This window comes from Triticum aestivum, chromosome 3B (assembly GCF_018294505.1).
Source record: "Triticum aestivum cultivar Chinese Spring chromosome 3B, IWGSC CS RefSeq v2.1, whole genome shotgun sequence".
Taxonomy (NCBI): Eukaryota; Viridiplantae; Streptophyta; class Magnoliopsida; order Poales; family Poaceae; genus Triticum; species Triticum aestivum.
Window position 1 is genome coordinate 693,271,578 of NC_057801.1, and position 72,089 is coordinate 693,343,666.

At 44.2% G+C, this 72,089-nt stretch overlaps 2 protein-coding genes and 1 non-coding gene across 4 annotated transcripts; all 3 read left to right on the top strand.

The window, feature by feature from the left end:
- Window positions 1–23,955: 23,955 nt before the first annotated feature.
- LOC123071801 (uncharacterized) lies at window positions 23,956–25,793 on the top strand. Its single transcript, XM_044495383.1, has 2 exons — window positions 23,956–24,773; window positions 25,385–25,793. Exons 1-2 carry the CDS (start codon window positions 24,147–24,149, stop codon window positions 25,490–25,492), a joined length of 735 nt encoding a protein of 244 aa, XP_044351318.1. The 5' UTR covers window positions 23,956–24,146; the 3' UTR covers window positions 25,493–25,793.
- A 333-nt stretch (window positions 25,794–26,126) lies between these two features.
- TRNAS-AGA (transfer RNA serine (anticodon AGA)) lies at window positions 26,127–26,208 on the top strand. The gene has a single exon. It is a non-coding gene; the product is annotated as a tRNA-Ser (tRNA).
- An 8,902-nt stretch (window positions 26,209–35,110) lies between these two features.
- LOC123071802 (uncharacterized protein At5g08430) lies at window positions 35,111–46,481 on the top strand. Of its 2 annotated transcripts, none has more exons than XM_044495384.1 (14): window positions 35,111–35,578; window positions 35,730–35,809; window positions 36,323–36,516; window positions 36,921–37,803; window positions 37,907–38,028; window positions 38,146–38,205; window positions 39,077–39,127; window positions 39,975–40,045; window positions 40,216–40,373; window positions 40,562–40,678; window positions 43,952–44,008; window positions 44,120–44,164; window positions 44,837–44,902; window positions 45,596–46,481. In XM_044495384.1, the coding sequence occupies exons 1-14, from the start codon at window positions 35,487–35,489 to the stop codon at window positions 46,105–46,107; spliced, it is 2,508 nt and encodes an 835-aa protein (XP_044351319.1). In that variant the 5' UTR covers window positions 35,111–35,486; the 3' UTR covers window positions 46,108–46,481. The 2 variants fall into 2 exon arrangements, with proteins under 2 accessions (XP_044351319.1, XP_044351320.1); XM_044495385.1 differs by having other exon boundaries at window positions 40,565–40,678.
- The last annotated feature ends 25,608 nt before the right edge of the window (window positions 46,482–72,089 follow it).

The following is a 72,089-nucleotide window of genomic DNA, read 5'->3' on the forward strand; positions in this document are numbered from 1 at the left end:
GGAAAAGGCTCGGATGCATGCGACGAACACGTATGCAATGCAATGCACATGATGACATGACAAAAAGCAACACGCAAGCAAATGACATGGCAACGACGGCAAATAACTGGCAGACACCTGGCGCATCGAATCCGGGGCGTTACAGGAGGCCTCATCGCCCCCTACTACTCCCACCGCTGGCCAGGCCATCCCTCTACTCACCCACACCCCCTGTTATTCTGCAGCGACGGCAACCTCACACTGCAGTTTTCCCCCTTCAAGGATGTGTCCCCCCCCCCCCCGCTGAGCTGCCCAAGGTGATTTTCTTCTTTGCCGATCTCGATTGTGATTTTTCATCTAAGTATGTGGTGATGAATAATGCAATTAACTTTCATGTATAACATTGTACTATTGTATATGCTTATTTTCTTAGTGGCCGATTGCGTGTGTGGTGTGGTGGGCACATCATCTCTAGTTGTGGTGGGTCAACATGAGGACTCATGGATCGGTTCCATCCTGCGCCACATATAGGTTGGACCGAGACGTGTTATATGAAGACCCATGTGGAGGACTCAGCGTACAACACGAAGCTACCAGAGTCGCGGAGGACTCTATCCCCACTGGTGATAAGCCGACTATATATGATTTGTAACCCTAGGCCCCCAGTATGTTATAGAAGCTTGGGGGCTAGTTTGTCGATAGTATACACACACGCACAATGCATGGTATTCACGTGTACTTTGTACACACCCCTATCACTAATATACAGTACTAGGAGTAGGCTTTTTCCTCAACTGCAAGGGTCCAAACTAGGGTAAAACTTTGCCTCGTATTACCATCCAGCCTAACAGTCAGGGATATCCTACCGAATGATATGATGGAATCATATCTGCCAACTACTAAGAGAGAGGTGTGTCTTGGGGGGGGGGCAATGTGTGCGAGCGAGGCCTAAAGATAATGTGTGTGTGGGAGACACGTAGGCACATATATGTGCGTATAGATGGCTAGTAGAGACCGTGTGTGTGTGTATATGCATGTGAGCAAAATAGTGTTTTCCAACTGAGATTAGTGAAAAGAGTGGTACATAGTAGTCAGAAAGAGAGAGAGAGAGAGAGAGAGAGAGAGAGAGAGAGACAGAGAGAGCATGTGCATGAGACACCCCTACACCCCGAGAGAGATTGTGAGCTTGTGTGAAAGAGAAATGTCGATGCATATAAAGTGTGTGCACTTATGCGTTAGATAGAGAGAGAGATAGCGCATTTGTGAGAACGGACCGAGGCATAGTGCATCTACATGTAAAAGGCGGTTCTGCGCATTAAATTAAAATATAAATAGCATTATTATTTTTGGATGAGATTATGAATTTTGCAAATTGCGTATGGACGAAAATCGGTCTATCAGGCACCCATACTCTATTGAATTCTAGCATGTGCATGTTTTTATTTCATATTATCGATCCATAGAGTGCAAGCGGTTTGAAGTACAGGCAATGGATGCTTTTGCAATTCATATATAAACATTAATTAGTGCACTCCATGTTGTTAGTGCGAAGCACTTTATACATTTGTCACTTGCATGGATACATTCCAAATTGCTAGCTGCAAAATAGAATACATGTCGAATTCAACATAAAGGGGGTTTCGAAGATTCAAATTCATAGGAAGTGCATTCATCTATTTGAACCCGAGATAATGGCATTTGTAAATCAGATGTAAAAGGGGGCATCAATCTTTGTTGTGCGTTTGAACATGCTATATATATTCATACGCATGTCTGATTTTTTTTTGCAACCAAGGAGATTATATCTGGAACCATGCATGAACTGAGGTAAGTTCCATATTTTTTAATATATATTCGTGTACAATGTATATTTAAATGTACCCCCTCCATTCCAAAATAATCGTAGCTTTAAGATTTTCAAGAGTAAAGATTTGTGGAGTTTGACAAATCCTGAAAGTTCAATTCAAGAGAACAGAAAATGTTAATGCTTCTGCTCCCAAATATTGAACGAAGCGCCAAATAGGCCTCTGGTCACCCAAAACCGCACGAGACTAATGTTTGGTGGTAGGAAATTACTGTCCTGACTCTGGCCCATGTAGCCTATCGGCCCGATGTCCAAAGGTCTAAACCTGGGTAGGTTTGTAACTTCACCAAGACGTCAGTCTCAACCACCTCCGAGAAGCATTCATACGCCGTGGGCGCCTAAACACCCATGCGCTCGGCCGAAATCTATCCCGCCCACATTTGGGACACCTGAGATTACTGTCCTACCCCCAACCCGCAATATGTCCAAAAATTTTGATGGGGGCAAAGTTTGTAACTTTCCCCAAATTTCAAACAAGCGTGTATCAAATTGAAACATTGTTCCCCCTTAGTTCCCCGCCTCCTTCTGTTTCCCCATTCATACTCCGTGGGCGCCAAAACGCCCTCTCCACCAGCCGCGAAACCCCAACCTTCTCCGTCCTCCACCCCATAGCACCCAATCCACCGCCGCCCTCCTCCATCACGTCGGAGCTGGTACCCCGATGTCGTCGTCCAATGCAACCGCAACCGCAACACCCTCAAGGACTTAGCAGCTGAAGCCGAGGCAGAGCTGCCTCCACGACGCCTATGTGCGCCATACCAGAACCACTCAGACCACATCGTCCTGCGCCTCACTGTTGCCGCTCCACTATCGCAACCATCCACCGCACTGGAGCTGTTCCCGCTACGCCGTCGTTCGCCGCCTCGGATCTGGTTCCCCGCCGCCAACAGACGGCCACCGCACCACACTCAACAACTTGGCCATGGGTTCGTCCAAGGCTCCATCGTCCTCCACAACTTCTCGTTTCTAGCTAACCACAAGAAGATCATTGGAAAAATAGAAGGAGGACACAACATTGCCAACAGAAAGAGGTACTCCTCTTCCCTTATTCGTGCAAATCTTACGTCTCTGCTCACACCGTATTCATCCCATGAAAGAAACTAGTTGAGCACTTCTTACAGCATCTTCTTCGTGATACTAAATGCACAAGGTTTCCTCCCTTTACTATTTCACCTTTGCTAGAGGTCAGTAGCCCGCCTAGATTTCAATTCAGGGTCAGTCGAACTGCAATTAAAATAAGCAGCACCCGCTTAGGCGCGCGGAGCACCTAGTCCGCATGTTCGCCGGGGAAGCGGCGCATCGGTGTCTATCATAGGGGTCCGGGGCGTAGGAGATGCTTGCGCCCGATCTGGAGGTCGGAGGGGTTTAAATGGATGGCCGGGGGGCGGTGCCAAGCACGGCGGTGTGGTGAGGTCGAGGGGAGGGCGCAGGCAGGAGACTGGGTTGGTGGTCGCTGGCGCTTCAAGGAAGATCGTCAACACTGACTGGCTGGAGGTAGATGAAGGCGATCTGCCCATTCTTTGTACATCGGACGGTGCAAAAAAAATGGACTGACCTATTTGTTTTTAGTCGACTGTTATTTTCATAGAATCATGTAGTAATTTAGTGTGCCATGCATGTTGTAGAGCTATCATATGTCTCCCATCATTTATTTCTCATCGGCCTGCTATCTGTTACCTTTACACTGTACTAATTGTGCACACACTTCACCCATACTCACACTATTTTTTATGCATGGGTATTTCAGACTCTGATGCAGTGTTGATGAATGCATAAAACAAAAGACAGAAGTCGCTCCAGTGTAATTCGAAGATAAGCACTAAGCGTTTTAGCGCTCTAAAGGGTGCAGTGTCAGCAGTTGGAGACAGTAAACGTAGCTCTGCAGTTGATGATCTCAATTGCCACACACAACCATCCCAGGTGCTTGCTTTAACTTCGCACTATCAAATGTGGTTGCATGTTGCATATAGTTTCTAGCTTGTATTGCTTCCAATTTGGTTAAATTGCATCTGCTTACTTTACACATTATACCTTTGATAATGCCATGCCTTCCTGTTTTTGATACATACTACATATGTCTATTAACCATGTTCGTACATCAAACTAATGCTCTTTTATATCCCTCGTCAATCACTTATGATGAAACAGTCACCCCAGTGGGTTACTGTGAGACGCCCTACTTGTTTAAAGAGTGCAGTGTCATCCTCCCCACATGATTCTCAAGAAACAGCAAGGCTAAATGAAGATAGTCAATGTAGCTCTCTAGTTGATGACCGCAATTCCCCCACACCACCATCGCAGGTGCTTGCTCTTACTTGGCAGTGTGATATGTGGTTGCATGTTGCATATGGTGTCTACCTTGTAATGCTTCTAATTAGGGTAAATTACATCTGCTTAGTTAACACATTATACCTGTGAATATGACATGCCTTCCTATTTTTGGTACATACTATGTCTTTCTATTAACCATGTTCTTACATCAAACTACTTTTCTTGTGTATCCCTCATCAATCACTTCTGACGATACACCTTCAAGTTGACAGTGTAATATTGGTTGCATCTTGCATATCATTTCAAACATGTATTGCCTCTAATTGATTGAAGTGCCACTTATAATGAGACACATCTAACTTGGTAGAGTGATTTTGGTTGGATCTTTCATATGGTGTCTAGATTGCATTGCTTCAAATTTGTTGAAATACCTTCTGCTTAGCGTTTTTCATACATATTCCATCCTCCTACAATGTGGTTGCCATACATAAAAGTTGTATTCGTCAGTATCATGCATCAACGAATTTGGAAGTGTGAATTTCATTCTTTTTTCTTGTGTGTTTACTTGACACGGCAAAATCTGAAAGGACAAAGGCACGGAATGATGGTGGTCCTCTGGAGCAACCGAAACAGATGATCTCTGCAGATTCTCCTGCTACTCGTACTGCAGTGCTAGTTCCAAATCTCATATCCCCTACTCCACAACCCAAGGTGCTTGCTCTAACATGGCAGTGTGATATCTGGTTGCATGTTGCATATGGTGCCTAGCTTGTATTGCTCCTAATTTGTTAAATTGCATCTCCTTAGCTTACACATTATACATACTACATCTGCCTATCACACCATGTTCTTACATCAAACTACTGTTCTTGTGTATCCTGCATCTATCGCTTATGATGAGACAGTCACCCCCGTGGATTAATATGAGACGCGCTACTCTTATAAAGAATGCAATTTCATCCTCTCCACATGATTCTCAAGAAAGGCAAGCCTAAATGAAGATATTGAACGTAGCTCTATACTTGAAGACCGCACTTCCCCTACACCACCATCACAGGTGCTTGCTCTAACTTCGCAGTGTGATATGTGGTTGCATGTTGCATACGGTGTCTAGCTTGTAATGCTTCTAATTATGGTAAATTGCACCTGCTTAGTTTACACATTATACCTATGAATATGACATGCCTTCCTATTTTTGGTACACACTACATCTATGTGTTAACCTTGTTCTTACATGAAACTACCTCTCTTATGTATCCTGCATCAATCACTTACGAAGAGTCACCTTTATTCGTTGCATATTGCATATTATTTCTAGCATGTTGCCATGTATTGCTTCTAATTTGGTCAAATACATTTGTTAGGGCACCCTTTTAATTTGGCAGAGTGATATTAGTTTCATCTTTCATATGGTTTCTAGCTTGCATTAATTCTAACAAGGTCAAGCACCTTGTGCTTAGTTTACACTTTATACATCATACATGTCAATATGTCACACCGTCTTGTTTTTCATACATATTCCATCCTCCTATCATGCGGTTGCCTTACATGAAAGTAGTGTTCGTCAGTATCATGCATCAATGAGTTCTGAAGACCAAATTTTATTCCTTTTTCTTCTGGGTTTAACTTGACAAGGCAAAATCAAGAAAGAGGAAGGAAAAGAGTAAGGAAGGCAATGATGGTGGTCCTCTGCAGCAACGTAAATGGAGCATCTGTACCGATTCTCCTCGTACTGATAGTGCATTACAAGGTCCAAGTCTCCGCTCCCCTACTCCACCATCCAAGGTGCTTGCTCTAACTTGGCAGTGTGATATCTGGTTGCATGTTGCATATGGTGTCTAGCTTGTATTGCTCCTAATTAGTGTAAACTGCATCTGCTTAGCTTACACATGATATGTGTGAATATGACACGCTTTCCTGTTTTTGGTACATACTATATCTGTCTATCACACCATGTTCTTACATGAAACTACTCTTCTTGTGTATCCTGCATCAGTCACTTATGATGGGACACCTTTAAGTTGGCAGTGTGATATTGGTTTGCGTCTTGAATATGATTTCTAGCATGTATTGCTTCTAGTTTGATGAACGCCACCTATGATGAGACAGTTTTAACTTGACAGAGTGATATTGATTGCACCTTCCATATGGTGTCTAGTTTGCAGTGCTTCTAATTTGTTGAAGTGCCTTCTGCTTAGTTGCCACATCATAGGTGTGAATATGTCAAATCGTCCATTTTTTCATACATATTCCATCCTCATATCATGACTTTGCCTTTCATCAGAGTAGTGTTTGTCAGTATCATGCATGAATGAGTTCTGAAGAGCGAATTATATTCCTTTTTCTTGTCGGTCTGACCTCACAATGCAAAATCAATAAAGCTGAAGGAAATTGGCAAGGCATTGGATGATGGTGGTCCTTCTGAGCAACTGAAACAGAGGTTCTCTACAGATTCTACTCCGCCATCCTCCCAACAAGATTCGCAAGATAACGCAAGGCTAGACAGTCAACATAGATGTGTAGATGATGAGCACATCTCCCTTACTCCACCATCACAGGTGCTTGCTCTAACTTGGCACTATTATATGTGGTTGCATGTTGTGTATGATGTATAGCTTGTATTGCTTCTAACTTTGTTGAATTGCATCTGCTTACTTTACACATAATGCCTGTGAATATGACATGTGTTCCTGTTTCTAGAACATACTATATCTGATCACACGATGTTCTTACATTAGACTACTGTTCTTGCATATCCCGCATCAGTCACTTATGATAAGGCACCTTTAAGTAGCCACTGTGATATTGGTTGTGTCTTGCATATGATTTCTAACATGTACTACTTCTAATTCGTTGAAACGCCATACAGTTTGAACTTGGCAGAGTGATATTGGTTGCATCTTTCATATGGTGTCTAGCTTGCAGTGCTTCTAATTTGTTGAAATGCCTTCTGCTGAGTTACCACATCATAGGTGTGAATATGTCACGCCATCCTGTTTTTCATACATATTCCATCCTTGCATCATGTGTTTGCCTTTCATCCAAGTAGTGTTCGTCAGTATCATGCATGAATGAGTTTTGAAGAGCGAATTTTATTCCTGTTTCTTATCGGTTTGACTTCACAATGCAAAATCATTACAGCTGAAGGAAATTAGTCCGGCAGTGGATGATAGTGGTCCTTCGGAGCAACTCAAATAGGGGGTCTCTACAGATTCTACTCCGCCATCCTCCCAACAAGATTCGCAAGACAACACAAGGCTGGACAGTCAACGTAGCTGTGTAGATGATGAGCACATCTCCCCTACTCCACCATCATAGGTGCTTGCTCTAACTTGGCACTATTATATGTGGTTGCATGTTGCGTATGATGTCTAGCTTGTATTGCTTCTAACTTTGTTGAATTGCATCTGCTTACTTTACACATAATGCCTGTGAATATGACACGTGTTCCTGTTTCTAGAACATACGTGTACATGATGAGCACATCTCCCCTACTCCACCATCACATGTGCTTGCTCTAACTTGGAACTGTTATATGTGTTTGCGTTTTCCGTATGATGTCTAGTTTGTATTGCTTTTGATTATGTTGAATTGCATCTGCGTAGCTTACAACTTATACCTGCAATGATCACTTACCCATAAGACACATTTAACTTGGGATTGTGATGTAGGTTGCATCTTGCATTGTCTTATAGCTTGTACTGCTTCTAATTTCTTGAAATGGCACTTACGACGAGACACTTTTTACTTGATAGAGTGATATTGGTTGCATGTTCATAGGGGTGGGTGTTCGGTTCCCCCGAACCGAACGGTTCGGTACTTCGGTGTCTTAGTTTTTTCGGTTTCCAGAAAACATGCACCGATCGGTCTACAAGAAGTAACGAAATCGAGTGTTCGGTGGCCCGATTGTTCGGTTCGGTATTCGGTTTTAGACTGACCTAGCCGCCTGGGGCGCTGGCGCACTGCCACGCTAGGCTGGGTTGGGCTAGCCGGCTAGCCGGCTCCCGGCTGGAAGATGCATTAATTAACCTTATCTGTTGTGTCTCGGCTACACTATGAATTGTGGTTTGTGTGGGCCAGATAACTTCACGTGAACGCTGAGCACTGAGTGAGACAACATGTAGGATGTAGCACCTAGTTTCATTAAAAAAAGGGAAGCAAACGGGCGTGTGCAAAGTTGCATGCGGATGTGCAGTGTATGTGGACGAAAATTAAGGGAATCAAGAGGGATTAAGAGGTGGGCCTCGGTACTTCGGTTAATTCGATGGACCGAGCATGCAAACCGAAATTACCAAAGTGAATTCGGTTTCTCATAATCGCTAATCAAGGACAATATCGAACAAATCGGTTTCGGTCATTTCGGCTTCGGTTCAGGTTAATTCGGTCCGGTCGTTCGGTTTTCGGGTTATATGCCCACCCCTACATGTTCATATGGTGCCTAGCTTTCATTTCTTCTAATTTTGTTGAAATGCCTTCTGCTTACTATTTTTTCATACATATTCCATCCTCCTATCGTACGTGTGAATATGAAACGTTGTCTTTTTTTGTATATATTCCATCCTCCTATCCTGCGCTTGCCTTGCATCAAAGTAGTGTTAGCTTGTATCATGCATCAACCAGTTATGCAGAGCTAATTTTATTCATCTTCTTGTGGTTTTGACTTCATAAGGCAATATCAGAAAATAGAAAGGAAAAGAGTAAGTTAGGGGATGTTGGTGGTCCCCCACACCGACGCAAACAGAGACTCTCTAGATTTGCCACTGCTACTACTAATGAAGTTGAAGTCCCAAGTCTACATGATGAGTTCATCTCCCGTACTCCACCATCGCAGGTGCTTGCTCTAAGTTGACAGTGTGATAATTGGTTTCATCTTGCATATGTTGTCTAGCCTGTATTTCTTCTATTTTGATTAAACTGCACCTGCTGAGTTTATACGTTATACATGTGCATATGACATGGCTTTCTATGTATAGGATACACTGCATCTATTTATCATACCATGTTCTTACATCAAAGTATTGTTGTTGTGTATCCCGCATCAGTCACTCATGATTGGACACTTTTAACATGGCAGTTTGATAGTGGTTGCATCTTGCATTGATTTCTATGTTGTATTTCTTCTAATTTTTCGAATTGCCACTTATGACAAGATACTTTTAACTTGGAAGAGTAATATTGGTTACATCTTTCATATGGTGTCTAGCTTGCATTACTTCTATTTTCTTGAAAATCCTTCTTCTTAGTTTACACATCGTAGCTGTGAATATGTCATGTCGTCCTGTTTTTCTTAAATATACCATCCTCATACGGTTGTCTTACATCAAAGTATTGCTTGTTTGTATCATGCATCAATGAGTTCTGAAGAGCGATTTTATTCTTTTGTGTTGTGGGTATGGCTTGACATGGCAAAGTCAAAAAAGAGCAAGGAAAATAATATAGTAGGGAGTGGTGTTGCTCGTCGGGTGAAATGGAAGAGGATCTGCCATCGAGATTCTGCTGGTACTTATAGTGCAGTAGAAGGTCCAAGTACATCGGCTAAATCTACAAACACAGTATCACCTCCTCCACCAGCTGCAGCATCCGCTTCAACTGTACTAGCATCTCAATGAGTTACTCGTTCGTTTGCTCCGGAACTGGCCAGTTCCCAAGCTGCCTTCACACCTAACACTACTTCCAAAGCACTGCTGACACAACAGGACTTGGAAAGATCAGATGAACCTCATGAGCATCAACACCAAGACGGTACATGGCCGAGTCAAGTTGCAGTTTCATGCTCCTTTATATATACTCTCACAGTTTGATGTACACTAACACTTTCCATATTCGTTGTTGAACTAGCACCACGGCGCAAGAGGAAACAGACATCAGGGATAATGCTTGACAGATTAACAAAATCTAAAGGAAGAAGAATGGAGATCCATTTTGAGGCAGGTTTAAAAAGGCCACGTGATGCTACAGAGTCAGCCAAGTTAGTATCAGAGGCAGCCGTTGCCGTTAGGTGTCATGCATGTATCCTCCCAACATGGATCCAGTACAGGAATGAGAAAGACAATACCCAGTTTAACACCTTCCTTGACCATTTATCCGTTAGTAACGGTATTCATCGCAATTAGTAATATTGTCTTGCTCTGTCCCATACTTTCTAGCTTCCTCCTAATAAGACTCACATCATTTTTTCAACAGATGAGGTTCAAGTTGGATCTGAAAGATGATGCAACTAAAAAAGCATGCACTCATGTTTTTCAGTCTGCTCTGCGACAGTATCGGTACCACCTTAGAAAATCTCACTTTGAAGGCAAGGCTAACAATGAAATCGCCCAAACATCTCCAGTGGAATATATTACAGATGAAGACTAGACAGCCCTCGTTAAACACTGGTCTGATCCAACGTATCAAGTAGGCTATATGTATTTGATCAGACCACATATTGAACTTGTATTTATGTATGTGCCTTACAAGTGTATCTTCTTCTAGGCTAAATGTTTGAAGAACAAAACCAATTGTTCTAAAGTGAAATTTCAACAGAAAACGGGATCTCGTAGCTATATTGCACACTGCGAGGCTCTTGTAAATAGCTGCTACTTCCTTCTTTTTTCTATGTCATATTATCGTATCTATATTGACTTGTTGCAAATACAGAGGAAAGCTCGTGTGGACCAAAAAGAACCTGAACCGAATGCAGAGCAAATCTTCAAGGATTGCCACACCAGCAAGATGAAGGGCATGAGCACACCAGTTCAAGCCGTTGTTGTAAGTCCTTACTCCTCCTGCCTTTGAACTGATTGGCACTGTGATGTGTTCATTTAACTACTTGGTTTGCAGCCAATGTCAGTTACTCTGTTCAGATTTATACACAGTTGTCTTAATGTAACATTTCACCTTACATGGTTTAAAAGAGATGAAGAATATTCTTTTGGTCTTGATCTTAAATCTAGTTGTTATGTTCACGTGCGCACATAATGATAAAATAGCCTGTTTGTTTTATATCTGTTTGCCCATGATATGAATGATGTCATACTATGTTCATCCTACTTTAAACCATGTATCTTTATCCTTAGATGTCAAAGAATGTGAGGAAATAGACAATACAGTAGGCATGCTACATGGACATATGTTCCGAAAGTGATTTTATTATGTAGTTGGCACTACAATACATGCTAATGTATTACAGTAGTTCACCAAAATAAGTTATGTATAAATGTGTAACCTACTTTGTTTGTTTTTGTCTCATTAGTAACATATCTGGTACACTAATCTACAAGTTCAAACTTTCAGGAAGCTATGGAACAAATGATTGACAGCCACAACCACCTGAAGGTGACGAGGCTACCACAGGCACAATGTCACCTCTTGCTGCAGTGCGTTAGTATCTCTCCACTAACAGTGCAAAAAGCACCTTCCTGCGTAATTCTGGGTTGGTTGTCAAGGTAACCTCGTCCAAATCGCCTACTGAACAAAATCTTCCTCCTAGACAGAGTGATATATCTGTGCTCCATACACAAGTCCAATCCCTAATGGACGTCGTTTGGGAAACAAGAATAGTGGTTGACAAATGTTGTCAAGATATGAATGGTTTTGAAACCAAACTATCAGACATTCGCTTCGTTGTTCAAGAGCAATGGCGGAAAAAGGTGAAGATCGTGCTGCTCCATCAGATTCTACAGCCTGAAACATTAGCACTCAAGTCAAATGATTTGTGCTTCTATACATCTGATAGTGCTTTTATCTGCAAGGACTGTAAATTTATGCCAACAGGCCTTTTGTTGTATGGTTGGAATTTATTTTGTTGTGATACAGCATTCATGATGCTGCCAAAGGCTGCAGTAATTACGACGCTATTTTTGTATAGTGTATGTTTATCTTAGTAATGTATTTGGCCGAAAGCTTCGTAGGAGCCCAACATGCCAACATTCGTCGGGCCCATTCCAATTGGGCTAAAAATGATTATGGTCCGAAATTTGCATGTAGCCCACTAAAAATATTTGGGCCTAAATCAGCATAAGCTTTCATATTTTTTTAGTAGGCATGTGCCCATAGTGGCCCTTTAACAGGCCTAAACATAATTTGGGCCCTCAGTAACAATACGCCGTTTACAGGTGTAAATATCTCGAGCCCATAAAAACATGGGTCTTTAATAGACCAAAAGTGAGATTGGGCCCTGATTGTGCCAAATAACCCACTGGTCTTAGCAGGCCGAAATGGTGGCACATTTACGATGCGGATCTTTGACAGGCCAAAATTCGGACGGGCCGTAAATGCGTCGACCTAATACACGGGCCTTTAACAGGCCAGAACTTCGGTCGGGCTAGATTATCGTCATTTTTATATGGGCCGTTAATGGGCCCGATGTGACATTGGGCCACGTATGGCCCATGGTTTTCATCCGACGTTGACAAGCCGAAAATCACAACAGGCCGAAAGTGGCCCAAATCTATAGTGGGCCTCTAACAGGCCGAATGTCACACATGGCCGAATATGACCCAAATCCTTCACGGTCGTTTATGGGACGAAAGTTTCAATGGCCTGTAAATGGGCCCAAATGAAGCAGGACCTTTAACAGGTCGGAAATACACCGGGCCGTAATTCGGTGCAAATACTTAGTGGACTGTTAACGAGCCAGAAGTGACCATGGGCCGCGATGATGACAAGTTTAGGACAGGCCGTTGACGAGCCGATTTGACACTAGCCATACGGGCCTTAATAGAGAATGTTGGGCCTTTAGCTGGGTTGACCCATTATGGTCTGCAAAATCTTGTGGGCCTTTAGCTGGGCGGGCCCATTGTGGTCCGCTAAATCTTGTAGGCCTTTAGCTGGGCTGGCCCATTATGGTCTGCAAAATCTTGTGGGCCTTTAGTTGGGCCGGCCAATTATGGTCCGCTATATCTTATGGGCCTTCAGTTGGGCCGGTCCATTTAAACTTTATGGGTCACTTTTGGGCTTGTCCACGTGTGAACATATCATAGGCCCATCTCTACCGTTGGATGAGTGACACCTGTGCCAACGTGGAGCTGACGCATGGTTTCGTCGGCCAATGAGAATTTTACACATGGAAAATTGGCATTGGTCGTGGCTGTTAGCGGGTTATCGGATCCAAAACCGGACCCGATAGCTTAACGGCGCTTAACGGCGTCCCGTTACGGTGGATGCCACATGTCAGTCACCCTTGATGAAAGCACTTTTATGAAGCGTGATTTATCGTCATGGAAGTGGACACTTCCGTGATGATAATTTTGGTAATGTCATGGAACACTTCTACGATAGCACAGGTATGACTATCTTGATTCTGTCATAAAATTGTCATGGATGTACATGCATGACAAAAACACGACCTACTATGACAAACATGTATCATCACGGAACTGTATTTCTTTGTAGTGGACTATTACTCCATACATCAACCGCTATCCAGCATGCATCTAGAGTATTAAGTTCATAAGAACAGAGTAACGCATTAGGCAAGATGACATGATGTAGAGGAATAAACTCAAGGAATATGATATAAACCCCATCTTTTTATCCTCGATGGCAATAATACAATACATGCCTTGCTGCCCCTGCTGTCACTGGGAAAGGACACCACAAGATTGAACCCAAAGCTAAGCACTTCTCCCATTGCAAGAAAGATCAATCTAGTAGGCCAAACCAAACTGATAATTCGAAGAGACTTGCAAAGATAACAAATCATACATAAAAGAATTCAGAGGAGATTCAAATATTGTTCATAGGTAATCTTGATCATAAACCCACAATTCATCGGATCTCGACAAACACACCACAAAAAGAATTACATCGAATAGATCTCCAAGAAGATTGAGGAGAACTTTGTATTGAGAATCAAAGAGAGAGAAGAAGACATCTAGCTAATAACTATGGACCCGAAGGTCTGTGGTAAACTACTCACACTTCATCGGAGAGGCTATGGCGTTGATGTAGAAGCCCTCCATGATCAATTCCCCCTCCGGCGGAGCGCCGGAAAAGGCCCCAAGATGGGATCTCACGTGTACAAAAGATTGCGGCAGTGGAAATAGGGTTCCGTGGTGCTCCTAGATGTTTTCAGGGTATATGAATATATATAGGCGAAGGAAGTCGGTCAGGGAAGCCACGAGGGGCCCACGAGGGTGGGGGCGCGCCTCCCTGCCTCGTGGCCGCCTCGTTTCTTTCTTGATGTCCACTCCAAGTCTCCTGGATTGTGTTTGTTCCAAAAAATAACTCTCCCGAAGGTTTCATTCCGTTTGGACTCCATTTAATATTCCTTTTCTGCGAAACACTGAAATAGGCAAAAAAACAACAATTTGATTGGGCCTCCAGTTAGTAGGTTAGTCCCAAAAATAATATAAAAGTGCTTAGTAAAGCCCATTAAACATTCAAAACAGGTAATATAATAGCATGGAACAATCAAAAATTATAGATACGTTGGAGACGTATCAAAGCCCTGCGCCAGTAACATCATCATCACCAACGCCACGCCGTCGTGCTGACGGAACTCACCCTCCTCCTCAACTGGATCAAGAGCACGAGGGACATCATCGAGATGAACGTGTGCTGAACACGGAGGTCCCATACGTTCAGTACTTGGATCGGTTGGGTCGCGAAGACGTTCGACTACATCAACAGCGTTACTAAACGCTTCCGCTTTCGGTCTGTGAGGGTACATGGACACACTCTCTCGTCTCGTTGCTATGCATATCCTAGATAGATCTTGCGTGTTTGTAGGAATTTTTTCGAAATACTACGTTCCCCAACAGTGGCATCCGAGCCAGATCTATGCGTAGATGTTTTATGCACGAGTAGAACACAAAGAGTTGTGGGCAATAATAGTCATACTGCTTACCACCAACGTCTTACTTTGATTCAGCGGTATTGTTGGATGAAGCGGCCTAGACCAACATTACATGACCCCGTTCATGAGACTGGTTCTACTGACGCGCTTTTGCACATAGGTGGCTGGCGGGTGTCTGTTTCTCCAACTTTAGTTGAATCGAGTTTGACTACGGCCGATCCTTCTTGAAGGTTAAAACAACACACTTGACGAAAAATCGTTGTGGTTTTGATGCGTAGGTAAGAACGGTTCTTGCTAGAAGCCCGTAGCAGCCATGTAAAATTTGCAACAACAAAGTAGAGGACGTCTAACTTGTTTTTGCAGGGCTTGCTGTGATGTGATATGGTCAAGACGTGATGTGATAGTTGTATGAGATGATCATGTTTTGTAACAAAGTTATCGGCAACTGGAAGGAGCCATATGGTTGTCGCTTTATTGTATGCAATGCAATCGCCATGTAATTGCTTTACTTTATCACTAAGCGGTAGCGATAGTCGTAGAAGCAATAGTTGGCGAGACGATAACGATGCTACGATGGAGATCAAAGTGTCGCGCCGGTGACAATGGAGATCATGACGATGCTTCGGTGATGGAGATCATGAGCACAAGATGATGATGGACATATCATGTCACATATTTTTGATTGCATGTGATGTTTATCTTTTATGCATCTTATTTTGCTTAGTAAGGCGGTAGCATTATAAGATGATCCCTTACTAAATTTGAAGGTATAAGTGTTCTCCCTGAGTATATACCGTTGCTATAGTTCGTTGTTCCGAGACACCACGTGATGATCGGGTGTGATAAGCTCTACGTTCACATAAAATGGGTGCAAGCCAGTTTTGCACATGCAAAATACTTGGGTTGAACTGGACGAGCCTAGCATATGCAGATATGGCCCCGAAACACTAAGACCAAAAGTTCGAGCATGAATCATATAGTAGATATGATCAACATAGATATGTTCACCATTGAAAACTACTTTATCTCACGTGATGATCGGACATGGTTTAGTTGATATGGATCACGTGATCATTTAGATGACCTGAGGGATATCTATCTAAGTGGGAGTTCTTAAGTAATATGATTAATGGAACTTTAATTTATCATGAACTTAGTCCTGATAGTATTTTGCAAATTATGTTGTAGATCAATAGCTCGCGTTGTATCTTCCCTATGTTTTTATATGTTCCTAGAGAAAACTAAGTTGAAAGATGATAGTAGCAATGATGCGGACTGGGTCCGTGATCTGAGGTTTGTCCTCACTGCTGCACAGAAGAATTATGTCCTTGATGCACCGCTAGGTGACAAACCTATTGCAAGAGCAGATGCAGACGTTATGAACGTTTGTCTAGCTCAATATGATGACTACTTGATAGTTTAGTGCACCATGCTTTACGACTTAGAACCAGGACTTCAAAAAAACGTTTTGAAATGCCACGGAGCATATAAGATGTTCCAAAGAGCTGAAATTGGTATTTAAGACTCATGGCCGTGTCGAGAGGTATGAGACCTCTGACAAATACTTCGCCTAAAAGATGGAGGAGAATTGCTCAGCTAGTGAGCATGTGCTCAGAATGTCTGGGTACTACAATCGCTTGAATCAAGTAGGAGTTAATCTTCCAGATAAGATAGTGATTGACAGAGTTCTCTAGCCACCATCACCAAGTTGCTGGAACTACGTGATGAACTATAATATGCAAGGGATGATGAAAGCAATTCCCGACCTCTTCATGATGCTGAAATCGATGAAGGTAGAAATCAAGAAAGAGCATCAAGTGTTGATGATTGACAAGACCACTAGTTTCAATAAAGGGCAAAGGGAAAGAAAAGGAACTTCAAGTAGAATGGCAAGCAAGTTATCTATCCTGGGAAGAAGCCCAAAGCTAGACCCAAGCCTGAAACTGAGTGCTTCTACTACAAAGGAAATGGTCACTACAAGCAGAACTGCCCCAAACATTTGGCGGATAAGAAGGATGGAAAAGTGAACAAAGGTATATTTGATATACAGGTTATTGATGTGTACCTTACTAGTGTTCACAGTATCCCCTGGGTATTTCATACTTGATCGGTTGCTAAGATTAGTAACTCGAAACAGGACATGCAGAATAAATAGAGACTAGTTGAGGGTGAAGTGATGATGTATGTTGGAAGTGGTTCCAAAATTGATATGATCATCATCGCACACTCCCTATACTTTTGAGATTAGTGTTAAACCTAATTAAATGTTATTTGGTGTTTTCGTTGAGCATAAATATGATTATACCATGTTTATTGCGATACGATTATTCATCTAAGACAGAGAATAATTGTTATTTTGTTTACATGAATAAAACCTTCTATGGTCATACACCCAATGTTGATGGTCTATTGAATCTCGATCGTAGTGATACACATATTCATAATATTGATGCCAAAAGATGCAAAATTGATAATGATAGTGCAACTTATTTGTGGCACTACCGTTTGGGTCATATCGGTGTAAAGCCCATGAAGAAACTCCATAAATATGGACTTTTGGAATCACTTGATTATGAATCATTTGATACTTGCGAACCGTGCCTTATAGGCAAGATGACTAAAACTCCATTCTCTGGACAATGGAACGAGCTACTGACTTATTGGAAATAATACATACTGATGTATGCGGTCCAATGAGTGTTGATGCTCGTGGCAGGTGTCATTATTTTCTGACCTTCACAGATGATTTGAGAAGATATGGGTATATCTGCTTGATGAAAAACAAGTCTGAAACATTTGAAAAGTTCAAAGAATTTCAGAGTGAAGTGGAGAATTATCATAACAAGAAAATAAAGTTTCTACAATCTGATTGCAGAGGCGAATATTTGAGTTACGAGTTTGGACTTCATTAAAACAATGTGGAATAGTTTCACAGCTCACGCCACCTGGAACACCACAGCATAATGGTGTGTCCGAACGTCGTAACCACACTTTATTAGATATGGTGCAATCTATGATGTCTCTTATCGATTTACCACTATCGTTTTGGGATTATGCATTAGAGACAGCTGCATTCACGTTAAACAGGGCACCGTTAAAATCCGTTGAGACAACACCGTACGAACTGTGGTTTGGCCATAAACCTAAGCTGTCGTTTCTTAAAGTTTGGGGCTGCGATGCTTATGTGAAAAAGTTTCAACCTGATAAGCTTGAACCCAAATCGGAGAAGTGCATCTTCATAGGATACCCAAAGGAAACTGTTGGGTACACCTTCTATCACATATCCGAAGGCAAGATATTCGTTGCTAAGAATGGATCCTTTCTAGAGAAGGAGTTTTTTTTCGAAAGAAGTGAGTGGGAGGAAAGTAGAACTTGATGAGGTAATTGTACCTTCTCCCGAATTGGAAAGTAGTTCATCACAAAAATCAATTCCAGCGATTCCTACACCAATAAGTAAAGAAGCTAATGATGATGATCATGAAACTTCACATCAAGTTACTACTAAACCTCGTAGGTCAACCATAGTACTGTCTGCACCAGAGTGGTACGGTAATCCTATTCTAGAAGTCATGTTACTAGACCATGATGAACCTACGAACTATGAGGAAGCGACGATGAGCCCAGATTTCGTGAAATGGCTTGAGGCCATGAAATCTGAGATGGGATCTATGTATGAGAACAAAGTGTGGACTTTGGTGGACTTGCCCAATGATCGGCAAGCCATAGAAAATAAATGGACCTTCAAGAGGAAGACGGACGCTGATAGTAGTGTTACTATCTACAAAGCTCGACTTATCGCAAAAGGTTTTCGACAAGTTCAAGGTGTTGACTACAATGAGATTTTATCAACTGTAGCGATGCTTAAATCCGTCTGAATCATGTTAGCAATTGCCATATTTTATGAAATCTGGCAAATGGATGTGAAAATTGCATTACTTAAATGGATATTTCTTAAAGAAGAGTTGTATATGATGCAACGAGAAGGTTTTTGTCGATCCTAAAGGTACTAACAAGGTGTGCAAGCTCCAGCGATCCATCTATGGACTGGTGCAAGCATCTCAGAGTTGGAATATATGCTTTGATGAGTTGATCAAAGCATACAGTTTTATACAGACTTGCGATGAAGCCTGTATTTACAAGAAAGTGAGTGGGAGCACTACAGCCTTTCTGATAAGTATATGTGATAGACATATTGTTGATCGGAAATAATGTAGAATTTTCTGGAAAGCATAAAAGAGAGTTTGAAAGGAGATTTTCAAAGAAAGACCTCGGTGAAGCTGCTTATATATTGGGCATCAAGATCTATAGAGATAGATCAAGACGCTTGATAAGATTTTTCAATGAATACATACCTTGACAAGTTTTTGAAAGAGTTCAAAATGGATCAGTCAAAGAAAGAGTTCTTGTCTGTATTACAAGGTGTAAAATTGAGTAAGACTCAAAGCCCGACCACGGCGGAAGATAGAAAGAGAATGAAAGTCATTCCCTATGCCTCATACATAGGTTCTATAAAGTATGCCATTCTATGTACCAGACCAGTTGTGTGCCTTGCTATAAGTTTGGCAAGGGGGTACGATAGTGATCCAGGAGTGGATCACTGTATAGCGGTCAAAGTTATCCTTAGTTTCCTAAGAGGACTAAGGAAATATTTCTCGGTTATGGAACTGATAAAGAGTTCATCATTAAGAGTTACATCGATGCAAGCTTTTACACTGATCCAGATGACTCTGAGTCTCAATCTGGATACATATTGAAAGTAGGAGCTATTATCTAGAGTAGCTCCATGCAGAGCATTGTAAACATAGAAGTATTTGCAAAATACATACGACTCTAAATGTGATAGACCCGTTGACTAAACTTCTCTCACGAGCAAAACATGATCACACCTTAGTACCCTTTAGGTGTTGGTCACATGGCGATGTGAACTATGGGTGTTAATCACATACAGATGTGAACTATTGGTGTTAAATCACGTGGTGATGTGAACTAGATTATTGACTCTAGTGCAAGTGGGAGACTGAAGGAAATATGCCCTAGAGGCAATAATAAAGTTGTTATTTATATTTCCTTATATCATGATAAATGTTTATTATTCATGCTAGAATTGTATTAACCGGAAACTTAGTACATGTGTGAATACATAGACAAAACATAGTGTCCCTAGTATGCCTCTATTTGACTAGCTCGTTGGTCAAAGATGGTTATGTTTCCTAACCATAGACATGTGTTGTCACTTGATAAACGGGATCACATCATTAGGAGAATGATGTGATGGACAAGACCCATCCGTTAGCTTAGCATTATGATCGTTATAGTTTCATTGCTACTGCTTTCTTCATGACTTATACATGTTCCTTAGACTATGAGATTATGCAACTCCCAAATACCGGAGGAACACCTTGTGTGCTATCAAACGTAATAACGTAACTGGGTGATTATAAAGATGCTCTACAGGTGTCTCCGAAGGTGTTTGTTGGGTTGGCATAGATCAAGATTAGGATTTGTCACTCCGTGTTTCGGAGAGGTATCTCTGGGCCCTCTCGGTAATGCTCATCACTATAAGCCTTGCAAGCAATGTGACTAATGAGTTAGTTGCAGGATGAAGCATTACAGAACGAGTACAGGGACTTGCCGGTAACAAGATTGAACTAGGTATGATGATACCGACGATCAAATCTCGGGCAAGTAACATACCGATGACAAAGGGAACAATGTATATTGTTATGCGGTTTGACCGATAAAGATCTTCGTAGAATATGTAGGAGACAATATGAGCATCCAGGTTCCGCCATTGGTTATTGATCGGAGATGTGTCTCGGACATGTCTACATAGTTCTCAAACCCGTAGGGTCCACACGCTTAACGTTCGATGACGATTTGTATTATGAGTTATGTGTTTTGATGACCGAAGTTTGTCCGGAGTCGCGGATGAGATCACTGACGTGACAAGGAGTCTTGAAATGGTCGAGACATAAAGATTGATATATTGGAAGACTATATTCGAACATCAGAATGGTTCCTGAGAAGTTCCGGTATTTTTTGGAGTACCAGGAGGTTACTGGAACCCCCCCCCCCCCGCGAGTTGTTGGGCCTTAGTGGGCCTTAGTGGGAAGAGGAGGCAACGGCCAAGAGGTGCCCCCCAAGCCCAGTCCGAATTGGACAAGGGGTTGGGGGCACGGCCCCCTCTCCCTTCCTTTCCCCCTCTCCTTTAGGTGGAATCCTACTAGGACTTGGAGTCCTAGTAGGACTCCCCTCTCCCGGCATGCCTAGCATAGGCCGGCCGGCCTCACCCTCCCTCCTTTATATCCGAGGGCAGGGGGCACCGTAGAACACACCAAGTTTTTCCTTAGCCGTGTGCAATGCCCCCCTCCACAGTTACACACCTCGATCATATCGCTGTAGTGCTTACGCGAAGCCCTGCGCCGGTAACATCATCATCACCGTCACCACACCGTCATGCTGACGGAACTCACCCTCATCCTCAAATGGATCAAGAGCACGAGGGACGTCATCGAGCTGAACGTGTGCTGAATGCGGAGGTGTCGTGCGTTCGGTACTTGGATCGGTTGGATCGCGAAGACGTTCGACTACATCAACCGTGTTACTAAATGCTTCCGCTTTCAGTCTACGAGGGTACGTGGACACACTCTCCCGTCTCGTTGTTATGCATCTCCTAGATTGATCTTGCGTGTTTGTAGGGTATTTTTTTGAAATATTACGTTCCCCAACATGGTTGTACACCAAGATCGGGCCATCTGAGATTACAAGCTTCTAGAACCGATCTGATATCGAAATCAGGGGCATCGGCTTTGGAGCAGACATCGTACGTTCCTCTTGGGCCAGATAGGTCTTCGGGACCAGGGTAAGCTTCCTTGAAGCGGGATCTAACATCAACCTTGGGTTCTCACGCTCTTTAGTGGCTTGATCTGACGTTGGGGCCAGGAGAAGCGATTTCGAGATCGGATGTGACACCGACCTCGTGAAGGGGTTCTCACGCCCCTCTACGGCTAGATCCAGCACCGGGTCGGAGGAAAGTGGATCTTGTTGTTCCCGGGGTTGGCATGACACCAAACTCGAGAAGACCAGCTCAAAGCGGATGTCCACGGTTTACTCCTTGCTACCAAACCAGATGGTCCGACCTGGAACAAAGAACTCGACCTAGCCGAGGTGGCCACCCGAGTTGGCGACGAGGGCAACACCGTCGAAGACAACATCTAGCCCGACACAAGTATTGTGATGGTGCCAATCTGAGCATTGAACTTGACTCCCATCACTCCGCGACGATCACCTAGCAGGACATGCATGGGTGACCACGGACATGGTTAAATCCGGCAGGTTTCGGGGTAGGGGATCCTAAGCTAGGTTTCTAGAAATGGTGGTAAGAACACATGATTTTAGCCAGATTCAGGGTCTCCGAGGAGATAATACACTATGTTTTGTATGTGTTTATTGTGTTGGAATAAGTACAAAGTACAGGTAATCTACCACGAGATTGTATGATGTCTAATGTCTTCTCTACGAGTTTGGCCCCTCGGTTTATATAATATACCGGGGGGTCCTAAGGTACATGATCCTAGTCAACTACGAACATGGGGCAGAGTCCTCCACGGACCCAGCTTCTTGGAATATACGTCAAGTCTTCTGCAACCTTCTAATTATACACCATGGGCAGCCCGATGTGGCCTAGATCGGAATCGGCAAGGGGTCTTCAGCCAGGACCACCAGGGCGGGAGTCGACATGATGAGAGGCCCCTAGCCGGGACAACATCAGTGGTGGTATAACTAGAACAAGATTACTGTCATGTGTTGCACTACTGGTGGGCTAACAAAAACAATAATCACGACATGCACATGGTGCATAATTAAGCAAGGACTCGAACGGTATTAAATTATTAAATAAACAAAAAAAATAGTGTGTTATGTAAATATGCTCTCGTTGGTCTCTTATTTTTTCTTATTTGGTGTCACGGTATTGATATAGTCTGAGGTAGAACACTCGAATTGTCCTAAGTGGCATGCCAGACTGATAATGTCAGATAGAGGGAGGACAATATAAGCACCGAAGACTTGCGCGGCAACTCTAAGACTCATTTTTATGACTAATATGTGGCCGATATGCATTTCTTCTAGACCTTAGCGTCTCCCTGCTACCGGGTGGCATCTACCAAATGTTGTCGTGCACATCGGCGGAGGTTTTGGTGGACAAAGCAACCAGGCTTTTTTTTCTTGCGAAGCACGTGGCACTGTGCTTGCACACACGTTTTCATTAAATTTACGTACACGTTAATCTTGACTCCTGTTGCAACGCACAGACATATGTGCTAGCTAACAGTCAAATGAGTTTCTATTTTTCATCTGTTTTGGATGTTTAAAATATAATTGATAGATAGGTAGATTTAATCCAAGAAAAAACAAGAAAGATCTAAATATAGGTCGACATGTCTTGTGGCTTTGAGCTGCTCTACTCCTCAAGAGAATCAAAATACAGCAAATACAATTGGCGAAACACATCGAAACCTGTTTGTGCAGAAAATGATGGCGATGGGTACGAGCAATCGATCAGGCTTCACATGACACCAAAGCAAGTAAACAAACCAGAAATGAAATTCTTGCGAAAAGGAGTTTTTCTTTTCTGCGAAAAGGAGCACATATTAGACAAGGAATTCAATCTCTATCGGTGAACACTTGTAAACACGAGGAATATTCAGTTAGGGTAGTCGCCAACAAAAACATGTTGGGCATGTGGACCTCTGCTTCTCACCGGCAAATTTGGAAACCATGACAACATTTTTTTTGTGGATCACTGAAATTGACTGGCTACGATGACCACTGACACGTTAACATCAGCACACCAGTGCATTTCTCCTCTTTTTTATTTCTTTAAAACGTTTTAGCATTTTTTTTATTTCTCCTATCTTTTTACTCCCTTCGTTCGGAATTAATTCCGAACGGAGGAAGTACCTTTTTAACCTTTTATTTTTAGCATTGTTGGTGCAAACGAGAAAGAATCCGGTTCCATTCCATTCCTCCCCTTCCTTTCTCCACCGAAGGCACCAAACGATAGAATCCAATGGGCAGAATCCGGGTGTCCCCGCGCGACACACCACCCCTTCCTCGCCCCGAATCTTCCCTTTCCCTTCCCCGCCCCACACGGCACAACAGCACCAAGCGCTCACCTCCAAAGTCCCCAATCCTGCCGCTCACGCCCCACGAACCCATCAAACCCTAGCTAGCGTCATCACCCCCCTCGAGATGGACGGCCGGGACGCCACGGCGGACCTGCAGGAGTGGGAGCTCCTCCTCGCCTCCCCGACCGCCACCGCGGCGCCGGGCCCTTACGCCGCCGGCGAGGAGGCGGTGGAGGACGACGCCGCCGGGGCCATCAAGTACGACTACTTCGACCTCGGCTCCGACGCCAAGTACGCCAGGAGGGCGTCCCTGTCGGCGGGGGCCGAGGAGGAGGGTAAGGAGGAGGAGGGGACGGACGAGGAGGCCGGCGAGGCGAGCTGGGTGGAGCCGCACCCGGGCGCCCTCGCCTTCCCCGCCCGCGACCGCGCCGCGCTCTGGTCCGACTCGTCGTCGGACGGGGAGAGGCGCGAGGACGCCGAGGCCACCGAGCCGCTGGTGGAGACGCCCCGGGAGGCTGCGGCGGCGGACGAGGGGGCGGTGGCGAAGGGAGGGCCCGCGGCGGCCGCGGCGCGGTGGTGGAGGCTGCCCGTGGAGGTGCTGCGGCTGTGGGCGGCGCGCGCGGCGAGGAGCGCGTGGTCGGTGCCCGTCGCCGTCGCGCTGCTCGGGATCGCCGTGCTGGGCCGCCGGCTGTACCGGATGCGGCGGCAGAGCAAGGCCGTGGCGCGCGTGCGGCTCGTCCTTGACGATAAGGTCAGGCCCTTTGCCCCTTTCAGCCCCATGTCGCGTCCCAATCGCTTGATCTTGCGCCGCTGCGCTTGCGTCGGCGTCTCACTCGTGGGTCTATTGTTGTTGAGCCGTTGCGTCGTGTATCATCTTTAGAACCTGTTCCCCACTGCTGAGCTTAGCAACAGGCAGCTGCACGACGAACTAGGTGCTACTGACATACATGATGTAAGAATAGTGTCACCTTAAGGAGAAATTCTCTAGGGAAGCTCCCTGTAAAATTCGTTCTAGGAAGCTCCTTGTATTGTTTAAGCTGAAGGTAGAGCATTTCATGGATTTGCTTCCTCGCAAAAAGGAAATAACAACTCTGGTTGCTTCTGTTGCCATGTTTTGCTGTGTGCTCGGTCAAGAAATGCATGGCAGTAGCATTTATTTAAAGATGACAATAGTTAATACGCGAACCAATGTGAATGTGGCTGACAGTTGAACTGATTGGATTATTGGATTGATGCTGTTCTTGACAGTTGACACTATTATATACCTCACCATTGCTTATCCATGTGTGAATCTGCAAAATTGCATATTTGTGTTGTCATCTTCTTTATTGCCGAGTATTTATGTTTTCATCGTCCCTGCAGAAGGCATCTCAATTCAAGGCCCAGCCGATGTTGCGGCGAGCTCCGATGATAAAGCCTATGCTTCCCGGCAATGGAGTGACCCCATGGCCTGTGCTGGGGCACCTGTGAGATTGTGAGATCCGCTACATAGAGCTAGAAATACAGTTGGCTTGTGAGCATACTATGCAGTCCCCTGCAGATTTATACCCTACTTGAAGTGCCTACTTGTGAAGGACAAAAGGATGCTTAAGTGACTCATTCAGTAGATCTTTTCTGCTTGATGTTTGTAATGCGCCCGTGTGTATATTTTTCTTTTGTATCCTCGTTTTACCTGATGTGCCTGAACAATGTGGCTGTGTATATATATGAAACAAAGTATCTGAATATGGTTGTAGAATGGCAGTTTGAAACTGCGGCGAGCTTCCTTTCAGCATCACATTTCTCTTGTTGCTTACTTTTCTCACTGAAAAATGGTGTTGACTGTGAATTCAGCACGCTAGAAAAGATACTTATCTACGCAATCAGCTGATGTTTCTGAGGCACCTTCTGTTATTGTATGTATTTTTTTCACCAAATGATTGATGATGTAGCCTCATTGGTTTGCACCATCGAGAAAGCAGGCAACTTTTTTTTTTAGCGTGAGGAAGCAAGAAATTTAACGAGACACGACCCAGGGAAAGAGAACAGAGTCACATGGAACTGACGATGAGTTCCAGGTGACGTTTTACAACTTGACGAATTTATGGGTACAATTTGCATCGAAGTGGTCGTGCCGGAGTGGTTATCGGGCATGACTAGAAATCATGTGGGCTTTGCCCGCGCAGGTTCGAATCCTGCCGACCACGATTTTTTTGCCATTTCTTTAGAGGGTCAACTTATAGTAGCTTTGCAAGCATTTTCCCGCTTTACTTTCCTGCAATAAAGAAGTGAAAACCATATATCGTCCATGACATTTTTCTGGAGGGTCGAGATATAATAGAATTGTGAGCATTTATCCCCTTTTTGCTTTCCTGCAACAAAGGAATGATCACTATATATCGTGTTTCTTTAGTTGAGTAGCTCGAGGTAAACATTTTTCCTCGTAACTCCAAACGGCCGATGCAGACGGATGCGGATTTGATCTGTTTTTTGTTTGTTTGGATCGACTGTTGGGGGCGGCGGCCGGCCCTGTCCGCGTTTTGCTGGTGAGGGAGCTCAAAGTTTACACATCACAAAAGAAAAGAAGCCGATATATCTATTTGGTTGCCAAAGTGAGTCCACGTATGCTCAACTAAATCATCTTGAAGTTGAATGTGAGTTGTCCAATCACGTATTTCCTGATGAAATTGAGAGAATTGTGCAAATGTTGCCGGTCCTCCATGCTCATACACAACATTTTCATTCTAAAATTGAAACCCTTGATCGAAAATTTCATCTTCACGCTCATCTTCTACAATCATGTTGAGCACGATCACACAAGCAGTCATCACCTCGCACGGTTCGAATCCTGCCGACCACGATTTTTTTGCCATTTCTTTAGAGGGTCAACTTATAGTAGCTTTGCAAGCATTTTCCCGCTTTACTTTCCTGCAATAAAGAAGTGAAAACCATATATCGTCCATGACATTTTTCTGGAGGGTCGAGATATAATAGAATTGTGAGCATTTATCCCCTTTTTGCTTTCCTGCAACAAAGGAATGATCACTATATATCGTGTTTCTTTAGTTGAGTAGCTCGAGGTAAACATTTTTCCTCGTAACTCCAAACGGCCGATGCAGACGGATGCGGATTTGATCTGTTTTTTGTTTGTTTGGATCGACTGTTGGGGGCGGAGGCCGGCCCTGTCCGCGTTTTGCTGGTGAGGGAGCTCAAAGTTTACACATCACAAAAGAAAAGAAGCCGATATATCTATTTGGTTGCCAAAGTGAGTCCACGTATGCTCAACTAAATCATCTTGAAGTTGAATGTGAGTTGTCCAATCACGTATTTCCTGATGAAATTGAGAGAATTGTGAAATGTTGCCGGTCCTCCATGCTCATACACAACATTTTCATTCTAAAATTGAAACCCTTGATCGAAAATTTCATCTTCACGCTCATCTTCTACAATCATGTTGAGCACGATCACACAAGCACTCATCACCTCGCACGGTTCGAATCCTGCCGACCACGATTTTTTTGCCATTTCTTTAGAGGGTCAACTTATAGTAGCTTTGCAAGCATTTTCCCGCTTTACTTTCCTACAATAAAGAAGTGAAAACCATATATCGTCCATGACATTTTTCTGGAGGGTCGAGATATAATAGAATTGTGAGCATTTATCCCCTTTTTGCTTTCCTGCAACAAAGGAATGATCACTATATATCGTGTTTCTTTAGTTGAGTAGCTCGAGGTAAACATTTTTCCTCGTAACTCCAAACGGCCGATGCAGACGGATGCGGATTTGATCTGTTTTTTGTTTGTTTGGGTCGACTGTTGGGGGCGGCGGCCGGCCCTGTCCGCGTTTTGCTGGTGAGGGAGCTCAAAGTTTACACATCACAAAAGAAAAGAAGCCGATATATCTATTTGGTTGCCAAAGTGAGTCCACGTATGCTCAACTAAATCATCTTGAAGTTGAATGTGAGTTGTCCAATCACGTATTTCCTAATGAAATTGAGAGAATTGTGCAAATGTTGCCAGTCCTCCATGCTCATACACAACATTTTCATTCTAAAATTGAAACCCTTGATCGAAAATTTCATCTTCACGCTCATCTTCTACAATCATGTTGAGCACGATCACACAAGCAGTCATCACCTCGCACGGTTCGAATCCTGCCGACCACGATTTTTTTGCCATTTCTTTAGAGGGTCAACTTATAGTAGCTTTGCAAGCATTTTCCCGCTTTACTTTCCTGCAATAAAGAAGTGAAAACCATATATCGTCCATGACATTTTTCTGGAGGGTCGAGATATAATAGAATTGTGAGCATTTATCCCCTTTTTGCTTTCCTGCAACAAAGGAATGATCACTATATATCGTGTTTCTTTAGTTGAGTAGCTCGAGGTAAACATTTTTCCTCGTAACTCCAAACGGCCGATGCAGACGGATGCGGATTTGATCTGTTTTTTGTTTGTTTGGGTCGACTGTTGGGGGCGGCGGCCGGCCCTGTCCGCGTTTTGCTGGTGAGGGAGCTCAAAGTTTACACATCACAAAAGAAAAGAAGCCGATATATCTATTTGGTTGCCAAAGTGAGTCCACGTATGCTCAACTAAATCATCTTGAAGTTGAATGTGAGTTGTCCAATCACGTATTTCCTGATGAAATTGAGAGAATTGTGCAAATGTTGCCGGTCCTCCATGCTCATACACAACATTTTCATTCTAAAATTGAAACCCTTGATCGAAAATTTCATCTTCACGCTCATCTTCTACAATCATGTTGAGCACGATCACACAAGCAGTCATCACCTCGCACGGTTCGAATCCTGCCGACCACGATTTTTTTGCCATTTCTTTAGAGGGTCAACTTATAGTAGCTTTGCAAGCATTTTCCCGCTTTACTTTCCTGCAATAAAGAAGTGAAAACCATATATCGTCCATGACATTTTTCTGGAGGGTCGAGATATAATAGAATTGTGAGCATTTATCCCCTTTTTGCTTTCCTGCAACAAAGGAATGATCACTATATATCGTGTTTCTTTAGTTGAGTAGCTCGAGGTAAACATTTTTCCTCGTAACTCCAAACGGCCGATGCAGACGGATGCGGATTTGATCTGTTTTTTGTTTGTTTGGGTCGACTGTTGGGGGCGGCGGCCGGCCCTGTCCGCGTTTTGCTGGTGAGGGAGCTCAAAGTTTACACATCACAAAAGAAAAGAAGCCGATATATCTATTTGGTTGCCAAAGTGAGTCCACGTATGCTCAACTAAATCATCTTGAAGTTGAATGTGAGTTGTCCAATCACGTATTTCCTGATAAAATTGAGAGAATTGTGCAAATGTTGCCGGTCCTCCATGCTCATACACAACATTTTCATTCTAAAATTGAAACCCTTGATCGAAAATTTCATCTTCACGCTCATCTTCTACAATCATGTTGAGCACGATCACACAAGCAGTCATCACCTCGCACGGTTCGAATCCTGCCGACCACGATTTTTTTGCCATTTCTTTAGAGGGTCAACTTATAGTAGCTTTGCAAGCATTTTCCCGCTTTACTTTCCTGCAATAAAGAAGTGAAAACCATATATCGTCCACGACATTTTTCTGGAGGGTCGAGATATAATAGAATTGTGAGCATTTATCCCCTTTTTGCTTTCCTGCAACAAAGGAATGATCACTATATATCGTGTTTCTTTAGTTGAGTAGCTCGAGGTAAACATTTTTCCTCGTAACTCCAAACGGCCGATGCAGACGGATGCGGATTTGATCTGTTTTTTGTTTGTTTGGGTCGACTGTTGGGGGCGGCGGCCGGCCCTGTCCGCGTTTTGCTGGTGAGGGAGCTCAAAGTTTACACATCACAAAAGAAAAGAAGCCGATATATCTATTTGGTTGCCAAAGTGAGTCCACGTATGCTCAACTAAATCATCTTGAAGTTGAATGTGAGTTGTCCAATCACGTATTTCCTGATGAAATTGAGAGAATTGTGCAAATGTTGCCAGTCCTCCATGCTCATACACAACATTTTCATTCTAAAATTGAAACCCTTGATCGAAAATTTCATCTTCACGCTCATCTTCTACAATCATGTTGAGCACGATCACACAAGCAGTCATCACCTCGCACGGTTCGAATCCTGCCGACCACGATTTTTTTGCCATTTCTTTAGAGGGTCAACTTATAGTAGCTTTGCAAGCATTTTCCCGCTTTACTTTCCTGCAATAAAGAAGTGAAAACCATATATCGTCCATGACATTTTTCTGGAGGGTCGAGATATAATAGAATTGTGAGCATTTATCCCCTTTTTGCTTTCCTGCAACAAAGGAATGATCACTATATATCGTGTTTCTTTAGTTGAGTAGCTCGAGGTAAACATTTTTCCTCGTAACTCCAAACGGCCGATGCAGACGGATGCGGATTTGATCTGTTTTTTGTTTGTTTGGGTCGACTGTTGGGGGTGGCGGCCGGCCCTGTCCGCGTTTTGCTGGTGAGGGCGCTCAAAGTTTACACATCACAAAAGAAAAGAAGCCAATATATCTATTTGGTTGCCAAAGTGAGTCCACGTATGCTCAACTAAATCATCTTGAAGTTGAATGTGAGTTGTCCAATCACGTATTTCCTGATGAAATTGAGAGAATTGTGCAAATGTTGCCGGTCCTCCATGCTCATACACAACATTTTCATTCTAAAATTGAAACCCTTGATCGAAAATTTCATCTTCACGCTCATCTTCTACAATCATGTTGAGCACGATCACACAAGCAGTCATCACCTCGCACGGTTCGAATCCTGCCGACCACGATTTTTTTGCCATTTCTTTAGAGGGTCAACTTATAGTAGCTTTGCAAGCATTTTCCCGCTTTACTTTCCTGCAATAAAGAAGTGAAAACCATATATCGTCCATGACATTTTTCTGGAGGGTCGAGATATAATAGAATTGTGAGCATTTATCCCCTCTTTGCTTTCCTGCAACAAAGGAATGATCACTATATATCGTGTTTCTTTAGTTGAGTAGCTCGAGGTATACATTTTTCCTCGTAACTCCAAACGGCCGATGCAGACGGATGCGGATTTGATCTGTTTTTTGTTTGTTTGGGTCGATTGTAGGGGGCGGCGGCCGGCCCTGTCCGCGTTTTGCTAGTGAGGGCGCTCAAAGTTTACACATCACAAAAGAAAAGAAGCCGATATATCTATTGGTTGCCAAAGTGAGTCCACGTATGCTCAACTAAATCATCTTGAAGTTGAATGTGAGTTGTCCAATCACGTATTTCCTGATGAAATTGAGAGAATTGTGCAAATGTTGCCGGTCCTCCATGCTCATACACAACATTTTCATTCTAAAATTGAAACCCTTGATTGAAAATTTCATCTTCACGCTCATCTTCTACAATCATGTTGAGCACGATCACACAAGCAGTCATCACCTCGCACAACTTCTTGGTGCTCCAAGTTCTAGCAGGATACCAAATGATGGTTCATCGAGATTGAAGCACACCGAAAGCAGGCCCCACGCCTTTCTAGCACTCTCTTGTGTTAACCCTCTTCTCTCCTATCAGATTGGAGACTGCCTTGAAAAGAGTTGTCCATTGAGGGCAGATACCATCAGTTAGGTAGCATCCATTGTTGTAGTGGTGGCCATTGATCTCAAAGTTGACCTTTGGGCAGTTACCTTCCGCAAACTTTTCGAACACAGGAGAGCGCTGAAGCACGTTGATGTCACTATGAGAACCAGTCATGCCGAAAAAAAAGTGCCAAATCCAGAAATCTCATGAAGCCACAACTTCAAGTACGACAATGCAACCTTCAACATCCCCTATATTGCCCCTGCCAAGCAGATGGACAGTTCTTCCACCTCTAGTGCATACAATACATGCTATCAAGCATCCTCGAAAAGCCCCTGTCTGCATTGATCGCCAAGATTTGTTTGTATCCGCAGCATTTGGCTCTCTCGGGTACTCCGGGCCAAAACACTGCTACCACAACCTTGCAGAACTTGTACATTGATGCAAGGCATATGGACTCACTCATGCGCTTATCAACTATATCACCACACTAGTGGAAAAAAACTTAGCTATGGCGTGCCAAAAACAACCTTGCTGGTGTAGACACATGATGCCACAAATATGGCGCCATTGCTAAAATGTAGTGGCGGCGTTGGAGGACACATCAGCAGTATCCTACATCGTGCTGGCGTATCACCAATCCAACGCCAGCACTAAGTTCATCATAACTCTGGCGTGCCTGCTCGTCCAACGCCAACAAATGCTTTTTTTGTAATAAAAAATTACTCATCGACACTAGCTACTTACTTAATAGATACTACTGAACACAATATACTCAACAACACTAGGTACTTACTTAATAGTTAATCATTACATAAAGAGGCTCATGAACTCAACAAGTTGATATTAAACTTCACGAAGTTCACTCAAGTACTCTAGTTACTCGATCATCATCAACTAATAAGATGAGCTGGCTAGCTACTTAAAAAATTAATCTTCAGCAAGGAGTATACCCAGCTGCATCAACTTCTTTCTATCCGCCTCTCCTTCTCTTCTGAAATGATCTATGTCCATCTTTAGGTCAATCCTCTCACCTCTGAGGCGTCTCCTATCCTCCTTCAGTTTATCCGGTCCTCGACAAGCTTATCCCTCTCGTCCCTAAGCTGATTAGTCTCCTGAACGAGCCGAACAACATCCTTGCGTAGCTCTTTAATCTCCCCCTTTAGATCGTCCTTTGCGTCTTGCACGCCCTTGATGACATACTCAAAAGTGTTTAAGAATTCATTGTTAGCCATGTCCACATCGCACACCGACTCGTTGTTGCCTCCAGAATTGGCCATGACCTACAAACACATCACGTATATATACGATCAAGATAATATGCAATGTAAAATAGTTCATGTGTTGGAAATATATGATTTGTAAAGTTTCATTATCAAATACTTGGTGTGAGTTGTATCAAAACAAAATCAGATACTTTTATGATGAATAGTGCATGTGTTGGAAAGACATGATTTTGTTAATTAAGTAGAATGGATAAAATTATGAATCTATTTTGATAAATAAGATATAGCAAGCTGACTTCTATACATACACATACTATCATATATAAGAATAACTTTTGTATGCAAAGCTATTTGATTTACATATACCAGTCAACCTATGCATAGATGTGTAAAGAAAACTAAAATGATAACTTTGAAGATTATACATAACACATTCTATAAATTTCTAATAAACTTGCTCAGATTCGCCAACGGAGGGGAGACACAATAGCAATTGGACGATTATCACTACAATTTCCGGCCGTTTGGTGTGTCCGCACGAACGGAGGAGTGGATCTAATCTTGGCGCCGGCGAGGGGCGGCGACGACTTTGGTCCAACAGGAGTTGTGTCTAGCTACGACCGGGCCGGGTGGGTTGTGAAATGAGAGTGAGCGGTGGACTTAGGTATTTTACTAGGTCATTGATGGCGTTGGAAAAAATGGCAGCGCAATAACTAATCACAAGCCAAATAAAATGATGGTAAAAAAGCATAATATAATTATATATCATGACGTGCAAAGAAAAATAACGCCAGCACTAACAAAATAACTATGGCGTGCAAAGCAAACCAACGTCGCCAATGTTTTCCAAACGGCGAGTGTATATGGGCCAATAGATTTGTGGCGTTTACAAAACAATCAACGCTAGCACTATGCTTGTAAAGTTGTTGTATGGATTTGGCCTACGCCAACACTATTTAAAAAAATAGTGCTGACGCGGATGTAAAATGCCGCACCACCAACGAAATTGTGGAGAGCACTTTTTCCACTAGTGCCAAGAGTTCCGTATGCAAACATCCAAATAGCTTCAGTGCATTTCTCATATGAGAAGAAGCCAATCTTTTCAATGACATCCTCGTTGCATACGAAATAATCACCATACGCCATCATTACCTCACGAATACAGTTGAACGCATGCCTAGCCATCCGGATCTGACGTCGGAATAGTTTGGGATTAAAGAGTGGAGACGTGCACTGAAAGTAATCGACGAAGAGTAGGCAATGGTCGACCTCTCTGCTGCGATTCAACGCGTGAGCATGGTCTGGGATCGCTTCCCTGAACCTCGACCGTTGCCTAGCAATGTGGTCATTGACGACCATAGTCACAACCACAGATTCCTCCCCGTCCGACGGTGAATCGTCTAATGAACACATAAAGTTGTTGAAAAAGAACTCATCCCCACTATCCATGGTACCTTGCGGACGTGGTGGAGAAGCCGACCGGTGAAGAGCCCCGTTCCTTTCCCGAGCATAGGAGACACGCCGTCGAAGTGGAGGCTGCCGTGGGGCGAGGCTGGCGGGCTTGGAGTTAGGCAGGCGACGGTGGAGTCGCTGTGGTGGCGTGGCCGTGGAGGTGCTACGACGACGGCGAAAAGAGACAACCAACGTTGGGAAGAGCGGACATCAGATGGGGCGTCGATGTGAGGGAAGTGTGTGGATGCAGGTGGCGGCCTGAGCAACGTCCGAGCAACCTAAAGTGGGAGGCGACGGCGATGCGGCGTGGTCGGAAGTGTTGAATGTGGAGGTAAGAGGGGAGAACGGCATTGTGCCACTGATAGGGGGGTGAGGAGGGGGCAGGGGGACAAGGGCGGGCGTCCCGTGCGTCCGCGCTGACACAAACCCAATTCAATTTTAGGCCGGAAATGGATCGCGGGCTGACGAAAAACGGACATCTGCCCGTTTGCATCGGTGCAAAGCGCCGTGCTTTTTTATCTGTTTAGATCCAAATGGTTCACGCATGGACAAAATGCGTCGGGGCGTTGAAGTTGCCCTAATTTCCTTTAACAAAGGAATGATCATCATGTACTAGCCTGTTTCTTTGTTGCGAGAGGACAGGGAGCTCCAGACGGCATGGGAACGGGAGCAGAGCATAGAAGCGTGCCCAGAGGGAAGACGCGCCGGTACCGTTCGACCAGGTTGCCCGATCGATGCTAGGCAGTTCCTGGTCCCAGACCTGGCGGAGCTCCGTTTCCCCGTCGGGGCAGGCAGGTGATACGCAGTAACGCAGATCACGTGGTCGCACTGCACGGAACGGGGCTGGCGTCGGGCCTGTACACCGCAGCGCCAGCGCGCACATGCGGCGCCGGAAGCCGTCGGACGTCACGCGAACGACCGCGACGCGACCCGACCCCGCCCGCCACGCGGCGACGGGCCAGGCGACACTTGGCTCTGCCGCCCCGCCTCGACCGGAAACGGCCGCTCCCCACCTGAACCCCGACGCTCCTCCGCCCCGCACCCCACTCAACCCCGCGGCCCTCGCTCGCTCGACTCCCTCCTCCTTCACCTCCCGGGGCGCATTAACACCTTCCTAATCAGTTTCCCCTTCGCATCCCCGCTCCAATCCGCGCCGCGTTCCAATCCATTTCCGCCCCCTCCAATCATCCCCAAACCCTACCCGCCGCCGCGCCGCCGCGCCGCCCACCGCCCGCCGCGCGGGGGCAGGGAGGCAGGGAGGAGGAGAAGATGGGCCGGTGGGGGATGAAGCTCGGCGACATGGCCGAGTTCCAGTGCTTCGTCTGCAAGGACGCCGGCGACGTCCGCGTCTGCGACGCCAGGTGAGCGCCGCCCCTCGCCGCGCCCCGGGGTTTTCTCCCTCCTCTGTTCCGCGCGAAATCCGCGCCGCGTCGGCGGCCGGCGAATCGCCCGGTGACAATCGCCGCTGAGAATCTCGCTGAACATTAATTGCCCTGCCGTGCCGCCTTTCAGGAACTGCCTCAAGAGCTACCACCCGGGCTGCGTGGGGAAGGAGGACGACTTCATTGATTCCAGCGAGCAACACGTCTGTGGTGAGCGCCTACGCATGGTCGCCCCTGCTTGTTTTACCACGCGTGACCTGCTACGGGAATCGGCGCTACGTTCCTGCGCCTGTCATGCTGCGTGTCCACATTCAGTCATCCATTATTCCTTGGTCACAGCCGAGGATCCTAGATCATGTCCTGCACCTGTGAAACGAACGAAACACCTGCTCTTCATGTTCCTGTCTTTTTCTTCCATGTAAACAGAAAACTGCTGGATGCTTAACCTTCTAGGACACATATGTTTTTATCATCATCCCAGCATCATGCAACATGATAGTAAAACTGTGTTCCAGTGCCGCAATTTCTCCATCTAGAAACTTTGCAGACATAAGCACAACATGTTGCAATGGGAACACATTTTCTTGTTTTTCACTTCACAGCCTTGATTATGCCAAACACTACATAACTCCCCCCCTGACTTCAATTTATCAAATGCTTCTTTTACTGCTGTCCTGTAAAATAATGGTACTGGTCCTTGCGCCTAATTTTAACTATTTTCAGATTGGCATAAATGTTCTAATTGTGGAAGTGATGCACTCTATTTATGCTTGTGCTGTCCAAGTTCCTCTGCTTGTGGAGACTGCTTTGGAAAAGTTGATTTTGTCCCAGTGAAGCAGAGCAACGAACTCAACATGGGATTCTGCCGCAGCTGTTTTAATATGGCAATAGTGACTGAGAAAGATGATGCTGAAGAGGTAACGACATGCATATGGAATATGGTCATATGCATACCCCCCCAAGCTCATTTTTGAATTACAATAACAAGCTTCCATTTTTCAAAGTGGCACTAAGTTCCAATTAGCACGCATGCTATTCCATTAGTTGTCACCCCCCCTTCCCATTAGCACGCATGCTATTCCATTAGTTGTCACCCGCCCCCCCCCCCCCCCCCCCCCCAATTCCGCCCAAAAAATTAACAGCCTTGTTCCTTACCATAAAGCTGTTCACTGTATATTTACCTGCAAGTTGCCCACCTGCACTTGTGTTGGATTTCTTAGTAGATAGAAGTCAGGCTGGCTTAAAAAAATGCCAGTTTACTCATCCAATATGTTTTTTCCCTTTTGTCTTTTTTCTGACAAGAGTTCATGTGCATCTCCAGGCAAAGGTTGTTTTCGAAGGTACCCCGGAGCACTATCAAATATTGTTTAAAGATTACTGGACAATACTTAATGACAAGGAGTGTTTTACATTGCTCGACTTGCAACTAGCAAGTATTCGTCATAAAAGAAGCCTACAGTGTAAAGAAGGGAAGGATTCAGATGAGTATCACAAGACAGATGGAAAGCCATTGGGTGACAATGATGGTGCTGGGCCATCATCTCTTCTTGACACAATGGACAAACCAAATGAAGTGCAAGCAACTTTGAAGAGAAAGAAACTGGAGAAGAGAACATATGTTGGGTGGGGTTCAAAAGAGCTAACAGAATTCCTATCATGTATTGGTAAGAATGCAAGCACGCCTCTTGACCATTTCAAAGTTGCTGAAGTTGTCAGGGACTATGTTCGACAGAACAATCTTCTAGATGGTAAGAAGAAGAAATCTGTCACGTGTGATGAGAACCTGCATTCTTTATTTAACAAAAGGAAATTTAAGTACAACATGATCCATAGCTTGGTGGAAACGCATCTTTCCGCAAATGCGATTTCAGAGGATGAAAGTGATGGATCTGTGGATGATAATGGTTACACGGTGAAAAAGAAGCCTCGGAATAGTTTGGAGCCAAAAATTCCTAAGAGTGTTTCAGGAATAGACCCAATAATTCCTAAGAGTGTTTCAGGAATAAACAAGAAATGTCTTGCCGCTCTCAATCCGAATAACCTGAATCTGATTTATCTGAGAAGAACTTTAGTTGTAAAACTTCTGACTGAGCTAGACACATTTGAACAGAAAGTTATTGGCTGTTTGGTCAGAGTGAAGAATGATCTCAAGAGTTATACTTATATGATGACTAAGAAATATTACCAGATTGGACTAGTTACAGGTAATGTCCAGTTGAATCCACTTGTCTTTGGATGGTTCTGCTATTTTTTTTCCATTCTAAGAAAGGCCTTAATTTTCTCACCCCGTGAAAACATCGATAACAGGCATTAAGAAATCTTCAGAAGAATACAAGATTAAGGATACATGTACAGATGTTCTTTTATGTGTTTCCGGCATGTGGGATGATGTCAAGATCTCAATGCTATCAGAAGAGGACTTTGAGGAGGTATGTTTTGTTTACTCCAGTAGGATTTATTTTAGTATTGGCCTGGCACCTACTTCAAAAACAGCCTCCTTTTTGAATTGGCCTGGTCAAATAATGCTCTTTTATTCTTGATAACAGGATGAGTGCAATGATCTTCTTCTGTTGGCCAAGAAAGAGCTCTTCAAAAGACCTACTGTTGTAAGTTTTCATTTTTAACTGCAATGTTTGTCCTCCTTGTGCTATGCGTCTGTAGTTAAATTGGTCTAGGCATTTTCTCTCTTTCTTCTCTGTTCCCATTTGATGCATCCACGACTAAGAAATACTTGAGGAGGAAGAACAGGCCTACATTATGTAGTCATAAGGAAGGGATTTGTTTTTAAGGAATTGACTGTCGGTAGTCCTGTTGGTTGGATACTACCCCCTCCGTCTCAAAATGTAAGACATTTTCAGATACTCCCTTTGTATCAAAAAACGCCTTACATAGTTACATTTTGAGACAGGGGGAGTATTTTCTTTAACCGAGATTATGTAGGCTAGAAAATGTTGAGTGTCTCGTTAGGAAACTCCTGTGTTTGTTAATACCTAATAATTGATGTATTTAGTCTACACCCTTTGGTCATAAAAGAAATGTCATTCTAGGCGGTAAGGTCTCCAAATGCAGTTTGGGTTACCAGCTTCTACTGTAACAATTGTAGAAGATTAAAATATAAATTATGAAGTATTTTGAGATAGATCTGCCCATACGATTTTCCTGAAATGAAATCAATCTAAATATTTTTAATATTCACAACTACATTATTGGCCAAAATTTAGACTCCACATGTCCCAAGGTATCACTCTTTGATTGGAGGGGGTAATGTAGAAAGTGCACATGGGATCAGACAGCAAATATTTTGTTGCCGTACAAGCCAGCTTGTTAATTTTGTGCTTTGTAGTTTCTAATATATTGAAAATGTTTGAAGGGCTTGTTCTTTGTCCCTTTTTAGTTTCATTCAGTCTCTTGTTTTACTTAAGCCTTTTAAAACATTTGTGTGTTTCTCTTAGTGCTCAGGTTTGTGCTTTTTGACAGGCTGAGTTAGAGGAAAAAGAGGCAACTGTACATGCAGACATTGTAAATCATGTAAGTGCACTCTGATCACTTCAATTTGGAACTTTATTGTGGTAAATATTGAATGAAAATATATATAAATGGGAAACAATTATAACTAATTGGTTATCTAAAGCAATATAGAAAGAGGCCAGCTGATTATAAATCTTTTTGAGTGAGATAGTGCATGACTCAGCAAAAGATTCTTATGTACTCTTTTAAGTCTTAACTCTTAACTGCATAAAGGAGTATCATGCTTTCAACCTTGGCCTGTGTTAGAACTTGTATATATTTATCAGTAGTTGTTTTGCCTTTGTCTTTAGTTTGATATTTTGAAGTCTTCTATAAGTTTAGGGTAGACTTGTTCATGCTCAGCTGAGTCGGTCTGGACTGTTTTTTTGACAACTGAGCAGTTTCGGCCTTCTCCGAATCCTGATAAAAGGTAAAATGTGATAAACAGATATTGTATTAAGAAGAATATGAATGCAATATTTTCCCTGAATATCAACCAATGTTTCTAGTGTGGACATGACCTTTTAAGATCAGGCTTTAGGTTTGGCGCTGGAATGACCTCTAGCTAGGAGGTTGGATATCATTTTTCCTAAGTTGGCTGGATTTAATGGCTTACTCATGGGGTTATTAGATTTTCCCAAACATTCTTCAAAAGGAAACTTTTTATTTGTTTTTAGTAGAATGCTACCTTCATTGCATGCTAAATTGCTTATGTTTGTTATATAGATACCATATGGAGCTTGAAAGAAAAAATCTGGGTTCTCATCAAACTGAATACTAGTGCTCCCTACTAATATATATATAGTTTCTTTCTCAATATCCATATGTTTCTACGCAATAATTGGTGAAGCTGCCTTTTTTCCTTTAGTGGTTTGATAAGGAGCTTCGAAAATTGGAAATGGAGTTGGAACGAGCGCGTGAGAAGGGGTGGCGCCAGGAATATCCTTTCCAGATTGACTGTAATGATCATGCAGCAGTAACTTGCCATACTTGTGATCATAGTTTTGTATATATTTTCATATTATTTTACTATCGCATATTGCCAGCCTATGACTTAATGCACAGGAAAGAAACTTTGTGCGGTTCTTTTTTCCTTGACTGATTCTTACTATCCATGACCTAAGTTGTAAAAAAGTGCTTCTAAGCACACCAGACGAAAGACAGCGCCGTCTTGAGGCGATCCCAGAAGTTATTCCAGATGCTGAAGAGGAGAGTAAAGAAATTGGGATTGAATCAGCAGCGAGCATTCCTTTTCAAGGGAATCGAGGTACACATGTAATTATATAATACTCCCTCCATTCGGAATTACTTGTCACAAAAATGGATGTATCTACAACTAAAATACATCTAAATAAATTCATTTCTTGGACGAGTAATTCTGAACGGAGGGAGTAGTTTTTTTTCTCTTTCATTCTGAAAGCTTTATATTCATAATGCTGCCAAATATGTTCAAAGCAGACGAAAGACAGCGACGTCTTGAGGCGATCCCCGAAGTTATTCCAGATGCAGAAGAAAAGTATGAAGAAACTGAGATTGATTCAGCAGCAAGGAACCCTTTTCAAGGGAATCGAGGTACAAACGCTTGAAATTTCTGTTCTTAATTATATAAATATTTTTTTATCTTTCATTCTATAAGCTGTATATTCGTAATGCTGCCAAATATGTTCAAAACATTACATGCTCCATCCAATATCTCCCCATTGGTTCCCATTATGGACACCAACATTACAGAAGTTATTTCTTTGCTGATTCTTTGGAGAACTTTTATTTGTTAATTATACTGTCAACAACTATTTGATTTTGTCACTGCACAATTCTTGTGTGAAGTTGCAGCATAAGTTTTCCATATCATTTTTTCTAAGTTCAGCATTTGGTTGTATTTTCCCTCGTAGAAGTTTGATTATTTATTATATAGGAATTGTTTGTCAGGGAAGATTGTGATTTGGTATTTACAAGCAGGCAAGTACATGAAACATAGTGCGGAGGTGAAAGAATTTTGAGTGAATATGACTAATACCGCCTAAGTATCTGAATTTGTGCATGTGGCTGTGAATGCATATAGTATGTATGCTTAGGGTTGGTACGATGTATAAGAGTAGACATCAGACTATGAAAACCCGCTGTAAACATTCAGTTGACATAACATAATATGACTACAAGGGAATGCCAAACATCAACTCCTCTAAAATGTAGGCTGTTCACATCCACATTTCCACATCATCCAGAACTAAAATGCAGTAATGTAATTTATCTTGGATGACTCATCTATTAGTTGATCTGGAGTACCATTGAATTTGGTCGTGTTTTAAATTATTCCTGAACTGTTGTTTCTCCTTTCACTATATTTATAGTCGTGGTCATTAAACTGCATCTTATTTAGGTCCAACTGTCAAGTAACATACCTGTGCAGAGGTGTTTCAGAGATCCTCATGAAGACGCCTTACATCAGTTCTTTTATGATCCTTTTGAATACTAATCCTTTTTATGTAAAAGGAGCCGTCACCTATTTTGTTACATGGTGGATGCAGAACATGTGCCTGTGTGTTAGAAGTATGAGTCAACACAGGTCTTGTGTTTCAGAAGTTATGCTCATTTGAAAAAAGAAAACATTTTGGATTTTTTTAACTTTTGTTGTATAAACTATAAATATTTACTTTGTGACCTGTTTTACCAAACATTGTGGAGTCAATTGATTGAACATTACATTTATATTGGCCACTTCCTTTTTGCGCCCAAGTTTTTTTTCCCCTATTTCTAGAGAACATCAAAGATTGATGTCTCGATGCATTGATAAAAAATGCCAAAACAGCAAGGTTCATGTACATGTACATGCCTAGGTATAGGCCATCCCTGCATGAACACCGAAAACCATTTAACTGCCAATGTCAGCGAGAAGCCAAACTCCTGCGACGCCCACCAATTTTTGACATAGATAGTAATAGACTGACCTCTTCAATTGCATGCCTAAATGTTATAAAGCTTATCTTCTGTATTTAAAACATGAATGTTACCTTCTGAAACAACTCCATTTAACACCAATTATCGATGCACCGTGAGTGCTATCAAGAGACAGTTGTAGTCCTAGTAGAAAGCGGAGATAAGTTTTCAGCCACCTCCATCGTCCAGTAGCCCATTGAAACCAGTCCGTTAGTTGCATCTGCACTAGGAGGCATCTGCATTAGGAGGCGCTCCCTGTAAAACTTCTGGAACACCTGCACTTGAAACTAGCGCATGGAGGAGTGGCCAACACACATTGGTAGTATGTACACGTGGTTACTGAATTCCTGACACGACAACTGTGGATAGTTTGAGCAATACTGCACCAATGCGTGCAAGTGGCAATAAGGCCTAAACTGTTTGATCAAGCACCACTTTAGCTGGTGAGGCCTATATGGTTAGGTCGAGCAATATTTAGCAACTAACCCGATGCAATCTTGGTTCATCAAAATTTAGCCGTTGAAGCCTAAATCATTTGCTCAATCAGTACCTTAGCTACATCCAGGTGATCAAACTAAAGCATGGTCTGATTTTCATAGATTCTCAAGCTTCGTTAAATAAGGAAACAAACTGTACTATAACCCCAGCTCGCAATTTCTGCTGCAATTTGACTGGAGCAACTAGTCAAACCTTGATGATATTCTAGCAAGTTCAACTTAAGCGATGGTATAACCTGCTATTGGATAGATAGGTTTGGGTGGAATTGGCATAATATGCCATCGATTTTTTGCAGCTTGTATTCTCACCATATTACCACCAATGACTCAGATCACATGCTCCGTATTAAACACTGGGTCGTGCATATATAGGTATATGAAAATAAAGCAGTGGGTCCTAATTTTAAGCGAATAGGTATTGCGTGAACAAATTTGTCGCCAGATTGCGTTAAAATTGTGTTTGCTGATGCTTTTTTTAAAGACCGACCTGGCGCAGTGGTGAAGTACGCCCCACTTGTGCCAAGAGGTCCCAGGTTCGACGCAGCCCTTCTGCATTGCACTGTGTAGGGTGAAGGCATGCCTTTGCAGCTTGTATTCTCACCATATTACCACCAATGACTCAGATCACATGCTCCGTATGAAACACCGGGTTGTGCATATATAGGTATATTAAAATAAAGCAGTGGGTCCTAATTTTAAGCGGATAGGTATTGCATGAACAAATTTGTCGCCAGATTGCTTTAAATTTTTGTGTTTGCTGATGCTTTTTTTAAAGACCGACCTGGCGCAGCGGTGAAGTACTCCCCACTTGTGTCAAGAGGTCCCGGGTTCGACGCAGCCCTTCTGCATTGCACTGTGCAGGGTGAGGGCATGCCTTGTATAATCCTTTCCCAGATCCCACCTGGTGTGGGACCTTCTAGCACTGGGTCTTTCCTCTTTTTGTTTTGTTTAGATGCCTTGTATATTTTCATAACAAATACTAGATTTTCTCACCGGAAAGTACTTGACTATTTCTGTAGTGTTGCAATATTACTACAATGTATAATCTGTATCCAACATAAATTATGGTTCATATTTCTTCCCAGTTTCATGTTTGCTTATGCTTTTCTTTTTTAGGTTAGATACCTAGTGTGCAATCTTTAAAGTTTTGAGTGTAAATTTGTTTGTATTCAGAATTGCACCGTTATAATCTGGAGTTTTTTTTGGAGGTGCATGTCATGAGTTTATTCATATTTTTGGAGTTGAGTTTATTTTGACCATGTTTTCTCCCTTAGGGTTCCATTCCATGTATATGTTCTATTTGTCACCTCTACTTTTCTACCTCACAATAAGTTTCATTGCTTAAGCCTGTACTTCTTACTATTAGTTCAAACTTTTCAATATAAAGATCTACTCTCCTTTCTTTTCTCAGGTGTGACACAGACAGTAGCTGACCCTTTGGAAGTTGGTATAGATGAATCGCTAGAAGGTTTGTATATAGTAACCAGATATGGGTTGTTCTAAAAGCTCATGTTTGAAGAGACCATTATACCCATCTTTTCTTTAATTAACGTACTGGCAATCTTCTCTCTGTCTCCAGGTGCATCTCTGCGAGATGACGCTGCTTGTGAAATTGCTTTTGAAGGTACTCTACAGCAATTCTTTCTTTCCTTATTTGCATCTTTTGCATTGTTAGTAGCCATTGCCAAGTATCTATTCTTATGTACTCCGTCCGTCCAAAATAAGTGTCTTAGCTTTATACTAACTCTAGTACAAAGTTGTACTAAGCTTGAGACAGTTATTTTGGAATGGAGGGAGTAGTAGACTGCAAATAAAATAAAATCTGCATGCCCTCTCTATACTGCTATCTGCAAATGGAATAGCAAATCAGTACTCATGTGGCGCTTAGAGAAAAAACTACTTAAATATGAGAGAAATGGCAAGGAACTAATGCTACACATTCCACTTTTTTAGCTACTATTAACATTTGACTTACAACGTACGCTCCCCCCCCCCCCCCCTCGCGTGGCTGTTGCCCCAGTGAAGTTCAATATGATCCTTGTGAGGAGTTGGCACTATGTGTGATCTCTATGAGTTCTACTTTCTTGTGTCTAACATGCTGATATAATGTCTGTAAATAAGAATATTCACATATGAGCATAGTTAATCTTTTTCTGAGGATTGGTGATCGTGTCTGCTATGAACTGTCCTCTTGTTTTACTCTTACCTATCTTCTTCCATGGCTCCTGATTTATTGATTGCATGCAATTGCTATTGTTAGAGTTGGATCTTTATGTATCCATGTTAATCCTTGCAGCTGCCGGCAAAGCCCTCCCTAATGGTAGCACTCCTGGTCCTGGATTGCACACTCCATTGAACACAGGTCAAATTTTGCTACTCGACCCTTTAGATAGTTATGAACATGTTAACTTGCCGGAGTTTTTTTATGCTGCATATTGAGCTCCATTTTCCATCAATTTATGAGTTTGGTCCTATTAATAACGCAAGTATAATTAGATCGCAGTGGACAGTGAAAAAGATGCTTAGCATTTAGCTTGCATTTTACCTGTTCGTACATACATGGTTTACTATTCTGGTTGTTTGGAGGGAGGTTTGATCAATGCCACCTTATTAAATGCATTGAAATACTATTCCTAAGAGGGTGCTTGGATACGTTTTAGTCCCATGACTAAAAGTAGTGGGACTAAAACTTGCTAGCCTCACCCATGCTTGGATACAAATACTAAATAGACTAAAATGTGTTAATGAGCATTTATTATCCTCCAAACCCTCCAATCCCGAACTCGCATGTGTTAAAGGAGAGGAGTTAAATGAGGAGAGAGAGGACTAATCCACATTTTAGTAGGGTTCCCCTGACTAAAATTTTTTAGTCTCAAGACTAGTTCTAGTCTCTCTTTAGTCAGGGGTGATTGGAACTTTAGCCTCTAAAAGAGACTAGTTTTAGTCAGACTAAAAATAGTCCCTTGGATCCAAGCATGGCCTAAACCATGTGATAGTAACTGCTTTTCTGCCTGTTTTTCCTTCCCCAATAAAAAATAATCTTGTGAAACTGCAGTTACTGGAGTCATTGATATCGACAACGAGGAGGATGGAAATGGTCCTAGTCATCACAATGGTGGTGACGAACAAGACATCATCGATCTGGTCAGTGATGACGATGAGGATGTTCACATGGAGCAGTGTGAGCCAGAACGGGCAAGATGTGATGGACCAGAAACCGTCAATGGGATCGCTGCGCATGCACATAATGGACCTGAAGCCGTCAATGGGGTCACCATACCTACAGTCCGTGCTTCCGATGATCGGGATGGAAATACGGGGCCTGTATGCAGTACGTCACAAGCCATGGCGCGTGATCCCGTAACCGTGAATGGGACAAGCAAGTCAGATCAAGGGTGGCTGTACAGGGATCTTCAGGGGCGAGAGCATGGGCCATACCCAATGGCTCAAATGCGGGAGTGGCAGCAAAGTGGGTACTTCCCTGAGGGCTTCCGCGTGTGGAGAGCAGGGAAATCAAGGCGGGGGAGAGGCTCCATCTTGCTGATAGATGCCATGCGGCTGCACTAGTGCAGTGGCATCTTTGCGTTGCATTCTGCTTGGAAAGCCTTGGGGAGTACAATTTTGTTCGTTGCTTTGCTCAACTGTAAGTCTGTAACTGAGCCGGGCACCATTATAGTTGATATGTTATTGTGAATATTTGGTTTGGGTAGGAGATGGTCCAGAGTGGAAAACTCTCTTGTTGTACAGCCAACTCCTTGCTCCTCTCCATTCCAGCAAGATAGTCATTTTTAGCAGATTCTGATGCAGTTAATTCCCATAGCATTGAAATTCAGATTTGTTGTGTTGTCAGTGTAGATTGGATCCTGACAGCAATAGTTTGGGCCTATTTGATTCATGCCCGTACTTTGTTGAATAAAAGCTGGTAAACTTTTGACTTTTCATGGCAATTGTTTTGCTTATCACTGTTATTGTAAATCTATGGCTTGACATAATTTTTGTGAAAGTTAGTTATGACCAAGTAACTACACCGCAGCCTAGTTTTCCTATGCCATACCGCTGAGAATTCCTGGATTCCGCTTCGAAATGTGATCGGATAGTATATAGATAGATAATGAGCTGCTGGTTTTGCCCATGCTTGCGCTGGCACCCGTTGATCTTCAGTCGTCAGTGCAGGAGTGCCGAGAAAGCGACGTCGCATCTGTTTGCCATCAGATAAGTACCCGATGAGCTGAGATGCATCTTTAGCGCGGTTAGCGCCCATTCCGGCCCGCCCAAAGGGAAGGGCTGCGACTTTTAGAAGATAAACCACTCAGCAGAAAGCCTCACATGATTCACTCTTTTAGCAACCACTCCATCCATTTCTAAATATAAACCCCTTTTAGAGATTTCAATACGAGCTACATACAGATGTATTTTAGAGTGTGAATTCATTCATTTTGCTCCATCTGTAGTTCATATTGGAATCTCTAAAAATATTTATATTTACAAACTGAGGAAGTACCAGTCTAGCAAACTTATGCCATGCATAAAGCAGGAAACATCTCAAATCATGCATCTTCTGCGGTCTAGATTTTACACCGATATGGATAACCACTACACCGGGGTGATATGAATATGTACATACATAATTTTTTAAAGCGTCAATATGGGGATATGTTCAACTGTTTAATAATAATGATAATAATAATAATAATAACAACAACAATGCCGATGACAACAACAACAACAACAACAACAACAACAACAACAATAATAAATTTTTGTTCCGTTAATTCATATAATGGAACCTGGCCCCCATCTAGGAGGCATATAAAAATAATAATAATGAATATGTTATCAATTAAGCATCGAGCTATTTAGCGTGTATTTGGTCCATTCTCTTCTGTCTTCTTATCCTTGATTCCAACTAAACCCAATAACCAACGGCCAAACAAACACAAAAGTTCAATTAGAGTTCTTGCAAATAAAAAGTTCAGTTGGAGAGAAAAAGGGAGGAGTAAATCACCGGCTTGCCATTAGGTAGAAATCTATAGGAGAGTGGTGGGAAGAGGGAGCGGGAGCACCGTAGAAAGAAGCCCGCCACCGGCCTACCAATGGCACTACTAGAGCCTAAGAGGGGGAGGCGAGTAGCCCACCGCCAACTTGCCGCCAGCTGATGAATTTGGCGGCGCTGCGAATAGTGTGTACAAAAGAGAGAAATAGGATCGGAAGTTGGAGTTTAGACACTGGGATCATCGGGACAATCCATGGTTAACATATGCCCCTTTGGGCTTTGAGTGCGCTAGCCATATCAAGGGAATATAAAAAAACGTATCTACATTAAATTAAATGTCTATATTTATCGATACTCCATTGATACGTATTGGGACATATCAGCAACAAATTAGTATCGGATATGGTATCCAATATAGATGTGATGGTTAGTGGTAGTAACGGTATTTTTGAGTAGTCAAGCGAATATTTCTAATGGAGATCAGGCTCCATGGAGCCTGGAATTTGGCAAATTCAAAAATTGAATTTTAGAGTTTTTAAAAATCTTTCCTACTCATAAAGATTGAAGTTGGTGGCGAATTCACATATGGGTCCAACATCTTTTTCAAATAAACGAATACACACATCCTACATGTGAAATTGAAGGAAATATGCCCTAGAGGCAATAAATTTATATTTCCTTATATCATGATAAATGTTTATTATTCATACTTGAATTGTATTAACCGGAAACTTAATACATGTGTGAATACATAGACAAAACATAGTGTCCGTAGTATGCCTCTACTTGACTAGCTCGTTAACCAAAGATGGTTATGTTTCCTAACCATAGACATGTGTTGTCATTTGATGAAAGGGGTCACATCATTAGGAGAATGATGTGATGGACAAAGACCCATCCGTTAGCTTAGCATTATGATCATTACAGTTTCATTGCTCCTGCTTTCTTCATGACTTATACATGTTCCTCTGACTATAAGATTATGCAACTCCCGAATACCGGGGAACACCTTGTGTGCTATCAAACGTCACAACGTAACTAGGTGATTAATAAAGATGCTCTACAGGTGTCTCCGAAGGTGTGTTTGTTGGGTTGGCATAGATCGAGATTAGGATTTGCCATTCCATGTATCGGAAAGGTATCTCTGGACCCTCTCGGTAATGCTCATCACTATAAGCCTTACAAGCAATGTGACTAATGGGTTAGTTGCGGGATGAAGCATTACAGAACGAGTAAAGAGACTTGCCGGTTACGAGATTGAACCAGGTATGATGATACCGACGATCGAATATCGGGCAAGTAACATACCGATGACAAAGGGAACAATGTATGTTGTTATGCGGTTTGACCGATAAAGATCTTCGTAGAATATGTAGGAGTCAATATGAGCATCCAGGTTCCGCTATTGGTTATTGGTCGGAGATGTGTCTCGATCATGTCTACATAGTTCTCGAACCCGTAGGATCCGCACGCTTAACGTTCGATGATGATATGTATTATGAGTTATGTGTTTTGATGACCGAAGGTTGTTCGGAGTCCCGGATGAGATCACAAATGTGACGAGAAGTCTTGAAATGGTCGAGACATAAAGATTGATATATTGGAAGGCTATGTTTGGACATCGGAAAGGTTTCAGATGAGTTCAAGCATTTTACGGAGTACCGGGAGGTTACCGGAACCCCCCGTGGAGTTGTTGGGCCTTAGTGGGCTTTAGTGGGAAGAGGAGGCAACAGCCAGGAGGTGCCCCCCCCAAGCCCAGTCCGAATTGGACAAGGGGTTGGGGGTGCGACCCCCTCTCCCTTCCTTTCCCCTTTCCCGTGAGGTGGAATCCTACTAGGACTTGGAGTCCTAGTAGGACTCCCCTCTCTCGGCGTGCCCTATAGGGGCCGGCCGACCTCCCCCTCCCTCCTTTATATACGGGGGCGGGGGCACCCTAGAACACACAAGTTTCTCTTAACCGTGTGTGGTGCCCCCCTCCACAGTTACACACCTCGATCATACCATCATAGTGCTTAGGTGAAGCCCTGCGCCGGTAACATCACCATCACCATCGCCACGCCGTTGTGCTGATGGAACTCACCCTCGTCCTCAACTGGATCAAGAGCACGGGGGACGTCATCGAGCTAAACGTGTGTTGAACGCGGAGGTGCCGTACGTTCGGTACGTGGATCGGTTGGATCACGAAGACGTTCGACTACATCAACCGCGTTACTAAATGCTTCCGCTTTCGGTCTACGAGGGTACATGGACACACTCTCCCCTCTCGTTGCTATGCATCACATAGATAGATCTTGCATGATTGTAGGATTTTTTTGAAATACTACGTTACCCAACAGTGGCATCCGAGCCAGGTCTATGTGTAGATGTGATATGCACGAGTAGAACACAAAGAGTTGTGGGCGATAATAGTCATACTGCTTACCACGAATGTCTTACTTTGATTCGGCGGTATTGTTGGATGATGCGGCCCGGACCGACATTACATGATCGCGTTCATGAGACTGGTTCTACCGACGTGCTTTGCACATAGGTGGCTGGCGGGTGTCTGTTTCTCCAACTTTAGTTGAATCGAGCTTGACTACGACCGATTCTTGTTTAAGGTTAAAACAACACACTTGACGAAAAATCATTGTGGTTTTGATGTATAGGTAAGAACGGTTCTTGCTAGAAGCCCGTAGCAGCCACGTAAAATTTGCAACAACAAAGTAGAGGAGGTCTAACTTGTTTTTGCAGGGCTTGCTGTGATGTGATATGGTCAAGACATAATGAGATATAAATTGTTGTATGAGATGATCATGTTTCGTAACAAAGTTCTCGTCAACTGGCAGGAGCCATATGGTTGTCGCTTTATTGTATGCAATGCAATCACCATGTAATTTCTTTACTTTATCACTAAGCGGTGGCGATAGTCGTAGAAGCAATAGTTGGCGAGACGACAACGATGCTACGATGGAGATCAAGGTGTCGCGCCGGTGACGATGGAGATCATGACGATGCTTTGGTGATGGAGATCATGAGCACAAGACGATGATGTCCATATCATGTCACATATTTTGATTGCATGTGATGTTTTTCATTTATGCATCTTATTTTTCTTAGTACAACGGTAGCATTATAAGATGATCCCATACTAAATATCAAGGTATTAGTGTTCTCCCTGAGTATGCACCATTGCTACAGTTCGTCATGCCGAGACACCACGTGATGATCGGGAGTGATAAGCTCTATGTTCACATACAACCGGTGCAAGCCAGTTTTGCACACGCAGAATACTCGGGTTAAACTTGACGAGCCTAGCATATGCAGATATGACATCGGAACACTGAAACCGAAAGGTCGAACGTGAATCATATAGTAGATATGATCAACATAGTGATGTTCACCATTGAAAACTACTCCATCTCACGTGATGATCGGACATGGTTTAGTTGTTTTGGATCATGTGATCATTTAGATGACTAGAGGGATGTCTATCTAAGTGGGAGTTCTTAAGTAATATGATTAATTAAACTTTAATTTATCATGAACTTAGTCCTGATAGTATTTTGCAAATTATGCTATAGATCAATAGCTCGCGTTGTAGCTTCCCTATGTTTTTATATGTTCCTAGAGAAAAGTTGAAAGATGATAGTAGCAATGATGCAGACTGGGTCCGTGATATGAGGTTTATCCTCATTGCTGCACAGAAGAATTATGTTCTTGATGCACCACTAGGTGACCGACCTATTACAGGAGGAGATGCAGGCGTTATGAACATTTGGCTGGCTCAATATGATGACTACTTGATAGTTTAGTGCACCATGCTTTATGGCTTAGAACGGGGATTTCAAAAATGTTTTGAACACCATGGAGCATATGAAATGTTCCAAAGAACTGAAATTGGTATTTCAGACTCATGCCCGAGTCAGAGGTATGGGACCTCTGACAAATACTTCGCCTAAAAGATGGAGGAGAATTGCTCAGCTAGTGAGCATGTGCTCAGAATGTCTGGGTACTACAATCACTTGAATCGAGTGGGAGTTAATCTTCCAGATAAGATAGTGATTGACAGAGTTCTCTAGTCATCATCAACAAGTTATTGGAACTTCGTGATGAACTATAGTATGCAAGGGATGACGAAAACGATTCCCGAGCTCTTTGTGATGCTGAAATCGACGGAGGTAGAAATCAAGAAAGAGCATCAAGTGTTGATGATTGACAAGACCACTAGTTTCAAGAAAAGGGCAAGAAGCCCAAAGCTGGACCTAAGCCTGAAACTGAGTGCTTCTACTGTAAAGGAAATGGTCACTGGAAGCGGAACTGCCTCGAATATTTGGTGGATAAGAAGGATGGCAAAGTGAACAAAGGTATATTTGATATACATGTTATTGATGTGTACCTTACTAGTGCTCATAGTAATCCCTGGGTATTGATACTTGTTCGGTTGCTAAGATTAGTAACTCGAAACAGGAGTTGCAGAATAAATAGAGACTAGTTGAGGATGAAGTGACGATGTGTGTTGGAAATGGTTCCAAGATTGATATGATCATCATCGCGCACTCCTTATACTTTCGGGATTAATGTTGAACCTAAATAAATGTTATTTGGTGTTTGCGTTGACCATGAATATGATTAGATCATATTAATTGCAATACGGTTATTCATTTAAGACAGAGAATAATTGTTCTTCTGTTTACATGAATAAAACCTTCTATGGTCATACACCCAATGTTGATGGTTTATTGAATCTCGATCGTGGTAATACACATATTCATAATATTGATGCCAAAAGATGCAAAGTTGATAATGATAGTGCAACTTATTTGTGGCACTGCCGTTTGGGTCATATCGGTGTAAAGCGCATTAAGAAACTCCATAAAGATGGACTTTTGGAATCACTTGATTATGAATTATTTGATACTTGCGAGCCGTGCCTTATGGGCAAGATGACTAAAACTCTGTTCTCCGAAACAATGGAACGAGCTAGTGACTTATTGGAAATAATACATACCGATGTATGTAGTCCAATGAGTGTTGATGCTCGTGGCGGGTATCTTTATTTTCTGACCTTCATAGATGATTTGAGCGGATATGGGTATATCTACTTAATGAAACATAAGTCTGAAACATTTGAAAAGTTCAAAGAATTTCAGAGTGAAGTGGAGAATCATCGTAACAAGAAAATAAAGTTTCTACGATCTGATCATGGAGGAGAGTATTTGAGTTACGAGTTTGACCTTCATTTAACACAAATGTGGAATAGTTTCATAGCTCACACCACCTGGAACACCACAGCGTAATGGTGTGTCCGGACGTCGTAACCGCACTTTATTGGATATGGTGCGATCTATGATGTCTCTTACAAATTTAGCACTATAGTTTTGGGGTTATGCATTAGAGACAGCTGCATTCATTTTAAACAGGGCACCATCAAAGTCTGTTGAGACGACACCGTATGAACTGTGGTTTGGCAACAAACTTAAGCTGTCATTTCTTAAAGTTTGGGGAAATGATGCTTATGTCAAAAGGCTTCATCCCGATAGGCTCCAACCTAAATCAGAGAAATGTGTCTTCTTAGGGTACCCTAAGGAAACAATTGAGTACACCTTCTACCACAAAGTCTGAAGGCAAAAAAAAATTGTTGCTGAGAAAGAAACGTTTCTAGAGAAGGAGTTTCTCTCGAAAGAAGTGAGTGGGAGGAAAGTAGAACTTGATGAGGTTATTGTACCTTCTCCCGAATTGGAAAGTAGTTCATCACAAAAATCAGTTCCAGTGATTCCTACACCAATTAGTGAAGAAGCTAATGATGATGATCATGAAACTTTAGATCAAGTTACCACCGAACCTCGTAGGTCAAGTAGAGTACGGTCAGCGCCAGAGTGGTACGGTAATCCTATTCAGGAAGTCATGTTACCAGACCATGATGAACCTACGAACTTTGAGGAAGCAATGATGAGACCAGATTCCGCGAAATGGCTTGAAGCCATGAAATCTGAGATGGGATCCATGTATGAGAACAACGTGTGGACTTTGGTGGACTTGTGTAAGTGCATCTAGTGCCACCCCTAGTTGGTTTTGGAGTATTTACGACAAACCCGGTTGAGGGACTAATGTGTTCGTGAGAATTGCATGATAACACATGTAGTAGTCCCTCATTGATTCGGTTTACCAATCGGAGATGACCCCTAAAAATGTGTGAAGACATTGAAGACAATGGTGATCTGTGAAGCTAATCACGTTGAAGACGATGACATGAGATGACAACGTCTGAATACTATGGAGCGCAAAGACTTAGCTGTTTCGTTGTTTCTTTTCTTCTTTATTGAGTCATAGGAACCACCGCACTGTTAAGTGGGGTCCAAGTGAACAAAGTCAGAGTGACTGATGTGATGCTCAACCAAATCCTATGTCTTCGAGCAAAGACAATGAGAGCAAATCTTATCCAGAGTCGGATGAGTCAGCTTTACTTGTAGCCCAAGTCAAGCTGCCGCGTGTGTTTGAAATCTGACCGTTGAGACACGTGTCAGTTCCTTAGTGACCCAGGGTCATTTCGGACAAATCAGGTCGGGTTGCCCAGTGGCTATAAATAGCCCACCCCCTACACCATAAATTGGTGGCTGCTCAGAGTTAGTATACGACTTTTGTCGTTTGAGAGCAACCTACCTCCGAAGCTTTTGAGAGAATCCTTGCGAGGATAAAGCCCAAACCACCCAGAGCCCAAAGAGTGTTTGGCATCACTGAAGTCTTTCTGTTCGCGTGATCTGAAGACTTATTTCACTTAAGGACTGTGAATCCTCCAGCCGGTTAGGCGTCATGTTCTGAGCATCCAAGAGTCATTGTGGATTGCTGGTGAACGAAGTCTGTGAAGGTTTGGCAGTCTACCTTGAAGACTTACCAGAGTGATTGGGCGGGGATTGAGAACCCTTAGCTCAAGGGGAATAAGGTGAAGACGCGGTCTTCTGAGTTAAATCTCAGCCTCCCTAACCATAGGTACAGTTGTCACAGCAACTGGAACTGGTCGAACAAAACCCTGTCCTCTTGAAGCTACTGGTTCTATGTCTCACTTCTCTTTACTTACAGTTTGTCTTCGTGAAGTCATTGCCTGCTTGCATTATCTGTTTGACTTGATTGTGTGACTACTTGTCCTGATTGGCTTCAGACTATCTTCCATCCTGATCTTTACTACCTAGCTGCTAATAGTCTTCGTGCTTTCACTTCATTGAATACTTGACTATGGCTTGTCTAGTGTAGTCTACCTTTCGCTGCATACGAATAGTGTCGTTTCTATTGTTTGTCTTCGAAACTCCCATGTTTTAAAGACTTTCATAAAAATCGCCTATTCACCCCCCCTCTAGTCGATAACTAGCCCTTTCAATTGGTATTAGAGCAAGGTACTCCCTTGTTCTGTGTGATTCGGTTTAACCACCTGGAGTTTTAGCTATGTCAACTGCAGGGATAATCAAAGTCTCCGCTGCGTGCCTCATCTTCGATGGCACTGAATATCCCTACTGGAAGAATAGGACGCGCATGCATCTTTAAGCCATTGATGTCGATCTGTGGTATGTTGTCAAGAATGGCGTTCCCAAGACTGGTGAAGGTGTCACCCCTGCTGATGTCAAGAAGTTCATTCAACTAGACTCTACAACCAAGAACATCATCTGTGGTCATCTGACCAAAGGGCAATATGGCTGTGTGAGCGCTCTGGAAACGTCGAATCTAGTCTGGGATTGGCTCTCTAAGGTGAATGAAGGCGTCTCAACTCAGCGAGATCAACGAATTAGTACTATCTGCAACCTCTTCAACCGCTTCAAGAGACACGACAATGAGAACGTCTGTCGGTGTCAAAACCGGCGGATCTCAGGTAGGGGGTCCCGAACTGTGTGTCTAGGCGGATGGTAACAGGAGACAAGGGACACGTTGTTTTACCCAGGTTCGGGCCCTCTTGATGGAGGTAAAACCCTATGTCCTGCTTGATTAATATTGATGATGTGTGTTACAAGAGTAGATCTACCACGAGATCAAGGAGGCTAAACCCTAGAAGCTAGCCTATGGTATGATTGTTGTTCGTCCTACGGACTAAAGCCATCCAGTTTATATAGACACCGGAGAGGGCTAGGGTTACACAGAGTCGGTTACAATGGTAGGAGATCTACATATCCGTATCGCCAAGCTTGCCTTCCACGCCAAGGAAAGTCCCATCCGGACACGGGACGAAGTCTTCAATCTTGTATCTTCATAGTCTTGGAGTCCGGCCGATGATGATAGTTCGGATATCCGGACACCCCCTAGTCCAGGACTCCCTCAGTAGCCCCCGAACCAGGCTTCAATGACGACGAGTCCGACGCGTATGTGGTCTTCGGCATTTGCAAGGCGGGTTCTCCTTCACGCTCCATGTGTTTGCCGGATAGTGTCCGGTTGCTTCATAAATGCTGCGCTCCTTGGCTTCTACGTCCAATAATGGCCTTCTTCCACGTGTCATACGAATGCGAAAAGCCAGGGTATTCTTACGTTTTCCCCCCTAGCTGCGCGAATAAGCTGCCTATAAGAGAGGCGAGGATCTAGATCCAAATCGCACCATCCTCCTTCCGCAAGCACTCATCGAGGCGCATCTGACAAAAAATCCATTCCAACATGGACAGTCGACGCGGCTCCTCTTCTCGCGCTCCTAGTCCTCAGCCAGGAGATTGGAGGAGATGCTCAGTCCCGCATAGCGAGTTAGTGACGCTCCAAGCAGAGGGATACCTTCCCCCAGCCTTTATGGTTCCGGTTCGAGCCGGACTGGCCACCTACAAGGGTGGGAAGCAGGCGGAGAGTGTCCCCAATCCCTCCAAAGGAGAGCGGGTATGCTTCATCCCCTACTTAATAAGGGGACTCGGATTTCCTATACATCTGTTTCTCCGGGGGCTCCTGGAGTTCTATGGACTCCAACTTCACCACCTCACGCCTGCCTCCATTTTGCACATCGCGGGCTTTGTAGCTCTTTGCGAGCTGTTCTTGGGCATCGAGCCCCATTTTGCGCTGTGGAAGAGGCTGTTTTGCCTCGTACCCCGTTCTCACGAGGGGTCGATATATCAAGTGGGCGGAGCCAAAATATGGCGCGTCGCCGGGACCGGATATCTATCCGGAACCCCGAAGAAGGCGTCCGAAGACTGGCCTTCGGAGTGGTTCTATATGGAAGACGCCCCGCTGCCGGATCCAGTTCGGATCGACCTCCCGGAGTTTAGCAACGCTCCTATGAAGAAACGCCTGAGTTGGCGCCCGCGGAGCCCTCAACGGGAAGATGATAGGAGCGTCCACTATCTAATGGGCCGGATACGGCTACTAGCCCATTCCGGATTAACCATGATTGGAGTCATGGCCACATGCATTATGCGAGGGGTGCAGCCGCTCCAATATAGGGCCCACCACATGTGGGATTTTAACGGGGAGAATGACGCCACCCGTCATGGCCACACGGGACCGGGATCGGCCACCGATCTGGTGAAGATCCTGTCCGGCTTGTACAAGGGGGAGGAGGAGGACTTTCTCCGCACGAGTCCACTGAATGGATTCTCCATGAATAACCCTCGAAGCTGGGTAAGAGGATGTTTATATATTTGATCCGCGCTTTCAAAGATAAGTGTCTTACCTTATGATTTCGACGCAGGAACTGCGCCGGGATGTGGAGGGCATAAAAAGCCCAACTCCACAACCCGAGGATCCGGGAAGACCCCTTGATCCGGCCTCCGAAGAGGATCCGGACATTAAGGTGGATTTGATTGACGGGGTGTTCCACCAGCTCAGCATAGACAATGCTCTAGTCGCCATTACGGCTGACTACCCCGGTTTATGTCCGGCTTCCCAGGTGAGTACGACCGAAGTCCTGACACCGTTACTTTTTTACTGCTTATCCCTGACCACCGTGTACCAATGGTTCTTGGCAGGAGGTGCCTTTACGGCGGGAAGCCGAGCCTGCGGCGACTGATCAAGCGAGGTCAGTGCGGCCTAGCAGGCGGAAGAGGAGTGCGGCGCGAATCGAAACGTCACCGCAAAGGTATGGTGCATCATTGTCTTTTAAGGGAAAGACTCCTGGGAGGCATATTAATGCTCATGATTCTTCCAGGAGAAAGAGCGCTCGCCGGACTGAGTCCGGAGAGGGTGCCCACCAAGCCTCCGCCAGCCAGGCTCCAACGCCTGGTCCGGAGGGGGAGGCGAGCGCAAGGCGCGAGCCGGATGCTCCTCCAACGGAGGATGCTGACAGGTTGTCCGCCACCAGGTCTGAGGTGGAGAGCGCCATGAATCACAGGCGCCGTCAGACAGTTCTTCATGACACGTGTTTCTCCCCTGAGGCGTTAAATGCCTTTAATGCGGGAGACGCGCACCTCCGTGCTGCTCAAGATGGTTTAACCAGAGCCACGGAGCAGTATGTAAAGGACATACGAGTAAGGAATTTTAATAGTTATATATGCCAGTAGCCCCCGAGACTTAAAATAGTTAAACGAACCGATTTAAGGATCATTTGTTATGCAGGATCTTACTGAGAAGAATACCCACCTGTCTCAGGAGCTTCAATAATGCAAGGCCCAACTTGAGGCCGCACTAGCCGCTGCCGGGGTAGCCACGGAGACCCCCTCTGGTAATTCATATTTTGAAAAAAGAAGTAGTTTATGAAGTGCGGCGTGTGTGTATAGTCTGACAATAATATTGCAGAGAGTGCCGGACTAGATCCGGACAAGCAACAGCTGCTGCGCCAGTTGAAGGCCGGCGAGAGGGTGCTTATGAGGGTGCAGCAAGAGAGGAACAAACTCCAAGATGCAAACACCCAGCTGGGCGAAGAACTAAAAGATGTTCGGGTCCAGCTGTCTAACTCCGTAAAGGAGAATCGGCGGCTTTGTCGCGGCATTTATAGTAAGTGCTTGAGCAAACTCTTTTGAAAAGAAGAGTTCGGCGAGGAAGTCGATTGACAGAAATGTGTCTGTAGGTGTGCTCACGGGTCGTCCGGCGGAAGAGATGCCTAGTTCCATGGGAGACCCTCTTCCCGAGCTGCTGCAACTGCACGAACGTGTTCGGCAGGCGATGAGTGGCGTCGTTCAGGCCTTATGGCCTTCCGTCTCCCTTCCTAAGGGCCTTGGAGGGCTTGCTGAGAAGCTTCAGGGAGTACGGCGACGTATCCGTCTGTGGAAGATGTCGACCTGCCGTCAAGGCGCTAGGGAGGCCTGGACCATGGTGAAGACGTGGTACCCGAAGGCTGACCCAAACCACATGGCCGAGGTCGGACCTGTGGGGCCCGATGGGAAGGAGATCCCTGTGAGCTTGATGTACGGCCAAGTAGAGTTGGCCGCGAAATATTCCCAACATGACTGTAAATTAGACAGCCTGTTAGATGGGATTGAAGAGGAGTACAATCAGTCTGTTTGACGATGTAATTTTAAAATGACATGTAAAATGCCTTCTAGCCGGATTGTAGATCGTTTGCCTTTGCGGACCTTTTCGCTTCAACCTCGGGACCCAATAGTCCGGAGTGTGTCCGAATACCCTGACGGTTATAAAAGAACCGGGGCATGCATGGAGACAAGGCGTAGGGGTCATAATTGCTTTATCAGACAAGTGCCCAACTAGCTATGTTATATTACATGGTTAGTAAGAAACATCTTCCAGGGAGAATAGTTCCGTTAAGGGTTCCTTTCCCTGGGAGGCATGCCCTAAAGTGCATGTCCAGACTGCGAAAATAGCAGAAAAAGCATCTGGGGGCAGATAAATAAGTAAGTAATAAATCATCTTTCAGGTCACCGACCGAATATTCCCTTAAGAACGCTAGCCTTCGGCTTCACCCAGTCTGAGGTACACATCCGGCTGACCCGGCAGTAACAATCGCAGAGGTGCTCCCTTTACCTCCTAGCCGAACAATCGGGAACGTAGGGGTAAGCACAGGAGCCAGGCAACCCGGCTTGGCCAAAACTTAAGTCATATCGATGCATATAATGGTGATCAAAAGGTACATGCGGAAGTGTGACACATGTGGTGGGCATGAAGCCCATATAAATAAGCTTCTGTTAAAGAAGCCCCCCAGGTATAACGAGTGCGAGTAGCACATTGAGTGAGTACGAACAAAGCGCAGATTAGCCCTCAAGAGGTTTGTACTGAAAGAGGGAGGAAAAAGGAGGGAAAACAAAGACAGCGAAAAACATGAAAGGTGGACGGAGGAAGGAGACGAACCCTGAGTCCGGCGCTAGGCATAAAATCTTCGGAGACGGGCTGCGTTCCATGGGTTTGGCTCGAGTCGGTTGTCAGATGTGTTGCGTAGACAGTATGCACCGCCGGTAAGGACTTGGTCGATGATGAAGGGACCTTCCCATTTGGGCTTAAGTTTGTCCTTTTTCTTGTCCGGCAGGCGTAGAACTAGCTCGCCAATATTGTAAGTTTTGGCCCGTACTTCTCTGCTTTGATATCTTCGAGCCTGCTATTGATAGAATGCGGAACGGGATTTTGCCACGTCGCGCTCCTCCTCTAAAGCGTCCAAACTGTCCTGCCGATCCAACTCGGCTTCTCTTTCCTCGTACATGCGCACGCGAGGTGAGTCATGAATTATATCGCAGGGCAAAACTGCCTCGGCGTCGTATACCATAAAGAATGGTGTGAATCCGGTTGTGCGGTTTGGCGTGGTCCGCAGCCCCCAGAGTACGGAGTCGAGCTCCTCTACCCAGTGCGTGTTAGATTCCGTGAGGGACCGCACTAATCTGAGTTTAATGCCGCTCATGATTAGACCATTTGCTTGTTCCACTTGACCATTAGTTTGAGGGTGGTAGACTGAAGCGTAGTCGAGCTTAATGCCCATGTTTTTGCACCAGAGTTTAACCTCGTCGGCCGTGAAATTCGTGCCGTTATCAGTGACGATGCTGTGGGGGACGCCAAAACGGTGTACTACCCCGGATATGAAGTCTATCACAGGTCTGGATTCTGCCGTTTTAACCGGCTTGGCCTCTATCCATTTGGTGAATTTGTCCACCATGACCAATAAGTATTTGTGCTTGTGGGTTCCCCCTTTAAGGGGTCCGACCATGTCAAGCCCCCAGACCGCGAACGGCCAAGTAATGGGTATAGCTTTGAGGGCGGTGGGTGGCATGTGGCTCTGATTAGCAAAGAGCTGGCAACCGACGCATCGTTGGACTAAGTCCTGAGCATCTGCCCGGGCGGTCGACCAATAAAATCCTGTACGGAAGGCCTTGCCTACAAGGGCCCGGGCGGCGGCGTGGTGCCCGCCGAGTCTGGCGTGAATTTCAGCCAGGAGATTTTGCCCTTCCTCTTCGGAGATACACCTTTGAAGGACTCCAGTTGTGCTTTTCTTATAAAGTTCTCCCTCATGGACCTTGTAGGCTTTAGATCGCCGAACTATGCAGCGGGCCTCATTTTGGTCTTCGGGAAGTTCCTGCCTGATTAAGTAAGCTAGGAATGGTTCCATCCACGGGGCAATTACTGCCAGTATTTCGTGGGCTGAATCTGTTATTTCATTGGCTGAGCCACCGACTGTGTCAGAATGTTCTGCGTTGGGTGATGCAGTTGGTTCCGGATTGTTATTTCCGGACTCCTCTTCCCATAATACGGATGGCTTAAAGAGCCGCTCCAGGAAGATGTTTGGAGGGACGGCGTCGCGTTTTGCGCCGATGCGTGCCAACATGTCTGCTGCGTGGTTATTATCCCGGGCTACATGGTGGAATTCGAGTCCTTCAAACCGGGCTGACATTTTTAGGACAGCATTACGGTAGGCTGCCATTTTCGGATCCTTGGCGTCAAAGTCTCCATTTACTTGGGATATTGCGAGGTTTGAATCGCTGCGCACCTCTAGGCATTGAATACCCATGGAGATTGCCATCCGGAGGCCATGTAGAAGGGCCTCGTATTCGGCTGCATTGTTGGAGTCCGTGTACATTATTTGAAGCACGTATTGGACTGTGTCTCCGGTTGGGGACGTCAAGACGACGCCAGCCCCCAAGCCAGCCAACATTTTGGAGCCGTCGAAATGCATGATCCAATTGGAGTATGCGCCGTACTCTTTAGGGAGTTCGGCTTCGGTCCATTCGGCGATGAAGTCAGCCAGAACTTGCGACTTGATAGCTCGCCGTGGTTTGTAGGTTATATCAAATGGTAAGAGCTCAATGGCCCATTTTGCAATCCTGCCCATCGCATCGCGATTGTTTATAATGTCGTTGAGAGGTACTTCGGAGGCCACTGTTATGGAACACTCTTGAAAGTAGTGTTGCAGCTTCCGGGATGCCATGAACACCGCATACGCGATCTTTTGATAGTGTGGGTACCGGGACTTGCATGGAGTTAAGACAGTGGATACGTAGTACACTGGTTTTTGAAGAGGGAATTTGTGCCCTTCTGTTTCTCGTTCGACGACGAGTACCGCACTGACAACTTGATGTGTTGCTGCGATATATAACAACATCGGTTCGCCCAGGTTGGGCGCGGCCAGGACCGGATTTTTTGCCAATATGGCCTTAATTTCTTCGAGTCCAGCCGTGGCAGCATCCGTCCATTCGAAATGTTCGGTGCGCCGGAGGAGGCGATAGAGGGGCAGTGCCTTCTCTCCCAAACGGGAGATGAAGCGGCTAAGAGCCGCCACGCATCCAGTTAGTTTTTGTATTTGCTTGAGGTCTTTTGGGATATCCAATTGTGAAAGAGCTCGGATCTTGGCTGGGTTTGCTTCAATTCCTCTACCGGATACAATGAAGCCCAAGAGCTTTCCGGCTGGTACACCGAAAACACATTTTTCTGGGTTGAGCTTAATGTCATATGCTCGGAGGTTGTCGAATGTCACCCTCAAGTCGTCTACTAGAGTTTCGACGTGTTTGGTCTTGACGACCACATCGTCTACGTATGCCTCTACTATTTTGCCTATCTGGGTGGCCAGACATGTCTGAATCATGCGCTGATATGTTGTGCCGGCGTTTTTGAGTCCGAAGGGCATTGTGTTGAAGCAGAATGGTCCGTATGGAGTAATAAATGCCGTTGCGGCCTGGTCTTTTTCCGCCATCTTGATTTGATGGTATCCGGAGTATGCGTCAAGGAAGCACAATGAATCGTGCCCTGCGGTAGCATCGATGATTTGGTCGATGTGAGGGAGAGGGAAAGGGTCCTTTGGACAGGCCTTGTTAAGGTCTTTGAAATCGACACAAAGGCGCCAGGATTTGTCCTTTTTTGGTACCATTACCAGGTTGGCTAGCCAGTCCGGATGTTTGATATCTCTGATGAATCCGGCTTCTAAAAGTTTGGCTAGCTCCTCTCCCATTGCTTGTCTTTTGGGTTCGGAAAATCGCCGAAGAGCCTGTTTGACTGGCTTGAATCCTTTAGGATATTTAGGCTGTGCTCTGCCAGCCTACGTGGGATTCCTGGCATGTCTGAAGGGTGCCAGGCAAAAATGTCCCAATTTTCCTGAAGGAATTCTTGTAGTGCGGCTTCTACATCAGGATTTAATTGTGCCCCAATGGAGGCCGTCTTTGTGGGGTCCGTTGGATGGACCTGGAATTTGACTATTTCGTCTGCTGGTTTAAAAGAGGTGGACTTAGACCTCTTATTGAGTATCACATCGTCCCTATCCACCGTGGAGCACAGCGCAGTGAGTTCCTCTGCCGCTAGGGCTTCGGATAATGCCTCTAGGGCCAGTGTGGCTGTCTTATTTTCAGCGCGGAGTGCTGTATCTGGATCACTGACGAGAGTGATTATTCCATTGGGCCCGGGCATTTTGAGCTTTATGTACCCGTAATGGGGTATAGCTTGGAAGATTGTGAATGCCTCTCGCCCTAACAAGGCGTGATATCCGCTGCCGAATGGGGCCACTTGGAACGTGACCTCTTCGGACCTGTAGTTGTCCGGCGAGCCGAACACTATGTCTAGTGTGATTTTTCCTGTGCAGCGTACTTCTCGACTAGGGATTATTCCCCTGAAGGTTGTGCTTCTTCGCTCAATGCGGCTCCAGTCAATTTCCATTTTTTGAAGAGTTTCCTCATAGATGAGGTTTAATCCGCTGCCGCCATCCATGAGTACCTTGGTAAGACGAAAGCCGTCCACTATCAGACTGAGGACCAATGCGGCTGGTGCTCGAGCTGTTCGGAATTTAGGTTCATCGCTGGCATTGAAGGTGATAACTGTGTCGCTCCATGGATTCATTGTTGCTACTTGGTAGACTTCGGCGAGGATGGGGATTGTTCGCTTCCGCATGTTATTTGATGCGAAAGTCTCGAAGACTGTTAATACCGTACTGGTACCGTTGGGCTGGTTGTCCGGGGCTAGAAAGCCTTCGCCACTTTTGGCCACCCGCCGTAGTATCCAACATGCTCGAAGGCTATGTGTTGGAGTGGCGCCCTCTGTACTGTGGATTTTGCAGGGTCCGTTGAGCCATCCCTCCAGTACGGTTCCGTGCCCTTTAGGGAGTTTTTTGCTTTTTGGTTTTTAATCCAGGTGCTTGAGTATGACGCACCCTTTTATTTCGGACTGGGGTTGTATTCAGGGCCGGATTGTCCCAAAACCTGGTTTCGGTTTTCCGGGCGCTCTCCATCGCACAATATTTTTGTACAATGGTCGCTAGGTCGGCGAAGCGTGTAACTTCATGACGACTTACGGCGTTTATGATTCCCTTGTCCGTGCAATTGTTGCGAAAAATTGAAATCGCGCTTTCTTCACGACAGTCCTTTATCCTGTTCATAACCAGGAGGAATCTGGCCCAGTAATGATGTACTGTTTCATCGGCCTCTTGCCGTATTTGAGATAGATCGCTTATGCTTGGGTGGGCGGGTGGAATTAAGTTCGGAATCCCGCCCGATCTGAGGCTCAAAGGCCAAGAAGTTTCCGGATTTGGAAGCTTGGTTTGTTGGATGCCTTCCAACAAATCTGGTCCGATGCCTGACTTTAGGTTCAGTATTTGGTTGACGTCCGTCCCTCCGCGGGAATCCGGCATGGAGGGATCGGGAATCTGGACATAGCTGGTTTTTAACATAGAAGAAGAGTCGCCGCATTGTTCCTCTACAACAATAACATGGTGGGTAGCCTGGGGAGAGTTAATTTCTCTCAGATCGGTTTTAAGACCAATCTGATCATAGTCTGTAGCGACTCCCAGGGCGGCGATGCGATCCAAGAGCTCGTTTACGGAGGAGAGCTCAATCGGATCTAGCTGCTCGGCAAATTCCGAGCTGATGTGAAGATTGCGTTTGATGACCTGAGAGGTCATCGTCGGAGCGGTGGCCGAACAGGCGGTCATAAGAAAACCACCTAGCCAGATAGTTTGACCGGCGGCCAAAGCTCCCTTGACGACGGCGCCGTCTTTAAAGACGGGAAACGACATCCTTCCTGATTGCGACGGCACAGAGGAACTCTCAATGAAAGCACCAATGTCGGTGTCAAAACCGGCAGATCTCGGGTAGGGGGTCCCGAACTGTGCGTCTAGGCGGATGGTAACAAGAGACAAGGGACACGATGTTTTACCCAGGTTCGGGCCCTCTTGATGGAGGTAAAACCCAATGTCCTGCTTGATTAATATTGATGATGTGTGTTATAAGAGTAGATCTACCACGAGATCAAGGAGGCTAAACCCTAGAAGCTAGCCTATGGTATGATTGTTGTTCGTCCTACGGACTAAAGCCATCCGGTTTATATAGACACCGGAGAGGGCTAGGGTTACACAGAGTCGGTTACAATGGTAGGAGATCTACATATCCGTATCGCCAAGCTTGCCTTCCACGCCAAGGAAAGTCCCATCCGGACACGAGACGAAGTCTTCAATCTTGTATCTTCATAGTCTTGGAGTCCGGCCGATGATGATAGTTCGGCTATCCGGACACCCCCTAGTCCAGGACTCCCTCAACGTCCAACTCACATTTGATCACCTCACTGATATCACAAATGAGCTCCAAGCACTCGGTGCAACTGACATTACGAAGCATGAAATAGTGAAGACATTACTGAGATCTCTTGACAGCTCATTTGACACCTTAGCCCTGATGATACAAGAACGCCCTGACTTTAAGACACTCGATCCGTCAGACATACTTGAGAGGCTCAACACACATGAGTACGAACTATCTGAGAAACGAGATATCTATGGCCCCAACTATGACCGAACTCGCGCTTTGAAGGCAAAGGTTGCCGCTTCCTCATTTGAAGAAGAATCTGACTGCAGTTCCGGTGATCCTGAAGACATTGGAAAGGAGCTTGCTATGCTTGTGAAGAAGTTCCAGAAATTCACCAAGAAGAAAAGCTTCAGAAAATCTTCATGATCCAGCTCAAGGAATGATGAAGCTTCCACCCATGACAGCAAGAAAAGAACCTGTCACAAGTGCAAGAAACCTGGCCACTACATCTCTGAATGTCCACGGTGGGACAATGAGAAGAAGAAGAAGAAGAGCAAAGAATATGATTCTGATGACAACAAGAAGAAGAAATCCTCAAAGTCTTATTCCAAATCTTCTTCCAAGTCTTCATCACACAAGAAGAGCTCATCAGGCAAGGCACATGATTTTGTTGGCAAGGAAATTGATTCAGAGGAGGAGTCTGCTTCTGAGGAAGCGGTGGTGGAGTCTGAGGAGGAGTCCGACTCTGGTGTCGCAAGTCTGGCTCTAGCTACAGCTTACGTCGCCAAGTCCATCTTCAACACTGAAGACAATGGCTCCGTCACCAACGATGATGAAGAGAACGACTCGGCTCCCACCTACTGCTTCATAGCACATGGTGCCAAGGTAAACTCACGCGATGCTTACTTTCAAACATCAAGTGAAGATGACTCTGATGGTGAATCCAAACCTAGCTACAAAAAACTTGCTAAAATTGCAACTGAACAACAGAAAGCTATGGAACATATTCAAAAATTGTTAGACAAAAGCGATGACCCATTGGACGCGGAAATGAATAAGACTCAGTCCTTAATTGAAGACATAAAAAATCTTCATGTTAAGTACCAGGAACTTGAAGGTCGACATGAAACACTCTCAACCTCTCATGAAAAGCTCTCCTATGATTATCTTCAAAGGAAGCAAGAACTCGAGAAATTGAGATCGGATCATGAAGATCTTCAAAAGGAAAACGAGTCACTCCGCGCTCAACAGACCAGTCCCGCTCAGGAATGATTTGAACCACCATGTCTAAAATGCTTTGAGTATGATAACACTCCTCTGTTGCTAAATGTTCTACTGCTACTACTGTTGAGATATCTTCAACTGTTGATGTGGTAACTAACCCCTCTGTTGAGGATACCACTACTATTGCTGATGAGAATGCCAGGTTGAAGACATTGCTTGAGACAGGGATGTACAAAAGTCTCAAAGGGCATCAGACATTATGTGATGTCCTTAAAAAGCAGATTCTGAACCGAAACCCTAGAAAAGAGGGTGTTGGGTTCGAGAGAAAAATGAATGTTGATGGATCGTACTGGAAGCCTGAGCAGTACCCCAAAACCACCTGGGTTGCTGCGAAGGAACCTTCAGTGGATCCATCCACCTTATCTGGCTTCACTTGTGCTAACCCTATTATCATTGATGAATCCTTTGATGCAAACTATAAATTGTTTAAGAATCAGAATGGCAAAGTGTTTGCCAGGTATATTGGTACTAACTACAGGAATGGGCCACCTATGAAGAAGATATGGGTACTCAAAAAGTTGTCTTGAGAATCTTCCCGTGAATGTCATCATGACACCACCTGTGAAGAAGACAAATCCCATACCAAAGGCTTCATATGGTCCAAAAGCTTCATACAGACCAAGGACTCATCAGATTCACCCTAATGTCAATGTTTTGCAGGGAAATGAGCGTGTTTCATACTCAGACCCATGAATATGAGCGTGTTTCATTAAACCGCTATGTTCATAGAACTAAGAGCTTTTCTGCTTATTCATATGAGTATTATTCACCCCCTGCAAGGCTATTTACTAGGGCTCTAAAGCCTAAGTTCTCAGATGCTGCACTTAGACTCATTGCTTCTAAGCCACCCCTGAAAATGTGGGTGGTTAAGAAAACCTAATTCTCTTTTGTAGGAAAAGGTCTCCAGGCGAAAATCAAAGGCGTCCAAAGCTTATGCTGGAGATCTTAAAAATCTTGTGGGGCGCAAGATAAAATGCCCAAATGGTCTTACTATGTATTTCACTCCGGATTTCCTTGACACTCATCCAATTTATCCTAACCAAGACCTGAATTTTCATGTTCCACTTGTTCGTCAAATGTTTCTGCTTCACAACTCGCTTGGTGAAGACTATCCCCCAAACTGCACTGTAGGCTACGACACCTCGAGCTTCAGAATGGATTATGGACATTGGATGCACTAATCACATGACCGGCGATCAAAGTCTTCTGATGGATTCAACACTACGTCCATCAGATAAGAGTCACATCACATTTGCTGACACTGGTAAAAGCAAGGTATTGGGTCTAGCTAGAGTTGCAATATCAAGGGATCAGCACATGGATAAAGTGATGCTTGTTGAATCCCTTGGTTTCAACTTAATGCCTGTCTCAATGCTTTGTGACTTAAACATGATTGTGCTATTTGGAAAATATCGCTGCCTTGTACTGATGGAATCTGACAAGTCTCTAGTCTTTGAAGGGTATCAAAAAGATGATCTGTACTTGGTAGATTTATCAACAGGACCGCAGATGGCCATATGTCTTCTAGCAAAAGCTTCAGAATGCTGGCTTTGGCATCGAAGGCTAGGGCATGCTGGCATGAGGAACTTGCACACTCTCGCTAAGAAGAAGCATGTCATGGGCATCAAAGGCGTCAAGTTCAAGAAGGATCATCTGTGTGGTGCCTGCGAAGCTGGAAAGATGACAAGAGCCAAGCATCCCTAAAAGACAATCATGACTACATCTCAACCCTTCGAGCTGCTGCACATGGACTTATTTGGCCCTACTCACTACTCTACTCTCAATGCTACTACTTGCCTCTATGGCTTCGTCATTGTTGATGATTACTCTCGATATACTTGGGTGCATATAATCCTCTACAAGACTGAAGTGCAGGATGTCTTCTGACGCTTTGCCAATCGTGCCATGACAAACTATGGCGTCAAGATCAAGCATATCAGAAGTGACAACGGCACTGAGTTCAAGAACACTGATCTCGATCTCTACCTGGATACCATGGGTATCACTCATGAGTTCTCTGCTCCTTACACACCTTAGAAGACGGAGCGCAAGAATAGAACTCTTATTGAGATGGCCCGAATGATGCTTGATGAGTACAAGACTCCACGGAAGTTCTGGCCTGAAGCCATTGACACTGCATGCCACGTCATCAACCGTGTTTATCTTCATAAGCTTCTGAAGAAAACCTCCTATGAGCTCCTAAGTGGTAAGAAGCCAAACGTAAGTTACCTCAGAGTATTTGGTGCTAAGTGCTGGATCAAGGATCCACATCACACTTCAAAATTTGCACTGAAAGCACATGAAGGTTTTATGCTTGGTTATGGAAAGGATTCGCACCCCTACAGAGTCTTCAACCTCTTTCACTATAAAGTGGTTGAAACTGTAGATGTGCGGTTCGATGAGACTAACGGCTTGCAAAGAGAGCACCTGCCAAATGTGCTAGATGAATTAACCCCTAGTGAGTCAATCAAGCAAATGGGAATTGGCGAGATCATACCATCTGAGAATCAGACTGAAGAAGAACTAATCATTTCTGCATCTACTCAACCTGAAGACAATGCTCAGCCTGAAGATAATCCCCCAAATGATGACATTGATCAGAATGAGCAAAATCTTCGTCCTGTTCATCCTCGTGTTGCAAATGAAGTACAAATTGAGAAGATAATCGACAACCTCAATGCACCTGGTCCACTCACTCGTTCAAGAGCTACACAAAGAGCAACACAACTAACCAATTTATGTGGGCATTTTGCATTCTTCTCAATCTCAGAACCCAAAAAAGTCATTTATGCCTTCATGGAACCTGAATGGATTCAAGCTATGCAAGAAGAGCTTTAACAGTTCGAGCTGAACAATGTGTGGGAACTGGTCAAGCGTCCTGATCCCGGAAAGCACAATATCTTTGGCACCAAATGGATATATCGCAACAAGCAAGATGAGCATGTCCAAGTTGTCAGAAACAAAGCTCGTCTCGTTGCACAAGGTTACACTCAAGTGGAAGGAATTGACTTCGATGAAACATTTGCTCCGGTGGCAAGCCTTGAAGCCATTCGCATTCTGCTTGCCTATGCAAATCATCACAACATCCTTCTGTATCAAATGGATCTAAAGAGTGCTTTTCTCAATGGAAAGATAGAAGAAGAAGTATATGTTGCACAACCTCCTGGCTTTGAAGATCCAAAACATCCTGATATGGTATACAAGCTCAACAAGGCACTTTATGGCCTCAAACAAGCCCCTTGTGCTTGGTATGACACGCTCAGAGACTTCCTAAAGAGCAAAGGCTTCAAACCTGGTTCACTAGATCCTACTCTCTTCACAAAGACATATGATGGTGAACTATTTGTGTGCCAAATCTATGTGGATGACATTATCTTCGGCTGCACCAACAAGAAATACAGTGATGAGTTTGGTCACATGATGCAAGAGCAATATCATATGTCCATGATGGGTGAACTAAAGTTCTTTCTGGGTCTCCAAATCCGTCAGCAACGCAATGTCATCTTCATCTCCCAAGAAAAATATCTCAAAGATTGCCCGAAGAAGTTTGGAATGCAAGACTGCAAGGGTTACACGACGCCAATGCCAATCAAAAGTGATCTGAGTCCCGACGCCAATGGTAAAGAGTTCGATCAAAAGGTATACCGCTCCATGATTGGTTCTTTGCTTTATTTATGTGCATCTAGGCTAGATATAATGCTCAGTGTTTGCATGTGTGCCCGATTCCAAGCGGCACCAAAGGAATCGCATCACTTAGCTGTGAAGCGAATTCTTCGATATTTGGCTTACACCCCAACACTAGGATTATGGTATCCAAAGGGCTCAGAGTTTGATCTAGTTGGATTCTCAGATGCTGATTATGCTGGTGACAAGGTTGATCACAAGTCCACATCAGGCACATGTCACTTTCTGGGACGATCACTTGTCTGTTGGTCTTCAAAGAAGCAGAACTGTGTATCTCTCTCCACTGCTGAATCTGAATACATTGCTGCTGGATCTTGCTGTGCTCAGCTTCTCTGGATGAAGCAAACTCTCAAGGACTATGGTATTCACCTGAAGAATGTGCCACACTACTGCGACAATGAGAGTGCCATTAAGATTGCCAACAACCCAGTTCAGCACTCGAAGACAAAGCACATTGAGATTCATCATCACTTTCTCAGAGATCATGTCATGAAGGAAGATATTGATATCATTCATGTCAACACTGAAGAGCAATTGGCTGATATCTTCACAAAGCCCTTGGATGAGAAAAGGTTTTGCAAGTTGCGATGTGAGATAAATATCTTGGAATCCTCAAATGTCCTGTGAATTGGACACACATCCTAACATTTATGCATTTTGACGACTTAGATGTGCAACACACGAAGTAACGTATATCTTCAATCAATGAAGACATACACTCTAAGTGTGAATACATTAATGGGGAATTTGACTTCGGAGCACCACGATAATTGTGCGCCGTGTCTGGGTCTAATACTTCCTATACGGTGGGTAACGCCACCACCAAACTTTTGTTTGAAGTGTTTCCCTTGGCGTTATGTTTGCAAAGTCTTTGTCTTTGATTTATCTTTATCTTGTTGATTTGGTCTTATACTAGAAATATACATGTTTGTGTTCTGTCCTCTACATCATTCACTTATAGCTATGACTTCTTGCTGAATCTTTTGATCTAAGTGAATGTGATCGGACCCTAACCTACCCATGCTCCTACCTCAACTCTATCTGTCCAAATCATATGCATTCTATTGAAAACTGTTGATTGTCTTCACTGAGACCTTGTCAGCTGAAGTCAATCTGATAAACATTTATATCAGTTTTTAATGCTATATCCTTATTGCCTAAAAGCCGGAGAATTCGGAACAACCACCCTGACAATCCAGGCGTGCGTGGGAACATGGAACAACTTTCAAGGTGTTGCATGCTTGCCACGTGCCCCTCAGATGTGAACCGCCAGGGGCAACTGCGTAATTGCGCTGTGCCGTCCCTCTCCTTATAAATACTCATCACATCCCGGTCAAATATTCTTCTTCCACCTCTCCACCTCTCACAAACCCTAGCGCCTCCGCTAGCTCTCGACGACGCTGGCGACAAAGCGCTTAGCTGCCGCAACTTATCCGATGTCGTCCTCACGCCGACCGCGGACCTCATCTTCTCCGCTGCCATCGTAGGTTCTCCCTTCGCCAAGTTAGGGCACGGGAGATCGAACTGATCGGCCTCGAACTTCGCTTCGTCTAGTAGTTCCTCGTGTGGTAATTAAAACTCACTTTTTACCGTCTTGTTGATCTGATAGATTCATCTTTCTTTACCAAAAGTGGTTTCTACACTTCAAAATTGAATCTGTCCAGTTCTACATCTCATGTTATGCCTAGTCTGTTCACTTATGCTTCCCTACAAGTCTGATTCCTCACTTGTACCTATTCTTGGATTCGTACAAATCTGGAACCGACTCACAACAAATAAGTGAA

Bases quoted from the DNA above. Each gene is read 5' to 3' on its own strand.
- LOC123071801 (XM_044495383.1), top strand. From the start codon at position 24,147: ATGGACGGCCGGGACGCCACGGCGGACCTGCAGGAGTGGGAGCTCCTC. The intron at 24,774-25,384 runs GTCAGGCCCTTT...TCGTCCCTGCAG, and splicing joins GGCTCGTCCTTGACGATAAG to AAGGCATCTCAATTCAAGGC.
- LOC123071802 (XM_044495384.1), top strand. From the start codon at position 35,487: ATGGGCCGGTGGGGGATGAAGCTCGGCGACATGGCCGAGTTCCAGTGC. The intron at 36,517-36,920 runs GTAACGACATGC...GTGCATCTCCAG, and splicing joins AGAAAGATGATGCTGAAGAG to GCAAAGGTTGTTTTCGAAGG. The intron at 40,679-43,951 runs GTACAAACGCTT...TTCTTTTCTCAG, and splicing joins CCCTTTTCAAGGGAATCGAG to GTGTGACACAGACAGTAGCT.